This window comes from Anser brachyrhynchus (genome assembly GCF_964034855.1).
Source record: "Anser brachyrhynchus genome assembly, chromosome: 10".
NCBI lineage: Eukaryota > Metazoa > Chordata > Aves > Anseriformes > Anatidae > Anser > Anser brachyrhynchus.
This window is the reverse complement of record NC_137705.1, coordinates 25,110,846-25,176,969: the sequence shown is the minus strand read 5'-3', so window position 1 is coordinate 25,176,969 and position 66,124 is coordinate 25,110,846. Positions and strand designations below refer to the sequence as shown.

The 66,124-nt window shown below is 46.8% G+C and overlaps 1 long non-coding RNA gene and 1 pseudogene across 2 annotated transcripts; both read right to left on the bottom strand.

Moving 5' to 3' along the window:
• Window positions 1-31,909: 31,909 nt before the first annotated feature.
• LOC308200493 (zinc finger CCCH domain-containing protein 11A-like) lies at window positions 31,910-46,204 on the bottom strand (annotated as a pseudogene). The gene is made up of 8 exons: window positions 45,166-46,204; window positions 44,822-44,941; window positions 43,917-44,040; window positions 43,228-43,472; window positions 40,029-40,177; window positions 39,875-39,908; window positions 39,158-39,610; window positions 31,910-36,735 (listed from the first exon to the last, which is right to left on the bottom strand). The product of its transcript is annotated as a zinc finger CCCH domain-containing protein 11A-like (transcript).
• A 6,966-nt stretch (window positions 46,205-53,170) lies between these two features.
• On the bottom strand, window positions 53,171-65,758 carry LOC308200739. Its single transcript, XR_013955766.1, has 2 exons — window positions 62,764-65,758; window positions 53,171-62,025 (listed from the first exon to the last, which is right to left on the bottom strand). It is a non-coding gene; the product is annotated as an uncharacterized lncRNA (long non-coding RNA).
• Between the last annotated feature and the right edge of the window lie 366 nt (window positions 65,759-66,124).

Genomic DNA, 66,124 nt, shown 5'->3' with positions numbered 1-66,124 from the left:
CTAACCCTAACCCTAACCCTAACCCTAACCCTAACCCTAACCCTAACCCTAACCCTAACCCTAACCCTAACCCTAACCCTAACCCTAACCCTAACCCTAACCCTAACCCTAACCCTAACCCTAACCCTAACACCTAACCCTAACCCTAACCCTAACCCTAACCCTAACCCTAACCCTAACCCTAACCCTAACCCTAACCCTAACCCTAACCCTAACCACCCTAACCCTAACCCTAACCCTAACCCTAACCCTAACCCTAACCCTAACCCTAACCCTAACCCTAACCCTAACCCTAACCCTAACCCTAACCCTAACCCTAACCCTAACCCTAACCCTAACCCTAACCCTAACCCTAACCCTAACCCTAACCCTAACCCTAACCCTAACCCTAACCCTAACCCTAACCCTAACCCTAACCCTAACCCTAACCCTAACCCTAACCCTAACCCTAACCCTAACCCTAACCCTAACCCTAACCCTAACCCTAACCCTAACCCTAACCCTAACCCTAACCCTAACCCTAACCCTAACCCTAACCCTAACCCTAACCCTAACCCTAACCCTAACCCTAACCCTAACCCTAACCCTAACCCTAACCCTAACCCTAACCCTAACCCTAACCCTAACCCTAACCCTAACCCTAACCCTAACCCTAACCCTAACCCTAACCCTAACCCTAACCCTAACCCTAACCCTAACCCTAACCCTAACCCTAACCCTAACCCTAACCCTAACCCTAACCCTAACCCTAACCCTAACCCTAACCCTAACCCTAACCCTAACCCTAACCCTAACCCTAACCCTAACCCTAACCCTAACCCTAACCCTAACCCTAACCCTAACCCTAACCCTAACCCTAACCCTAACCCTAACCCTAACCCTAACCCTAACCCTAACCCTAACCCTAACCCTAACCCTAACCCTAACCCTAACCCTAACCCTAACCCTAACCCTAACCCTAACCCTAACCCTAACCCTAACCCTAACCCTAACCCTAACCCTAACCCTAACCCTAACCCTAACCCTAACCCTAACCCTAACCCTAACCCTAACCCTAACCCTAACCCTAACCCTAACCCTAACCCTAACCCTAACCCTAACCCTAACCCTAACCCTAACCCTAACCCTAACCCTAACCCTAACCCTAACCCTAACCCTAACCCTAACCCTAACCCTAACCCTAACCCTAACCCTAACCCTAACCCTAACCCTAACCCTAACCCTAACCCTAACCCTAACCCTAACCCTAACCCTAACCCTAACCCTAACCCTAACCCTAACCCTAACCCTAACCCTAACCCTAACCCTAACCCTAACCCTAACCCTAACCCTAACCCTAACCCTAACCCTAACCCTAACCCTAACCCTAACCCTAACCCTAACCCTAACCCTAACCCTAACCCTAACCCTAACCCTAACCCTAACCCTAACCCTAACCCTAACCCTAACCCTAACCCTAACCCTAACCCTAACCCTAACCCTAACCCTAACCCTAACCCTAACCCTAACCCTAACCCTAACCCTAACCCTAACCCTAACCCTAACCCTAACCCTAACCCTAACCCTAACCCTAACCCTAACCCTAACCCTAACCCTAACCCTAACCCTAACCCTAACCCTAACCCTAACCCTAACCCTAACCCTAACCCTAACCCTAACCCTAACCCTAACCCTAACCCTAACCCTAACCCTAACCCTAACCCTAACCCTAACCCTAACCCTAACCCTAACCCTAACCCTAACCCTAACCCTAACCCTAACCCTAACCCTAACCCTAACCCTAACCCTAACCCTAACCCTAACCCTAACCCTAACCCTAACCCTAACCCTAACCCTAACCCTAACCCTAACCCTAACCCTAACCCTAACCCTAACCCTAACCCTAACCCTAACCCTAACCCTAACCCTAACCCTAACCCTAACCCTAACCCTAACCCTAACCCTAACCCTAACCCTAACCCTAACCCTAACCCTAACCCTAACCCTAACCCTAACCCTAACCCTAACCCTAACCCTAACCCTAACCCTAACCCTAACCCTAACCCTAACCCTAACCCTAACCCTAACCCTAACCCTAACCCTAACCCTAACCCTAACCCTAACCCTAACCCTAACCCTAACCCTAACCCTAACCCTAACCCTAACCCTAACCCTAACCCTAACCCTAACCCTAACCCTAACCCTAACCCTAACCCTAACCCTAACCCTAACCCTAACCCTAACCCTAACCCTAACCCTAACCCTAACCCTAACCCTAACCCTAACCCTAACCCTAACCCTAACCCTAACCCTAACCCTAACCCTAACCCTAACCCTAACCCTAACCCTAACCCTAACCCTAACCCTAACCCTAACCCTAACCCTAACCCTAACCCTAACCCTAACCCTAACCCTAACCCTAACCCTAACCCTAACCCTAACCCTAACCCTAACCCTAACCCTAACCCTAACCCTAACCCTAACCCTAACCCTAACCCTAACCCTAACCCTAACCCTAACCCTAACCCTAACCCTAACCTAACCCTAACCCTAACCCTAACCCTAACCCTAACCCTAACCCTAACCCTAACCCTAACCCTAACCCTAACCCTAACCCTAACCCTAACCCTAACCCTAACCCTAACCCTAACCCTAACCCTAACCCTAACCCTAACCCTAACCCTAACCCTAACCCTAACCCTAACCCTAACCCTAACCCTAACCCTAACCCTAACCCTAACCCTAACCCTAACCCTAACCCTAACCCTAACCCTAACCCTAACCCTAACCCTAACCCTAACCCTAACCCTAACCCTAACCCTAACCCTAACCCTAACCCTAACCCTAACCCTAACCCTAACCCTAACCCTAACCCTAACCCTAACCCTAACCCTAACCCTAACCCTAACCCTAACCCTAACCCTAACCCTAACCCTAACCCTAACCTAACCCTAACCCTAACCCTAACCCTAACCCTAACCCTAACCCTAACCCTAACCCTAACCCTAACCCTAACCCTAACCCTAACCCTAACCCTAACCCTAACCCTAACCCTAACCCTAACCCTAACCCTAACCCTAACCCTAACCCTAACCCTAACCCTAACCCTAACCCTAACCCTAACCCTAACCCTAACCCTAACCCTAACCCTAACCCTAACCCTAACCCTAACCCTAACCCTAACCCTAACCCTAACCCTAACCCTAACCCTAACCCTAACCCTAACCCTAACCCTAACCCTAACCCTAACCCTAACCCTAACCCTAACCCTAACCCTAACCCTAACCCTAACCCTAACCCTAACCCTAACCCTAACCCTAACCCTAACCCTAACCCTAACCCTAACCCTAACCCTAACCCTAACCCTAACCCTAACCCTAACCCTAACCCTAACCCTAACCCTAACCCTAACCCTAACCCTAACCCTAACCCTAACCCTAACCCTAACCCTAACCCTAACCCTAACCCTAACCCTAACCCTAACCCTAACCCTAACCCTAACCCTAACCCTAACCCTAACCCTAACCCTAACCCTAACCCTAACCCTAACCCTAACCCTAACCCTAACCCTAACCCTAACCCTAACCCTAACCCTAACCCTAACCCTAACCCTAACCCTAACCCTAACCCTAACCCTAACCCTAACCCTAACCCTAACCCTAACCCTAACCCTAACCCTAACCCTAACCCTAACCCTAACCCTAACCCTAACCCTAACCCTAACCCTAACCCTAACCCTAACCCTAACCCTAACCCTAACCCTAACCCTAACCCTAACCCTAACCCTAACCCTAACCCTAACCCTAACCCTAACCCTAACCCTAACCCTAACCCTAACCCTAACCCTAACCCTAACCCTAACCCTAACCCTAACCCTAACCCTAACCCTAACCCTAACCCTAACCCTAACCCTAACCCTAACCCTAACCCTAACCCTAACCCTAACCCTAACCCTAACCCTAACCCTAACCCTAACCCTAACCCTAACCCTAACCCTAACCCTAACCCTAACCCTAACCCTAACCCTAACCCTAACCCTAACCCTAACCCTAACCCTAACCCTAACCCTAACCCTAACCCTAACCCTAACCCTAACCCTAACCCTAACCCTAACCCTAACCCTAACCCTAACCCTAACCCTAACCCTAACCCTAACCCTAACCCTAACCCTAACCCTAACCCTAACCCTAACCCTAACCCTAACCCTAACCCTAACCCTAACCCTAACCCTAACCCTAACCCTAACCCTAACCCTAACCCTAACCCTAACCCTAACCCTAACCCTAACCCTAACCCTAACCCTAACCCTAACCCTAACCCTAACCCTAACCCTAACCCTAACCCTAACCCTAACCCTAACCCTAACCCTAACCCTAACCCTAACCCTAACCCTAACCCTAACCCTAACCCTAACCCTAACCCTAACCCTAACCCTAACCCTAACCCTAACCCTAACCCTAACCCTAACCCTAACCCTAACCCTAACCCTAACCCTAACCCTAACCCTAACCCTAACCCTAACCCTAACCCTAACCCTAACCCTAACCCTAACCCTAACCCTAACCCTAACCCTAACCCTAACCCTAACCCTAACCCTAACCCTAACCCTAACCCTAACCCTAACCCTAACCCTAACCCTAACCCTAACCCTAACCCTAACCCTAACCCTAACCCTAACCCTAACCCTAACCCTAACCCTAACCCTAACCCTAACCCTAACCCTAACCCTAACCCTAACCCTAACCCTAACCCTAACCCTAACCCTAACCCTAACCCTAACCCTAACCCTAACCCTAACCCTAACCCTAACCCTAACCCTAACCCTAACCCTAACCCTAACCCTAACCCTAACCCTAACCCTAACCCTAACCCTAACCCTAACCCTAACCCTAACCCTAACCCTAACCCTAACCCTAACCCTAACCCTAACCCTAACCCTAACCCTAACCCTAACCCTAACCCTAACCCTAACCCTAACCCTAACCCTAACCCTAACCCTAACCCTAACCCTAACCCTAACCCTAACCCTAACCCTAACCCTAACCCTAACCCTAACCCTAACCCTAACCCTAACCCTAACCCTAACCCTAACCCTAACCCTAACCCTAACCCTAACCCTAACCCTAACCCTAACCCTAACCCTAACCCTAACCCTAACCCTAACCCTAACCCTAACCCTAACCCTAACCCTAACCCTAACCCTAACCCTAACCCTAACCCTAACCCTAACCCTAACCCTAACCCTAACCCTAACCCTAACCCTAACCCTAACCCTAACCCTAACCCTAACCCTAACCCTAACCCTAACCCTAACCCTAACCCTAACCCTAACCCTAACCCTAACCCTAACCCTAACCCTAACCCTAACCCTAACCCTAACCCTAACCCTAACCCTAACCCTAACCCTAACCCTAACCCTAACCCTAACCCTAACCCTAACCCTAACCCTAACCCTAACCCTAACCCTAACCCTAACCCTAACCCTAACCCTAACCCTAACCCTAACCCTAACCCTAACCCTAACCCTAACCCTAACCCTAACCCTAACCCTAACCCTAACCCTAACCCTAACCCTAACCCTAACCCTAACCCTAACCCTAACCCTAACCCTAACCCTAACCCTAACCCTAACCCTAACCCTAACCCTAACCCTAACCCTAACCCTAACCCTAACCCTAACCCTAACCCTAACCCTAACCCTAACCCTAACCCTAACCCTAACCCTAACCCTAACCCTAACCCTAACCCTAACCCTAACCCTAACCCTAACCCTAACCCTAACCCTAACCCTAACCCTAACCCTAACCCTAACCCTAACCCTAACCCTAACCCTAACCCTAACCCTAACCCTAACCCTAACCCTAACCCTAACCCTAACCCTAACCCTAACCCTAACCCTAACCCTAACCCTAACCCTAACCCTAACCCTAACCCTAACCCTAACCCTAACCCTAACCCTAACCCTAACCCTAACCCTAACCCTAACCCTAACCCTAACCCTAACCCTAACCCTAACCCTAACCCTAACCCTAACCCTAACCCTAACCCTAACCCTAACCCTAACCCTAACCCTAACCCTAACCCTAACCCTAACCCTAACCCTAACCCTAACCCTAACCCTAACCCTAACCCTAACCCTAACCCTAACCCTAACCCTAACCCTAACCCTAACCCTAACCCTAACCCTAACCCTAACCCTAACCCTAACCCTAACCCTAACCCTAACCCTAACCCTAACCCTAACCCTAACCCTAACCCTAACCCTAACCCTAACCCTAACCCTAACCCTAACCCTAACCCTAACCCTAACCCTAACCCTAACCCTAACCCTAACCCTAACCCTAACCCTAACCCTAACCCTAACCCTAACCCTAACCCTAACCCTAACCCTAACCCTAACCCTAACCCTAACCCTAACCCTAACCCTAACCCTAACCCTAACCCTAACCCTAACCCTAACCCTAACCCTAACCCTAACCCTAACCCTAACCCTAACCCTAACCCTAACCCTAACCCTAACCCTAACCCTAACCCTAACCCTAACCCTAACCCTAACCCTAACCCTAACCCTAACCCTAACCCTAACCCTAACCCTAACCCTAACCCTAACCCTAACCCTAACCCTAACCCTAACCCTAACCCTAACCCTAACCCTAACCCTAACCCTAACCCTAACCCTAACCCTAACCCTAACCCTAACCCTAACCCTAACCCTAACCCTAACCCTAACCCTAACCCTAACCCTAACCCTAACCCTAACCCTAACCCTAACCCTAACCCTAACCCTAACCCTAACCCTAACCCTAACCCTAACCCTAACCCTAACCCTAACCCTAACCCTAACCCTAACCCTAACCCTAACCCTAACCCTAACCCTAACCCTAACCCTAACCCTAACCCTAACCCTAACCCTAACCCTAACCCTAACCCTAACCCTAACCCTAACCCTAACCCTAACCCTAACCCTAACCCTAACCCTAACCCTAACCCTAACCCTAACCCTAACCCTAACCCTAACCCTAACCCTAACCCTAACCCTAACCCTAACCCTAACCCTAACCCTAACCCTAACCCTAACCCTAACCCTAACCCTAACCCTAACCCTAACCCTAACCCTAACCCTAACCCTAACCCTAACCCTAACCCTAACCCTAACCCTAACCCTAACCCTAACCCTAACCCTAACCCTAACCCTAACCCTAACCCTAACCCTAACCCTAACCCTAACCCTAACCCTAACCCTAACCCTAACCCTAACCCTAACCCTAACCCTAACCCTAACCCTAACCCTAACCCTAACCCTAACCCTAACCCTAACCCTAACCCTAACCCTAACCCTAACCCTAACCCTAACCCTAACCCTAACCCTAACCCTAACCCTAACCCTAACCCTAACCCTAACCCTAACCCTAACCCTAACCCTAACCCTAACCACCCTAACCCTAACCCTAACCCTAACCCTAACCCTAACCCTAACCCTAACCCTAACCCTAACCCTAACCCTAACCCTAACCCTAACCCTAACCCTAACCCTAACCCTAACCCTAACCCTAACCCTAACCCTAACCCTAACCCTAACCCTAACCCTAACCCTAACCCTAACCCTAACCCTAACCCTAACCCTAACCCTAACCCTAACCCTAACCCTAACCCTAACCCTAACCCTAACCCTAACCCTAACCCTAACCCTAACCCTAACCCTAACCCTAACCCTAACCCTAACCCTAACCCTAACCCTAACCCTAACCCTAACCCTAACCCTAACCCTAACCCTAACCCTAACCCTAACCCTAACCCTAACCCTAACCCTAACCCTAACCCTAACCCTAACCCTAACCCTAACCCTAACCCTAACCCTAACCCTAACCCTAACCCTAACCCTAACCCTAACCCTAACCCTAACCCTAACCCTAACCCTAACCCTAACCCTAACCCTAACCCTAACCCTAACCCTAACCCTAACCCTAACCCTAACCCTAACCCTAACCCTAACCCTAACCCTAACCCTAACCCTAACCCTAACCCTAACCCTAACCCTAACCCTAACCCTAACCCTAACCCTAACCCTAACCCTAACCCTAACCCTAACCCTAACCCTAACCCTAACCCTAACCCTAACCCTAACCCTAACCCTAACCCTAACCCTAACCCTAACCCTAACCCTAACCCTAACCCTAACCCTAACCCTAACCCTAACCCTAACCCTAACCCTAACCCTAACCCTAACCCTAACCCTAACCCTAACCCTAACCCTAACCCTAACCCTAACCCTAACCCTAACCCTAACCCTAACCCTAACCCTAACCCTAACCCTAACCCTAACCCTAACCCTAACCCTAACCCTAACCCTAACCCTAACCCTAACCCTAACCCTAACCCTAACCCTAACCCTAACCCTAACCCTAACCCTAACCCTAACCCTAACCCTAACCCTAACCCTAACCCTAACCCTAACCCTAACCCTAACCCTAACCCTAACCCTAACCCTAACCCTAACCCTAACCCTAACCCTAACCCTAACCCTAACCCTAACCCTAACCCTAACCCTAACCCTAACCCTAACCCTAACCCTAACCCTAACCCTAACCCTAACCCTAACCCTAACCCTAACCCTAACCCTAACCCTAACCCTAACCCTAACCCTAACCCTAACCCTAACCCTAACCCTAACCCTAACCCTAACCCTAACCCTAACCCTAACCCTAACCCTAACCCTAACCCTAACCCTAACCCTAACCCTAACCCTAACCCTAACCCTAACCCTAACCCTAACCCTAACCCTAACCCTAACCCTAACCCTAACCCTAACCCTAACCCTAACCCTAACCCTAACCCTAACCCTAACCCTAACCCTAACCCTAACCCTAACCCTAACCCTAACCCTAACCCTAATAGCGGATCTAACCCTAACCCTAACCCTAACCCTAACCCTAACCCTAACCCTAACCCTAACCCTAACCCTAACCCTAACCCTAACCCTAACCCTAACCCTAACCCAACCCCTAACCCTAACCCTAACCCTAACCCTAACCCTAACCCTAACCCTAACCCTAACCCTAACCCTAACCCTAACCCTAACCCTAACCCTAACCCTAACCCTAACCCTAACCCTAACCCTAACCCTAACCCTAACCCTAACCCTAACCCTAACCCTAACCCTAACCCTAACCCCTAACCCTAAACCCTAACCCTCCACCCTAACCCTAACCCTAACCCTAACCCTAACCCTAACCCTAACCCTAACCCTAACCCTAACCCTCCAACCCTAACCCTCTAACCCTAACCCTCTAACCCTAACCCCTAACCCTAACCCCTAACCCTAAACCCTAACCCTCCACCCTAACCCTAACCCTAACCCTAACCCTAACCCTAACCCTAACCCTCTGGCATGCTCTGGGAAACCGGTATGGCCTCCCGGAAGCCCACTGGAGGAAGACTACATCTCCCGGCATGCTCTGGGAAAGCAACATGGCCTCCCGGAAACCCAGTGCCCGAGAACTCCATCTCCCGGCATGCTCTGGGAAACCAACATGGCCTCCCTGAAGTCCAGTGCCATAAAACTACATCTCCCGGCATTCCCCGGACTGCCAACATGGCTGCCCGGTAAGCGGCTTCTCGAGAACTACACCTCCCGACATGCTCTGGAAAGGCAACATGGCCTCCCGGAAACCCAGTGCCCAAGAACTACATTTCCCAGCACAGCCAGAAAATTGAGCCTCGCAGCTTGCTGTAGGACGCCATTTTTTGCTCTGTTACATTCCCAGTTCCGTTTTGTGTTTATGGTGCTTTTCCCACTGTTTTGGGGGTTTACCCTCAATTTTGGGTTTTCACCTCTCCATTTCAGGGTTCTTCCCCACAATTATGGGGTTCCTTCCCCTAATTTGGTGCTTCGCCCCCCCAGTTTTGGGGTTACCCCTCCATTTTGGGGATTCCCCCCCAATTCCAAGCCCCCCACAATTTTGGGGTCCCCCACCATCTTTTTTTGGCCTGCCACCCTAATATTAAGGTTCTTTCCACCAATGTTGGGGTTCTCACCACATTTTTGAGGTTCCTTCCCTTAATTTGGGGCTTCACCCCCTGAGATCAGGGGCTTTAACCCCAATTTTCGGGGTCCCCACCAATTTTGGGGATTCCTCCCCAGTTCTGGGGGGGTCCACATTCAATTCTGGAATTTCACACTTCCATTTAGGTGTTCTTCCCCACAGTTATGGGGGTTCCTCCCCTAATTTGGGGGGACGCGACCAATTTTGGGGGTGCCCCCCAATTTTAGAGTCCCCCACCCGCCTTTTTTGGGTTTCCCCCTAATATTAAAAGTTCTTCTGCCCAACTTTGGGGGGCCCCACAATTTTGGAGGTTCCTTCCCCTAACTTGGGGCTTCAACCCTTCAAGTTTGGGGGGGCTCCTACCTTCTTATTTTGGCCTTCTGCCCTAATATTAGGCCTAACCCCTAAGAGCCCTGACCCCTAACCCTACAACGCCCATGGATCTAACCCTAACTCCTACCCCAAAAAAACCTAGAAACCCTAACCCTAAAAACTCTTACAGGCCTAACTCGATACAATTTACCACACTAAAGCCCTGAAGACCTACGCCTAAAACCCCTAACCCTAAAAATTAAGACCCTCTAAACCCTAACCCAAAAAAATAAGACTCTGAAGGCTCTAACCCTGGAGACCCTATCAACACTAAAACCCCCCAAAACTTTAAAACCTTAACACACTAACCCCCAAACCCTAACCCTTATAACTCCAACCCTAACAACCTTAAAATCCTAACCCTAAACCCTGGAAACCCTAACCCTGAAACCCAACCCTAGTGCCTTAGCCCTGAAACCTTAAAACCCTAACACCTTATTAGAAACACTCTGTAACCAATACCATAGGCTCAGGCAAGTATCTCAGTGAGGTAGCATTTTTATTCACGATTGCAATGGCAGGCGTCCCACAAGCCACCTACTAGTTCCATAACACAGTTTATATAATTTTTTTTTTCCTCTCGGTGACCAGGACCCTCCCCAGTTTCCCCATTGACTGGGTAATCCATGTTCACAATCTATCCAGTGCTTCACAGAAAATACACAGCTGCTGGCCTGTTACTAGTCCATTTTATTTTTTTCTTGACTGTTTTCTTCTTTGAGGTGGTAATGTTTCTTACACCGTGATTTCCACCCAATTGCTCTAAGGATTCTGGTTGTCTGCATTTTACAAGGTTGTCTGTTAAGCTTTCTTATCACTGCAAGCATATATCAATACCACCTTCCTTCCCTCTAAACGATGTAACTCTGTGCAAAAACATTTTTATTCCCACAACCTTGATCCCCTTACCCTAAAATCCTTATTCTCTTTAACCCTAACAACTCTAACCACAACCCTAACCCTTCATATCAACCCCCCGACGCTAATGACACTGACTAATGATCCAAACCCCAAACCCCAGGCAACCAACAAAGAAACAGACACAAAGCTGAAAACTACAAAAAAGGCAAAACCCTGGATACAGACCCCAAATCACAAACACGCTACCAAAATGCTACAGAAAAGCCCCAGACGCAGGCCCCAAGCACTACAGCTAGGCCCCAGAAGCTCTAGACACATCCCAAAGCCAAAATGCGATCCCCAAACACTACAGAAAAGCCCCCAAACACCAGACACAGGCTGCAGAAGTCTACAAGCAGGCCCCAGCCACACCCGGATGCAGACCCCAACTGTCCACAAGCAGCTCCCAACCCACCCCCCCCATGAACTGGACCCCCCCCCACCACCACCCAGATGCATGACCCAGGCCCCAGGCCTCAGCCCCAGCCCCCACACCCCAGACTCAGGCCCCAAAGGTGTACAACCAGCTCCCAACTGCCCCCCTCAAAGGGAGGCCCCAAAGCCTGCCAGAGGACCCTAGAGCATACAAGCAGCTCCCAACCCCCCCCGGCACAGGCCCCAACCCCCCCCAGACACAGGCCCCAAAGGTGTACAAGCAACTCCCCATCCTCCCCAGAGGCACGCCCCAAAGGTGTACAAACAGCCCCAACCCCCCAAGACCCAGACCCCTACAGCGTAGAAGCAGCTCCCAACCCCACCCCCCCAAGGCACATGCCCCAACCCCTCCCCCAAGGCAGGCCCTAACAGTGTACAAGCAGCTCCCAACCCCCCCGGACGCAGGCCCAAAGGTGTACAAGCAGGCCCCTACAGTATACAAGCAGCTCACAACCACCCCCCCAAAGGCAGGCCCCAACCCCTCCAGATGCAAGCCGGAAAGGTTAAAACCAGCTCCAACCCCCCCCCCCCGCCCCACCCCGCGCAGACGCAGGCCCCAAAGGTGTACAAGCAGTTCCCAACCCCTCCAAGGCAGGCCCCAAAAGTGTACAGGCAGGCCCCTAGAGTGTAGAAACGCTCCAACCCCCCCCCCCTTCCACCTCGAGGGAGGCCCCCCCCCCCCCCCCCGGAGGCCCCTACAGTATACATGAAGCTCCCAACCCCCTCTCAGAGGAATGCCTAAAAAAGTATACAAGCAGCTCCTAACAACCCCCCCCCCCCCCAAAGAGGCAGTCCCCAATGGTTTACAAGCAGGCCCTCAAATCCCTTAGGTATAGAAGCAGGCCCTTCAAATCCCTTAGCCCCTGCGCCAGCTTTATTGGCGAGCAGCGAGGCTGGGGGGGGAGGGGGGCAAGACAGCCTTAAATAAAATACAAATATAAAAAGTGTTATAAATGGCTGAGTCCCAAATAGGATTACAATCAAAGTTTACAATTTATTAAACGAATAGAGGCAAGCAAGCAGCGCTGGGTGCGCCGGGAGTCTCTGCTCCCCAGGACGCACACCTGTTACTTAAGGCGGCTGGTTTTGATGCTCCCAGGCTAATACATATTCATTACTACTTCGAGAAGAGGCAGGGTTATTAGAATTGGTTTCCGGAATCCGAAACCCCTCCCAGGGGCGCCTGCGTATCAGTCTCTGGTGGTCTCTCGGGGCTTGCTCGGGCTGAATGCTGGTTGTCTTCCTCCCAGGCTTTTGTCCTTCAATTGTCCTTCAGCTCCCCCTTCCTCCTCGTTTGGGAGCCTCTGCGCCGGATTTCAGAAACTCTAGCAACATCCCCTGCAGTAGTCAGCACTTTTCCCTAAAAACCCCTTTGTTCTCTTATCACCTAGACCCGGGCGTCGATGTTAACCCTTCAAATCCCTTAGTGACACGAATTGCTGGACCATTCCTTACAAAAGGAAGGATAAAATATGTAGAGGAGCAATGGCACACGCGAAAGCCCAGCACCGCGGGCAGAGGCAGCGAAGGTTGACGGCAGAACAGTGCTCGGTTTGAACACGGAGAGGGAAAGCGAGGGGAAGGTGGCCGAAGCCGGCCGCAGTCTCTGAGCTCTCCTCCTCCTGATTGTTTTCTCTCAAAGCCATTTCTGTGTGTGTGCGGGCACCCGGAGCCGGCAGAAGTCCCCGTGAAGTCCTTCGGCAGAACGGAGGGCTGCGTGGGCTCCAGTGAGAGAGGGAGTTAGGAGAATCTTATCAAGTAGAGATAGAGCGCTGACGGCATTAAACTAGGATGCTACTTAGTGTCTTTGCTAACTATGGTGCATTGTGCCAATTAACTAAAGCAAGAAGCCTTGGGCCCCTTACCAAGGCCAGTCTCCTAATAAGAGAGCGAGCCTATCTTAAGAAACTGGGAGAAACTGGTCCTGCAGGTGGACAAGAGCCAAGGAGCAACTGAGTCTGTGCAAAGACAAGAGGTCAACTAGCGGTGACGAGGAAGAGTCATCAATCTTCATGCCCACGACCTCCCGTGCTGCCCAGCGCTGAATAAACATACCTACTTTACAATCTCACTGATTGTGGAGTCCGTTTTCCGCAAGTCGCCAGCAGCAGTTTCTTCCGCAGAGGTTTTCCCAGAGCCGCTTCAAAGCTTCCCTCGCGGAGCTGGGGCGTCGCAGGGGGTCATCAAAGCACGCACGTACACACACACACACACGCACACACACACACACAGGCGTTGTTGTCCAAACAGAAAGTATTTACAACAAATTCGACAAGCGGTTTTTCTCTGCCAGCAGCAAATGCCTGAGGGCCCCTACAGCTTCACAAATCATAGCACAAAGAGCCTAAAGTTCCTCTAAAATTTAGGGAAATAATTCAAAATAGATCTGCTAGGGGAAAACGATCACTGGCGGCAGGGTACACAATACACCCGAGCCTCAGCTCTCCGCCGCAGAGTCAGTGCCCACGCCCAAGTGCGACGCTGATGGCACCCGAACATTTGCTGTAGCAGGCAGCAGAGCCAGCAGCTCAGGGGAGCAATTTTAAAAACCAGGAGGCACTTAAACCAACCCTTAATTGACCCAGTTACTGCAGGAGAGTCCCGACTACTCGCCCTGGAGTCCTACTGTCACCAGCAAAAAGCACCAACCAAAGCTTGGGGGAACTTTGGTACAGCACAAGAGAAGGGAGTGGGGGTAGCATAGCCGTATCGCAGAGCTGCTGCTTTTCACACCATTTTATCATCCCTGATAATTGAAAGTAAGGCCGGGTGGGCTGACCCCACCACCACCACTCCTGGCAGCATGTTTGGTCCACAACGCTAGAATAATTATTTTGCTCCCTCCCGCCCCTACAGCTTCATCATCTGAAAAGATTACAGTCAAAACAATGGCATACACAAATAAAAGTCAAGAGTTGACATAGTAACTCCGGGATTTGGGTATCAACTGTCCGAGAAATCAGAACACCCAGGCTTCACAATGTGCCCAACATCGAGCTGTGCCAAGGCGGGGGGGAAGGAAGAAGCTTTCCGTTTAAGCCTTCAGAGCGTCGCTCCATCACTACGTCAATTCACAGCCACCGCAGCGTGCCGATGGACATCTTTCTGTGCCAAAAGAAACAAGTGCTTTGTCCTCTTGATATCAAAGGTAGCCACCTATAGTTACGGAACCATGCACAAGACCTTAACTCTGACCAGCAGGGAAACTTAGGACAACTGAGTGCAGATCCTGCCAATTTCTACCAGTTCCAACTGTGCTTTAAGTCTCATTGCAAAGCCTCAGTTAGAAAAAGGATCACCTCGGGGTATCCAACAAGAAGAAGAGTTGTTTTTTTTTTTGTTTTTTGTTTTTTTTTAATATACCATAGGACTATGCAGTTCAATCATCAATCATCTTGGAAAGCTCAAGGAGGAGGTCATCCTCATCCTTCCCTGGGTCCAAGTCGAGCTCGGCTTCCAGTATGCCGTCTGAGAGTTCCCAAAGTAGCGTCTCTAAATCCTCGTCTACAGATACGGGTGCGTTGCCTGTGGAACTCAGCCGGCGTGTCCTTGCTTCTTCTAGCTGGGAAGAAGCTGAAGTCGAGCTTGAGAACTCCATTGGCTCCACGGATTCTGCCTGGCTTCCAAGATGTGCTTCAGGTCTTGGCAGAGCAAGGAAGAGAACAATCAGTATATGCCATTTCTTAACGGGAAATCCCTTTTCTGCAAACCGGCTCTTAAAACCGTAGCCAACCCCTCCTGCACTTCAATCTTACCCAGGGATTGTTATTCAATTAACCCAGGGCTACATTTAGAGCCCAATATATTAGCAGGTACATTTTTCAGTTTGGGGGTTTCTCTGTGAAGCCAGAGCACCTGGAGTCTAGCAAAGATGGTTCAATTGTTGTAGCAAGAGGCACTTTGCCACCTTGCTTAATTTTCCTGTAAAAATGTTAAGAAGTCTCCATCTGCAAATATCTGTTTGCTAAGTTAGTCATTTTTCCCACGGCACACTCAGCAGAGTTTGCTCCCCACTACAGGAAGCTGATCTGCAGCCATCACTTCCCTCTGCTCTCCCTGCACTCTTGTCACCTTGTATGTTTGTTCGGGTGGCATTCTTGAGGACCAAAAGGCAGAGGACACTACTCATCATTTATCACCTCACGAGGAAGTAGGAGAACTTCACCTCATCCTCATTTAGGTATTCAGACAGAGCAAGAAGTCACTGGAAAGCTGTACCGACTTGCAGCATTTAAAGAAAGTAAGTCTAATTAAGCATTCCTGCTAGCTGCTAGAAAGTCATTTCACGTGACTTATTCCTCTGATGGATTTGGGCTTTAATTATCTCAGAACCCTCCTTTTTTCCCCACGTGTGACAGAACTTATGTTTCACTGGGGATATACACCGATTGAGAAAAAGAACAAGTTGTGGTCATCACCTGTTTTGGGGATTTTCTTCAAGTCTGGTGGCTGGGACGTGCTCCAGCGTGGCTGGAACAGCCTAGAAAGCAGCAAAACAGTATTTAGGACTCATGGGTAAAAGATTCCTTACTAGCTTTTTCCTCCATGCTGCTTCTCCTCTGGCATTGCGGAGCCTTAGCCAAAATACAAAACCAAGGTGCTCCTGAAGAAAGTTAATATTCACTTGGAGGTTACTAATGATCTTGTGTCTTTTAAGAACACAGCATTAATGGACAAAATCCTCCACACCAGAGAAATCACAGAATCACAGAGGACTAAGTAAATAGTGCCATTAATCTAATAAATATGGAAGGGTACTACAAGAATTCTGTAGGCAGCTACTGGATTTAAAAGGAAACAGAAAGCCTGTAGAACTTTTGAGTTTTCCATCTTTTCTCCTAGAGGAGGGTGTAAATTTTACAAGGGATCCATTTCTGCATTAGCCCCTGTCCTTACCATAGCTGCTTTTTTGGCTGGAGGTCCCATTGTGTCAGCGTCAGAGGCAGTCCGTGGCTTCACAGCTGCTACAGCAGAGGGAAAACTGCCAGGTGCCTTACGTTTCAGTGCCTTCTTCTTGGGGGAAGCGACTTTCCCATCCCAAGGCTTCGCAAACATGTTAAAGTTGGCTAGAGTAAAAGGAAGAGAGAACTGATACAGTCTTGCTCTGCCTCATGAAAAATCCACGTTCTCTTCCTCATTTCCACGGCCCGTCTACACAGTTAACTGTATTTGGCCAGCAGAATTACACTGCCATTGCCTGGATTCTCAGCAATATCTTCCACATAGTAAACTCCGTCTACCAACAATCCATACAAAGGAACAAAGGAACTGAATAGCTACAGTAAATCATAATCCAGGACGAGGGAAACTCAGACACAGAGCGATCCCAAGTGCAAGCAATACTCTAAGACGTTGTATGAAGTCTAGTAAGATTCACAAATGTTGACAGCTTTTGTATTTAAAGTCTTGCTCCCTCTAGGAAAGGAAAAGCAGCAGGTATAGTAAGACAAGAGAGTGTATGCAACTGTTGTACCAGCTTCCTCTCCCCTGCAGTGATGTCCCACAAAATCTATTAAGTTGTTCTACAAAATCCAAATTTGTAGAGTCATATTCTAGTCTCCCATTCCTGACCTAACATCTGGCTGGCAGGAGAAGAAACGAAAGAAAGCTCGGTACTTGTTTTCTTTGTGTGTTTATTTCCTCGTGTCCCATGAGACAGAGAGAAACGCTACAATGTGCAGCGCATGCAGCCTTTAAGCCCTCCTTATCTCCCTCACACAATCTCATTTTACAAAGTTGATATAATCTTAACAACGAGGCCTTTGATCCTCTGTCATTTTTGACAGAAACTGGCCCCCCACATTAAGACGCTGATGCATGCTTTACAAACACATACACGTGTCAAGTTAAGCAACACATGCCAAAGAGGAAGGTGAACTTGAACTCAACGCAGGGAGGACTTCATACCATAAACAGATGGCAGAAAAAAACAGAATACCAAAATTAGACTAAAAAGCCCCTCAATGTGTTAATTTTCTAGTGGGAAATACAGAATACCATCACGTAATTAACGAAAACAGACATGGTTGCATGTTCTGGCCCTTCTTTGCCTTTGAACTTTGTAGCCTTAAACTCTTTTATCCTCTGCATTGAAGGAAAAAGCAAAGCAGATCCTGAGCAAACGGAACTTGCTCAATATGGGAAGCACCTCACCGGGGCAGGTATTAAAGCATCTTATTACCTGATAGCTTTGTGTTCCATAACGATTTCTGCCCGGCTGGGGCAGGTCCAGGTTGTGCTGGGGGAGCTGGCACATTTCCTCCACTCTGCTGCATCCGCAGAGCTTTCTCGCGCTTTATTTCTTCCAGGGTTTTAACACGCACTTCTCCTTCTGGCTTGGCTTTACCTGCCGGCTCCTTCGACTGCACTTTGCTGGGCCCGGAAAGAGTGAGCACGCTCTGCTTCTTGGGCTCACCCTCAATTTTTGCCCCTGCGCTGGGATCTTTGGTTTTACCATGCCATTCAGCCTGGGCTTTGGCTTGACATTCTCGTCTCTGAAGAGCTCTCTCACGACGGATTTCCTCCAGTGTTTTCACATGGATCTCTCCCTTTGGCTTAGCAGCCTTCCCTGTCATCATCAAGAAATGAGAAGCACCAACATTTAAAGAGAGTCCAACAATAGTTTAAGTCTCCAAAATTTGTCACAGTACTAAGGAAAACTAAGCCTGAGCGTTCCCAATAACGCATCTTAGGACAATAGCCTAACATTCTCCTCCTCCTCTGAGCCACTTGTTGTATTTTGAAGACCAGCCCTATCCAGAGAGAGTTGCTACACAGAAATGCTAGTTTACTTGATTACTTTTTCAGACTGCATTTCAAATTCCTGCTCCCGGCAGTGGCTCTATTCTAATTGTATATGATGGTTCACAGAAGCAGCTTAAAACCTTGACAAGGCACAAGCGGAAAATAAACACACACCTAGAGGCAGATTTCTGATAGTGGCTGTCAGAAGAGCTTCAGCACTCGAGCAAGAGGAACCAGTTCTTTGTTTTCATTTGAATTCCTTTTTAGGGCTGTATGAAAACGGTCTAAGTTCACGGAAAGGAAGAAGGAGAAAGTATATTTAATAGCCAGTTGTTACCTTTCGCAGTACTAGTCCGTTGAGAAGGTAATCCTAGCCTCTCCTTCACAGACTTGGGAACTTGAACTGCAAAACAGAAAAAGACCAAATTAGGGAGGCTGCATAAACGTCAACTTTGTGTTCACATTCGAAAACAAGGCAGGAAAGGTAACTTTGAATCCCGGTGATTAAGACCTCAGCCAACATGCAAAAAGAAACATCGCAGGAAAAGGACAAACAGAAAGCCTAAATACAAAACCCGTGAATCACATCCAGATGCCTGTTTAGTAGCTGTACCTCTCTTTGGTGCTTTGTCAGCATTTCCCGGAACCTCCACCTTCTTCCCCAGCCTTTCAGCAAGGCTGCGCTTCACCGGAAGGGTGCTTACATCAGCTTCAGACAGAGAAAACAAGGAATATTTTAAGAACATTTCTTTGCAGGAAGATTTGAGAACAGTCAACCACAAGCTTCTATTTTTCAAGCATATTTTCATAAAATTGCCTTTCAGCTGCTAAATGGTTTTTTTGCCATTTCTGCAGTCAACACAGATCTCCACTGCAATGCATTTTCCTCTCATACGTCAAAAATACTCTTCAATGCAGTCATATAGAGAAGGCGGCACCTAAATAACAGCTCATAAAAAGTTCTTACCCACGGAGGCTTTCCGTTTTCCTTGTTTCTCAGCAAGATCTAGTCGAACCACAGGTTCCTCCCCTAAAACAAAAGTAAAATTTTTCTATTTCATAGAAACCAGTAGCCAATAGAAATAGTATACTGTTAGCCCATGTCCAAAAAGAACCCAGCAAGGCACTGTTTTGACAGCTAAACCACACAAACTCATATTTCAACTATAATTAACTTAGAAAAAGTATCCACAGTCTCAGTGTTTGCCTCAAATTCCAGCTGAATGTAGTCGAGAATGAATCTGAGTCTGCTTGACAGCTATACTTTGTGCAGAACAGAGCTGCATAAGCAAGCAGAATATTATTAGGTACAAATGCTGAGAAATATTCCTTTCTAAGGTGAATGTCTATGAGTAGAAGTACTTCTTCACTTCTTTCCCTTTCAAAGGAATTTGCACAACTCTAAACAATATAATTTATACACAGACTCCTATCGCACTACTGTCCACACGTGCCACTGTCAGCCTCTTTAAAGCTTCAGAAATTGCTTCTTACATAGCACTGTCCTCTAGAGCTCTTTCTTCTCGTTACTCTCCTGTTTTTCAGTTATCCCCCTATTTGCATACTGACACATTTTTTTCTTTCTCCTGCTACTGCACTTAACCTGAGCACCAAAGCTTTCCAGTACAACCAGGGACTTTCAGCATAAAAGCATGTTTTGAACAGAAGGTGGCAGCACCAGGAGGCTAACAGGGGTGAATTGCCTTCCTTCTTGCTTAACCTTCCAGTTTAGGAGTAATGAAATCAAAACAAAAGCATGAATTATTACCTTCCTCTGTAGACAGTGTCACAGTTCTCACCACTGTCCGGACATTTTCCTTTTCCGGAGCAGGAAAAATCATAGAATCGACGGGAGGAAGAGAAGATCTTGAAGGACCTTCTGCTCAGAGCAAGCAAAACATAAGGAAGTTTACCAAACAGAAAAAACTATCACGAAGAACAAAAAACTTTAATTATTCATTACTGTCAAACATACAGTGACCAGAGCATGCAAATAAGAGAGGTGACTAGTTTGCCTCTGGTTGCCCTTGGAATTCCCATCTAGAATACCAGCTGGCTGAGAATCAGGTTGCTCGATGCCCCCAGCTAAACATGGAAGTCTATCCCTCAAGCAGCTCCCAGCCACCATCACCTGCCATTCTGAAGCCAATCAAATTTCACTTCTTTGGCAAAATAGTTGGATTCACCAAAGCATAGCCAGCTACCCGGTATTACTGGAAGAGTTTTTTTTTGAAAGAAAAATCATCACACAGGATGAAGGTGAACAGGGTAAGGAAGCAGGGAATATTAACTCACCACCGTGTCTCTTAGTTTTTTCCTTCATTTTCTGCAATTTGATTTCTTCAAGTGTTTTTATTCCAAAATTCAGACCGTCCTCTGAAAACAGAAAACAGTTAATGAGACTAAGGCTTAGAGGCACTCACTGAGGACCACAGATCCTCAGGCTTCTTAGTGCTCAGGAACTTTCAGAAGTATTTAGAATAAAGCCTGTCAACACTCCTCACAAGTGAAACAACCATAGAATCAATGGCATTTTGCCCCTCCTTTCACCCTTCAGGGTAAAAACTGTAGTTTTAATTTTAATCCATTTACGTGATATTAGATCCCTCTATCGTTAGGTATGGCTTTCAACAGTGGTTGCCAGGCTGCACGTGCAGCCATTTAAACTCCATGCTGTGACCCTGTTTTGTTCTCCAAAAGGAAAGAAAAGGAGTTCAACTTTCTGACCCAATGGGCACATGATGGTATCAGGGAGAAATGAGATCATGGAAATAACCGAGTCCATTCAGCACCCCTACATTCTGTTGTGTTTTTACGCCACATTGCTTTTGAGTTAATTGTCAAGTTCTCCTTCCGATTTATCCTACTACAGGTGCTGGAATACCTTGTTTAGCAGTAGTAGCACTGGCTTTCCGAGTGGAAATCATCCGTAATCCATTTTGGCCTTCCTCAGCTGGTTGCTGGACGGGAGATTTAGTTTCTTCTCCTTCCGCAGAAAGCTGGTCTGAAGGGGAAAAATCTATTCAGTTATGCATAGGCCAGATTGTTCGTGATTATGTAGCTCATGCAATGACACTTCAGTCCATGGTTCCTATAAAAAAGTTGTGGTTTTTTTTTTTTTTTTTTTTTTTTTTTTAATACAGCTACACTGACCTGATGAACTCGTAAGTAGACTACCCTAGGACAAAACATCTAGGACTCTAGATTCTCTCTGCAGCTTTAACTACTACACAACATATTACTCTTCAGACAAAAAAAAAGGAATTTCCTTCCTAGTTTCACATAGAGCTTTACACAACAGACCAGCTAAAGCCAAGAGTGGTTCTAAGCTTTCCTCCAACATTTCAGGTTCTGTCCACTGACTGCCAGACAAAGCCACCAGTGACCTGAGCGGACTGCCTGCCCTATCGCTAGTCAGACCTCAGGTCATCTGTGATTTATACATTCATTTACAGCACAAATTCCTTCCAAGAACCAAAGACTTACACAATCATTTACAGCACAAATTCCTTCCAAGAACCAAACCATGCTCACCATCATCATCTTCATCATCATCTGCAGCATTGATTACAACTGGAGGGTGTGTAGGGCTTGGGACATTTTCCGAGTTTTCCACTTTCATCACCCGCCTTAGCTATGGAGAGGGATTGGACTGGACAGAAAGTTTGTTTTGCTGCAGTGACATCTGAGCCACTTTCAAATCATCGTCCGCGGACTCAGGCGGACTTGGCAGTGTAGCTAGAGGAAGAGGAGGATCATCAGTAATATGGCAGTTTAAAACTTTGACCACAATGCACGAAGATGGTAGCTAAGGCAGATAACCTGCACAGGCAATGAATGCAGCATCTCCTTTTGCCCATCCCGCCACTGTTTACACCGTGAACAATGACTTGCCTTCAAACAACAACACATCTCCCTACCACCCAGCAGAAGACGAAACAACAGAAAGCAAACTGCAAGGCAAATATCACACAAAGCAGAGAGAAGCTGAGCATGAAAGCAGAAAACAAATACCAGCAGTACAGCAGCAGTACACTCGGTTTAGCTGACCACCTAGGACTGCAGACCTTTTCCTGCACTCACAAATGAACGGTTACCTGATGTCTCCTACACTATTGGCACCCACTAAGTAATATGCAAAATTAATTCTTCAATACTTAAAGAAAAAGGACCTAAACTCACTCTTGCTTGGTGGTAAGAAGACGCCATCGATGTAACGTCCCTTTGCGTGATGAAAAGCACAGTTGGCTTTCTGACAGCCTACTGGCTGCTTCTGCCAGTAGCAGGGAATCTCAGCGCGCTTTTTCTGAAGACAGAAAGAAAGACAAGCTCGTGATAACATGCACCTAAGGTTTGCAAAGAGATGCACAGTTCCAGGTCACGACAGCGATAGGGCTGTCACAATACAGTGCTGAAACATCATTCCAAAGGTCAGTTTATCACGGAAGTATAGTATTTCCGGGCATATTCACAAAGTTTGCAGAAGCTGTAACCACTATGCACGTTTAGCCTTGTCATCATTCAGTTTGAGAAGACAGGCACTCTCAGACATCAGTTTAGGGTGGGTTAAACTAATACACCTAGGATTATACTAGGATTATTCGGAGGGAAAAAGAACATCTTAAATTGCCTACGTTAACTCTATCCAGAACTACTTCTCGGAGACTTCGTTCTTCTGCACCTTTAACTTTCCCCACTGCTTCCTAGCCCAGGCAGCTAGAACAGCATTATCTGAAGGACTCCGGGACACAAGAGACCTGATAGATCATTCTCAACCTGCTCTCAGGAGGCTAGTACAGCCTGTTTATTACCCCCCTGCTCCAGCAGGTTTTAGCAGTCTAGTTAGCGGTTATTCTGCATCTGTTGAGAAAATACTGTCGGCGTCTAATAAAAGAAAATCTTGCTAAGACATACCTAAGGCATTGATTTTATTTCCCTCTCCTTCCTCCCACCCCCTCCCCTGCTAACAGAAACCAGTGTAATTCCAAAGCAAAGGACTCTGTCCTGCAAAAGCACAATCAGCACACCTACAGCACTGAAAAATGCTTTTGTTGATTTATTTTGAGAACACATCTTTAGGCACTCACATCGATTTCCATGTGTCTGAATCGGCAGACATTCCTGAAACAACGACCCTCCTGCCACAGCGTGCAGACTGTCTCGTTCCCCAGAGCAGCTTCACAGTGGCGGAAGGAACAGTTGTCTCCCTGTAACCAAAAGGAAACCAACAAGGAAAATATAGTACAGCCTCAAAAACGTCCATGCTACTGCTTCAGGTTGCTACGATTGAATTCAGAATCTATCTGGTTATCACGTTAACCAAAGACCAGTGTGCCTCCTCCTCCTACTCTACCCCTTCCTGAAAAAAATGAAAAAAAAAAAAAACAACAAAAAAACAAAGCAAAGCAAAGCAAAAGAAACCCAGCCATACCTTGGTACAGGTAGAATAGAAATAGAAGTAGCAATCGTCTCCTTGTTTAGACATGCCGACAAGTTCTGATAACAAGCTCGGGTTCTCTCCACAGGGACTTCCTCTGCTCTTGGAGAGAGCTGTCTTCACCCTTGCTTGGGCTGAAAGTCTTCCACTGGCTTGTGATCAGTGAAATCTTCTTTTTAAAAGTAACCCTAAAGAAAGTACCAACAAGTGAAAAATAATGAGTAACAAGCATTTTTCCAGCTTTCTTCTGTTCATCAAATTAGTCTCTTGAGGAGAGCAATGCCTTGAAATCAGCTGTTACGGGAACTAACACAATATTAAACTAAAGTTCTGTAAAGCTGCCAGGAGCTTTGTCAGCAAGTGTTCTCTTCCACGTCCTCAATAATATGCCTTGGAGCACATCCGGAAGCCTGAAAATGGAGTCACTTCTTCAAAAACCACCTGATCATACATGCAAGGCAATGATCAACTATGGCTACGAGTAACTTCTACAGAACGCAGTATGACGCATTAAATAGCACGTTCCAGTCACTGTGGGTCTTCGAGTTCACCTACCTGGACAACCTCAGCAAAGTTATCGATCTTCAAAGACTTCCAGTTAACTTCTCCTGGAGGCCGAACCAACACTGAATCCGTGAATTAATGATAAAGGGGTAGGAAGAATTTGCCTCCTCACTTTGCCAAGGGAGCCTCTCATCCACAATTCAAACATAGGATGTGCTTTTAAACAGCTTATAACTAATGGAGGAAGCAAGTCCATCTGAACACTCTCTCAGACTGGAGACAGCCAGGGTTAGTTAGCTCTTCAAAAAATAAAAACCAACAAAAAAAAACACAAAACAAAACAAAAACAAAAAAAACCCAGTGCATATAGAGATGAACTCGTGATTCAAAGTGGCTGCAAAAATGAGGCTCCATCTTCCACAGCCAGAAAATTTGACTTTTTTTTTTTTTTTAATTCAAAATTCAGTATGTTCCAATCTCTGGTCTTCAAGATTTCTTCACCTATTAAGAAAACACTAAAACCTTTCCCCGTCTTAATTACCTGTACAGCAAAAAACACACCAGTGCACAGAAATACACAAATGTGCATACGCATACACACATATGTGTTTAGACACACACACACGAGGAGTGAGTGATAGAAAGTTAGCGAGAGCGACAGTGGAAATCAGAAGTTTTGCCTTTTTGACACAGAGAGCGCGTAAAAACTCTCTCATTTTGAGGGAACTAGAAAAAAATGGAGGATCTACCAAATATTTTGATGAGTATGCCTTCGAGGCCAATGCTTTATACCATGAGTGATCTGGGGGCCAGCACACAAATATGCATACATATGTATCACACAGTATCACGGATTTCTAGGTTGGAAGAGACCTCAAGATCATCGAGTCCAACCTCCGACCTAACACTAAGTACTCCACTAAACCATATCGCTAAGCTCTACATCTAAACGTCTTTTAAAGACCTCCAGGGATGGTGACTCCACCACCTCCCTGGGCAGCCCGTTCCAATGCTTAATAACCCTTTCGGTAAAGAAGTACTTCCTAACATCCAACCTAAAACTCCCCTGTCGCAACTTTCGCCCATTCCCCCTCGTCCTGTCACCAGGCACGTAGGAGAACAGACCAACCCCCACCTCTTTACAGCCTCCTTTAAGGTAACTGTAGAGAGCGATAAGGTCGCCCCTGAGCCTCCTCTTCTCCAGGCTGAACAAGCCCAGCTCCCTCAGCCGCTCCTCGTAAGACTTGTTCTCCAGACCCCTCACCAGCTTGGTCGCCCTTCTCTGGACTCGCTCGAGCACGTCCATGTCCTTCCTGTAGCGAGGGGCCCAAAACTGAACACAGTACTCAAGGTGCGGCCTCACCAGAGCCGAGTACAGGGGCACAATCACTTCCCTAGACCTGCTGGCCACACTGCTTCTTATACAGGCCAGGATGCTGTTGGCCTTCTTGGCCACCTGGGCACACTGCTGGCTCATATTCAGCCGACTGTCAACCAACACTCCCAGGTCCTTCTCGGCCAGGCAGCTTTCCAGCCACTCATCTCCCAGCCTGTAGCTCTGCTTGGGGTTGTTGCGCCCCAGGTGCAGGACCCGGCACTTGGCCTTGTTGATCTTCATACAGTTGACCTCAGCCCATCGCTCCAGCCTATCCAGATCAAATATGTACATGCATACAGGATAAACATATCTATACATACAAGCGTGCACAGTATATGTCGTATGGTATCCATATCGAGAACAACTCGTAGCCCTGATCAGACACGTAGAGTTGCAATCAATTAACAGCAGGAAGACAGCAGATCAAGGATACAGCAAGCTTTGAGAGGCAGGGCAATGCTCACTTTGCCAGTGGCATGGCTGCATGATACCAAGAATTTTGAATTAGTTTGATTTTTTGGAAGCAATTTGTTTTCTTTCTGCGCTGTAGCAAATACCACAGGTTTGCCATCACGTGCTGTTCCCTAATCCATATATCCATCATCATCCATTGCTGCAAGATCATGAAAGGTTAGAAAAGATGACTTAGGTCCAATTTAACAGCCAATGATTTTTCAATGACCAGAGCTGCAACAGATTTTATTTAGCCACAAGCAGGTTTTTTTTTTCTGATGTGAAGTCAGATATTTTGATTTTTTTTTAAGACACTAAATGTCATAAAACCTGCAACCAGACCAGATAAAGTTCAAATTAGAGTGATTCTGAAGCCTTTCATTAAAATGCTGCACATTTCTGTGCAAATTATTTCTGACTCTTCTGGACAAAAGCGGATGAAATAGTTCTTACAAATTAATAATAAAAGGTTGGAACCTTTTACTCACACAAACACTAGTGAATTTTCCAGGAAGTATTATTTTGGCAGGGAATTTTCCCAAATCTAAAGTAAAGAGGGGAAAAGTTGGGTTCCCGTATTAGTTGTTGGTTTTGACTGCTTGACAAAGGGAATAAAAACAGTAGTTAAGTGCAAGGTTTCCTTCTCTTCTTTAGTATTGAGAGGAATCGTCACTTCTGACCTTTAGCACCTTCAGAAACACACTTAGTGCCATGCAGATTCCTCTGCATCTACTTCTAAAAATTACTGGTGCTCCTTAGCATGGAAGTTGGACTTGAAATCTTTCCCAGATTGAGCTCTTTTGAATGCCCAAGGAGCTCATCATTTTGCTTGTTGCCTTCCATTTTCCTGAACAGACCCAGAACACTGTTCAGGATATGAATGGATCTGGTCTAAGGAATGGGAAGAAAGCAAAAACCAAGGATACCTCACAGCCCTAAATGCCATAAAAAGCAGTCTCATTTTAAAAAAGATCTCCAAAGCTTTTTTTTTTTTTTTTAAACTGACATCTGCCAATATGGCGATCCAAGTGCTGAACAGAAACCAACTGAACTAGCCCCTGAAAGCCTGAATAAAAATGAGTAACTCTGGTGCACTCAGCAGGTCTGTAATAGAAGTTGGCAAGATTTTTAGATTTCTTTTTTCTCCAGGGTGCTAGTAAAGTTTTTGCGTTACGAGATTTTGAACTCTTTTTGTACAAAAGAATTACAGATGCACTACAGTCACGGTAGCTGGGGGTCTGGAAATACATGCCAACAAGTGTCATAAACTTTGCCTTTGCTGAAGGAAGATAACTAGTCCAAAGAAAACCTGCCTAGTTTGTTTTACAGGCTTGTCTTTCTCAGTATGGAACAAACTGACCTCCCTGGTCTAACTTTCCAGTTGGCTATTCTGCCTTTGTCCTGGAGAGAAGAGCAAGAAGGGAACAAAATATTTTTGCACTCCAAAAAATGCATTAGGGAAGGATTATCACACCTACCTAAGGGTAATTTCTTGTTTGTTTATAAAGCACAAAGTCTTTCTCTTGGACAGTCTCTGTTGCTGGCCTGTTTTGTGCCTTCCATTTATAATAAAGGTATTAAAGATGCTTACCCCGTTTTGGTGGTTTTTTTTTTTTTTTAGAACAGTGTAAGCGGACAGTCGGATGACAAGCAAGAAAGAACAGCATAAACTCCTTGTTGTGACCCTGCTTTTTAATCACCCAGCATCAGCCTTGCTGCAAAACAGTCTCCGCTGATTTACCTGCTTGTTAAAGCACCCCACAGGCTGCAAGTGTTGTGTGCTAGGTGTCAAATTATATTTAACGGTGCATAGGTAAACCATTCATCTTCCCATGGTCAAAGCACAGAACAGCCTCCTGCTAACACAGCTCATCCTTGCTGTAACTGCTTTTAAACCTATTTGTTGGTAAGAAAAGAGCTCAGTACACCACCTTCACAGGGCAAAAATTCACATGGAAGAGCAGAAAAACCCAGAAGTGCTTCCTGAACTTCACGTTACCAACAGCACCATCGGATTTAGATCCTTGCCTGGCATCCAGGATGCACGGCCTGCAAGCACTGCTGCGATGTGGAAGTGCCAAGGCAGGTTTTTGGCCTGCCCTAAAACACTTTTTTTTTTTTTTTTTCTTTTACAAACGATACAAAGAGTGTGCCAGCTATGCTGTAATGCCCGTGTGCCAGGTCAATAGAGGATATCCAAACAACAGAGGCGCTTCTCCTAATTTCTGGCGTGAAAACACTTTCACAGCATTCTTTTCACGAAGAAACCCCTCTCTATCTTCTCCAATGCTCCAGGACCTGCTGCAGCTGCAGCGGCTGCGCTGGTACCAGCCGCATCTTTGACAAATCTTTTCAACGGTTCTGCTTTACCTCGGCACAGTTGAGGTCACTCCTCTTCCTCTTCCAGCTGAGGAAGCAGCTTGCGGGCTCTGCCACACGGTCGGTGCAGAAGCGAAAGCTGGGAACACAGCAGTCAAACTCTCACTGCTAACGAAGCCACCAGGGCAGAGGGCTGACACAGACCCGCCAGAGGCGAACCGTACCCGCTCTCCCTCCCGGCTGCGAGGCTCGCCACAGCAGCCCCGACCCGAAGCGCTCACAATGCTTTGCTTGGTGATGTCACCGATGAGTCAGAGTCCCCAGATGAGCATCTGCCTTGCCACTCTTTAATGTTGGTGTTGTTTTTTGGTTGGTTGCTTGCTTGCTTTTGAAACTTATGTAGGTTATGGTAAACCTTCAGGTAAACCACAGATCAATGGGGAAGAAGTCCCACACGAGGGAAGGCCGTGCATTTCTTCCAGGCAATGGCGCATTCTTTAACATGCTGCATTCGACAAAGAAGCTCTCTCCATTTTGCGCAGTGGCAACAGGCACGACTGCAACACACGCACGTGTAGGCAGCACCTGCAGGTCCCAAACCGTTAACCAATTTTTAGATAGCACCAATTTTTTATGTAGTTGCTTTCCCTTCATCCATAACCCCTTTTTTCCTTTCTTTATATCGGGTGGCTCTCCTCCATTGTTCTGTCATTTTACTCCCCAGTGTCTGAGCAGGCACTGGGAATCGTTTCCAGAGGAAGGGTACTGCTGAAGCTACAACATTTACTCTCAGGGAAAAGAGAGTATGTGAAAGAATACATACTTCCTTTCTTTTTCCTGTTTTTTGTTTTTTTAAAATCTCTGAAATCAACGCTGCGGCCTGGCAGCAAATAACTATGGGAGTAATGATGATTCCTCATCCTCACCGTAACGTTGTAGTTAATGTCATAAAGAAGCAATTTCCCCAGGCAGTGGCCATTTGAGATGGGAAGGGGCAGTAAGAGGAAGTTTTCCTTAGACTAGCTCTTCCCCCAGAACACCTCGCCATCCAGCAACAAATTCAATTCACCTGCTCCGCCTGATCAGTCAAACGCGCGTCCGACTCCAGCACACGTCACAGCGGTGGTTCTGACGTGGTTTGAGAATCACCTATCCGCAGAATATCTCGGGTTTGTACACTCAAATAACGCAGTCTTTTCCAAATAAGGCCCAGAGCTCACACTCCGAGTGCAGCCTAACAGCACCAGAGGGCCGGTAGGCTAAACATTCCCATCCTGGCAACAGGACTGACCCGGGCAACAGTAAGCATCCCTTCTGCACTTTCGTCGTGAACATCAACATAAGGAAACAGAGACCTCCTCGATCCAAGTTTGAAGAAACAAACACAAAGGTCACCCAAGCGGGTTGTTTTCAGCAAACTAACGGAGAAATTAAGGTGACAACCGCGTGCATCCAGAGTTAGTCAGATCCCGAAGGCAGTTCCTTTGGGAAACGCAGGAGCAGCGCGCCAGATGACGGCTACCTTACAGCGCACCCCTCAGAGGCACTGCTACGAAAGGAAGGCAGAAGGTTGGAACTCAAAATAACTCGCAAGGCGCCCGTTAAGGGGGAAGCTTTAATTTCCTGAGCAGAACCTCCCCCCTGAAGGCAGCCCAGGGACTCTTTGCTTCCCTAGGGAGACGGCAGGGACGGGGCAGGGCGGTGGGACGGAGGGGCACAGGGCCAGATGGACGGCCAGACGGCCGGATGGATGGACAGACGGCCAGACGGACGGCCAGACGGCCCAAAAGGCCTGAGCAAGGGCTGAGGAGCGGGAGGGAAGGGCAGGGCGAGGGGAAGGGGAAGGGCGGCCCTGGGCCTGACAGGGCACCTTGGGCCTAACCCCGGGCAGCAGCTCCCCATCTCACAGGGCCCGCGGGGGGCTGCCTGTAACAGGAGATGCGGGCAGGTAAATTTTACAAGCACTGCATCACAAATACCCTGCAACACCTGAACTATTCACTGGGACAGCCTCCTTCCTCACCTCCTGAAAGCTCCAGCTGGCAAACCAAGGACAAAATGAAAGGCAGATGTGGAGGACCTCGTAAGATACTGCTTTGTTCCCTACGTGCCCACTGCTGGTGACACGTAATGCCTCCTGTTCCCAAACGACATCGGCACGTTACATCTTTACTACATGCTGAAAGGAACTCAGCAACTTGAACACAACTTAGAATTACCCATCCCGGCAGCAGGCTGTCCAGCTGAAGCTGCTTTAGCCAATCAAGTGTGTCATGCTGCCCCTCAAAGGTTTCTTCCTGGGAACGTCTGCTGTGACACTCCTGACGTATTACTTCTCGGAATGGCAGAACTGCGCTGGGTAGGCCCCACAGCAAGACTCGTATTTCTGTCCTTCCCTTTCAGGAAAGGATCTCCCACCTTGAATTTATTAATTTTCATGATGATGATACACAAATTGAAGTTTTGAAAAACTGAATGCTGATTAACAGATTTCTAGCACAGCCTGTGCATCAAAATTCATTTCTCTCCATTTAGGTAATCTTAGTTTCTGAGTTACAGTTACAGTCAAAATTTTTCTTCTTCGATTTTTTTCTTTTTCTTTTCTTTTTTTTTTTTTTTTTGTGATCAGAAAAACGAGGGGACTGGCTGTCCCAAGTCAGCCGGGGAACTTCTCTTTGGTCGATGCATCAAGCAACTCAGCTCTCTTGGGGAAACTTAAATAGAAAAGACAGATCTCCAAACGGATAAAAAAAATAAATCAAATGATAAAAACCCAACCGACACATCTGATACCCCAGCTTATTGAACAGCACAAGGGTTTAATCTACAGGCTCTGTCCAAAGCAGTAAGAAGTGACAGATTTAATCCAAACCAGTTGCCCGCTCTCACTCTCTGATCTGGAGACGTTATTGGACAAGCATGCATAGCAGTAACACTTGTAAACACTGGGTTACTGCACCACAGCCCCAAATCCCTCACGGGCCCACTAAGATACTTTTACTGACTGATCCACAATAAGCACTCCCAAAAAGATTCTCAACAAGCTAAACCCTGTTTAGAAAGAATCTGAGGAACCTGTCACTGCAGCAACAAAGGGCTGCAATTGTATGCAAAATCTCCAACACCCTCCTTAGCACCCTGCTAGCTCAAGGACTGTGTGGGGCTTCCGTGCCCTGAACGAGTCCACCCTGGCCACATAACGCAGATGTAATGGTCAAGAAAGCACATAGCGTTATCGAAACTTATCAGATCCACAGCAAAAAGAAAAGCCCACGCTTCTATATTTCTCCTCCTTCTCCATTCACAGAAGGAAGAGACTGAAAACAAGCAGATTTGTGGTTTACATTTACAGTTAATGTGAAAAATGGCTATTTGTGAAATACATCACGTATTGTTTCAAGCTACAAACAACTCGCTCCCACAAAGGAAAGACTTTTGACCTCAGCATGCAACCCCAGTTACAAATAACTTCCTATCTACCAGCGGGCCGCGTTCCCCTGGCACTCAGTCACTCCGCAGCACGGCAGCCACCTTTGTTCTAAGGATGGCAAATTCTACTTAGAAACGCTCTGTAGAAGAGTGATGTTGTCCCCTTTTAACACGATCCGGCCTGCAGCAAAGAGAAGGGAAAGAGGGGATTAGAGAGAGCCCAGAACCTGAGAATAATCTCGTGTTTTCAGAAAGTGTTTCCTGTGGTTGAGCAGGGTTTTGCCCATCATGCAGAGTGCAGGCCGCCTGGTATTACACGTTTCAAAGACCAGAACTGGTCTCAGGCAGGGACAGATTCTCCTTCATCCAGCAAAATCAGCAGCTCAAAAATCATCAGGGACAGAGATGTAGCCAGGAATTGCTCACTGAACTTCAACAGCAAGGCTCGTCACACAATTGGTACGTCTCAGTGCTGCTACCTAGAAGGCTCACCCGGGCAGGTTTCAGACCGCGCGTCACTCGGGTTGCACAGACACACGACACACCCAGCTGTTTCCTTGATTTTGTCTTGGAGTGAATCTCCTCTGCGTCGTCCAGCGCCAAATTCACGTACTCGTCAAAGCCCTAGAAATCGGCAACAGTGGCAATTAGTTCAGCAACAACACGAACCATCGTCAGCTGTGCTGACCCAGGCTGGACAACGAAGACTAATTGTTAGAGAAGCACGATTTCTTTTTTCCCTTGGGCTAGTTTTTCTTGACAAGAAAAAATAGGATTGTGAATGAGGGAAAACAAACTAACGATGTAACGTGGGGTCGTGCTGACACTCACGATGATGCAGCCTTCTATCCGCACGTTCACTTGCTCAGCCACACCTGGATCCTCGAGCTCTGCAGAACGAAGGAGGAGAGTAAATTGGAACACAAACACCGCGAGCAGTTTTGTTCTCTCTCGTGTGTTCAGAAATACCCGCTAACCATAGCCGCTAGAGCTCCCAAACACTCCAAGGAGCAACTCTCAGGGGCAGTTTCAATTAACAGTCTGACATTTTAGAGTCTTATATGACTGGGTGAATACTACACGTTTGCTGAAGGACACGTTTCCAGTCACAAGGGAACACTCCTGCACGCCCGGCTGCACGATCCCACTCCCGTTAACACGAGGGGGAAACGCCGGGCTGCGCAGCAGCTCCTTGTACCCACCAGCACGCCGCACAGCTCTCCATTCCCCACAAACCTGCCCCGAGCAACGGGTGGGAGCCGAAAACTCAGCGAGGGAGATCCCCGGACCCTCCCCGCTCCCCCCACCCCCCCCAAATCCCCATCCCCATCCCCTCCCCGTCCTCTCCCCGCGCTACTCACGCTCTGCAGGTAGCGGAAGATGAGGTTCTGGGGCACTGCGTGAAGGGCTCAGCACGGGGACAAGAGCTCCAGGCCCGGGACAAGGCCTCAAGACAAGGCCTCAAACCCTGCAACGAGGCCCCAGGGCCCTGGGACAAGGCCTCAAGGCCCGGGCCGAGACCCCTGAGGCCCGGGCCGCCCCCCACCCGCTCCCCCGTCGCTCCCAAGCCGCAGGAAGGCTACGATGGGCTGCACCATCACCGTCTGCACCTTCTGGTCCTGCCCGCGGTACGCCATGGCTGCCGCCGCCTCGCTGCTCCCGCCGCCGCCTCGCTGCTCCCGCCGCCCCTGCTGGGCCGCCTCCGGAAGCCCCTGAGGCCGGGCGGAAGCGCGCAAGGGACGCTGGGATGCTGGAGGAGCATGGGGGGCCGCTCTAGCAGGCCGGGAGGACCGCGTCTCTATGGTCGCAGGCAGGAGTCCCTGCGCCTCTATGGTCGCAGGCAGGAGTCCCTGCGCCAGCTTTATTGGTGAGCAGCGAGGCTGGGGGGGGGAGGGGGGCAAGACAGCCTTAAATAAAATACAAATATAAAAAGTGTTATAAATGGCTGTTATAAATCCAAATAGGATTACAATCAAAGTTTACAATTTATTAAACGAATAGAGGCAAGCAAGCAGCGCTGGGTGCGCCGGGAGTCTCTGCTCCCCCAGGACGCACACCTGTTACTTAAGGCGGCTGGTTTTGATGCTCCCAGGCTAATACATATTCATTACTACTTCGAGAAGAGGCAGGGTTATTAGAATTGGTTTCCGGAATCCGAAACCCCTCCCAGGGGCGCCTGCGTATCAGTCTCTGGTGGTCTCTCGGGGCTTGCTCGGGCTGAATGCTGGTTGTCTTCCTCCCAGGCTTTTGTCCTTCAATTGTCCTTCAGCTCCCCCTTCCTCCTCGTTTGGGAGCCTCTGCGCCGGATTTCAGAAACTCTAGCAACATCCCCTGCAGTAGTCAGCACTTTTCCCTAAAAACCCCTTTGTTCTCTTATCACCTAGACCCGGGCCTCGATGTTAACCCTTCAAATCCCTTAGTGACACGAATTGCTGGACCATTCCTTACAAAAGGAAGGATAAAATATGTAGAGGAGCAATGGCACACGCGAAAGCCCAGCGCCGCGGGCCGAGGCAGCGAAGGTTGACGGCAGAACAGTGCTCGGTTTGAACACGGAGAGGGAAAGCGAGGGGAAGGTGGCCGAAGCTGGCCGCAGTCTCTGAGCTCTCCTCCTCCTGATTGTTTTCTCTCAAAGCCATTTCTGTGTGTGTGCGGGCACCCGGAGCCGGCAGAAGTCCCCGTGAAGTCCTTCGGCAGAACGGAGGGCTGCGTGGGCTCCAGTGAGAGAGGGAGTTAGGAGAATCTTATCAAGTAGAGATAGAGCGCTGACGGCATTAAACTAGGATGCTACTTAGTGTCTTTGCTAACTATGGTGCATTGTGCCAATTAACTAAAGCAAGAAGCCTTGGGCCCCCTTACCAAGGTCAGTCTCCTAATAAGAGAGCGAGCCTATCTTAAGAAACTGGGAGAAACTGGTCCTGCAGGTGGACAAGAGCCAAGGAGCAACTGAGTCTGTGCAAAGACAAGAGGTCAACTAGCGGTGACGAGGAAGAGTCATCAATCTTCATGCCCACGACCTCCCGTGCTGCCCAGCGCTGAATAAACATACCTACTTTACAATCTCACTGATTGTGGAGTCCCTTTTCCGCAAGTCGCCAGCAGCAGTTTCTTCCGCAGAGGTTTTCCCAGAGCCGCTTCAAAGCTTCCCTCGCGGAGCTGGGGCGTCGCAGGGGGTCATCAAAGCACGCACGTACACACACACACACACACGCACACACACACACACAGGCGTTGTTGTCCAAACAGAAAGTATTTACAACAAATTCGACAAGCGGTTTTTCTCTGCCAGCAGCAAATGCCTGAGGGCCCCTACAGCTTCACAAATCATAGCACAAAGAGCCTAAAGTTCCTCTAAAATTTAGGGAAATAATTCAAAATAGATCTGCTAGGGGAAAACGATCACTGGCGGCAGGGTACACAATACACCCGAGCCTCAGCTCTCCGCCGCAGAGTCAGTGCCCACGCCCAAGTGCGACGCTGATGGCACCCGAACATTTGCTGTAGCAGGCAGCAGAGCCAGCAGCTCAGGGGAGCAATTTTAAAAACCAGGAGGCACTTAAACCAACCCTTAATTGACCCAGTTACTGCAGGAGAGTCCCGACTACTCGCCCTGGAGTCCTACTGTCACCAGCAAAAAGCACCAACCAAAGCTTGGGGGAACTTTGGTACAGCACAAGAGAAGGGAGTGGGGGTAGCGTAGCCGTATCGCAGAGCTGCTGCTTTTCACACCATTTTATCATCCCTGATAATTGAAAGTAAGGCCGGGTGGGCTGACCCCACCACCACCACTCCTGGCAGCATGTTTGGTCCACAACGCTAGAATAATTATTTTGCTCCCTCCCGCCCCTACAGCTTCATCATCTGAAAAGATTACAGTCAAAACAATGGCATACACAAATAAAAGTCAAGAGTTGACATAGTAACTCCGGGATTTGGGTATCAACTGTCCGAGAAATCAGAACACCCAGGCTTCACAATGTGCCCAACATCGAGCTGTGCCAAGGCGGGGGGGAAGGAAGAAGCTTTCCGTTTAAGCCTTCAGAGCGTCGCTCCATCACTACGTCAATTCACAGCCACCGCAGCGTGCCGATGGACATCTTTCTGTGCCAAAAGAAACAAGTGCTTTGTCCTCTTGATATCAAAGGTAGCCACCTATAGTTACGGAACCATGCACAAGACCTTAACTCTGACCAGCAGGGAAACTTAGGACAACTGAGTGCAGATCCTGCCAATTTCTACCAGTTCCAACTGTGCTTTAAGTCTCATTGCAAAGCCTCAGTTAGAAAAAGGATCACCTCGGGGTATCCAACAAGAAGAAGAGTTGTTTTTTTTTTTGTTTTTTGTTTTTTTTTTAATATACCATAGGACTATGCAGTTCAATCATCAATCATCTTGGAAAGCTCAAGGAGGAGGTCATCCTCATCCTTCCCTGGGTCCAAGTCGAGCTCGGCTTCCAGTATGCCGTCTGAGAGTTCCCAAAGTAGCGTCTCTAAATCCTCGTCTACAGATACGGGCGCGTTGCCTGTGGAACTCAGCCGGCGTGTCCTTGCTTCTTCTAGCTGGGAAGAAGCTGAAGTCGAGCTTGAGAACTCCATTGGCTCCACGGATTCTGCCTGGCTTCCAAGATGTGCTTCAGGTCTTGGCAGAGCAAGGAAGAGAACAATCAGTATATGCCATTTCTTAACGGGAAATCCCTTTTCTGCAAACCGGCTCTTAAAACCGTAGCCAACCCCTCCTGCACTTCAATCTTACCCAGGGATTGTTATTCAATTAACCCAGGGCTACATTTAGAGCCCAATATATTAGCAGGTACATTTTTCAGTTTGGGGGTTTCTCTGTGAAGCCAGAGCACCTGGAGTCTAGCAAAGATGGTTCAATTGTTGTAGCAAGAGGCACTTTGCCACCTTGCTTAATTTTCCTGTAAAAATGTTAAGAAGTCTCCATCTGCAAATATCTGTTTGCTAAGTTAGTCATTTTTCCCACGGCACACTCAGCAGAGTTTGCTCCCCACTACAGGAAGCTGATCTGCAGCCATCACTTCCCTCTGCTCTCCCTGCACTCTTGTCACCTTGTATGTTTGTTCGGGTGGCATTCTTGAGGACCAAAAGGCAGAGGACACTACTCATCATTTATCACCTCACGAGGAAGTAGGAGAACTTCACCTCATCCTCATTTAGGTATTCAGACAGAGCAAGAAGTCACTGGAAAGCTGTACCGACTTGCAGCATTTAAAGAAAGTAAGTCTAATTAAGCATTCCTGCTAGCTGCTAGAAAGTCATTTCACGTGACTTATTCCTCTGATGGATTTGGGCTTTAATTATCTCAGAACCCTCCTTTTTTCCCCACGTGTGACAGAACTTATGTTTCACTGGGGATATACACCGATTGAGAAAAAGAACAAGTTGTGGTCATCACCTGTTTTGGGGATTTTCTTCAAGTCTGGTGGCTGGGACGTGCTCCAGCGTGGCTGGAACAGCCTAGAAAGCAGCAAAACAGTATTTAGGACTCATGGGTAAAAGATTCCTTACTAGCTTTTTCCTCCATGCTGCTTCTCCTCTGGCATTGCGGAGCCTTAGCCAAAATACAAAACCAAGGTGCTCCTGAAGAAAGTTAATATTCACTTGGAGGTTACTAATGATCTTGTGTCTTTTAAGAACACAGCATTAATGGACAAAATCCTCCACACCAGAGAAATCACAGAATCACAGAGGACTAAGTAAATAGTGCCATTAATCTAATAAATATGGAAGGGTACTACAAGAATTCTGTAGGCAGCTACTGGATTTAAAAGGAAACAGAAAGCCTGTAGAACTTTTGAGTTTTCCATCTTTTCTCCTAGAGGAGGGTGTAAATTTTACAAGGGATCCATTTCTGCATTAGCCCCTGTCCTTACCATAGCTGCTTTTTTGGCTGGAGGTCCCATTGTGTCAGCGTCAGAGGCAGTCCGTGGCTTCACAGCTGCTACAGCAGAGGGAAAACTGCCAGGTGCCTTACGTTTCAGTGCCTTCTTCTTGGGGGAAGCGACTTTCCCATCCCAAGGCTTCGCAAACATGTTAAAGTTGGCTAGAGTAAAAGGAAGAGAGAACTGATACAGTCTTGCTCTGCCTCATGAAAAATCCACGTTCTCTTCCTCATTTCCACGGCCCGTCTACACAGTTAACTGTATTTGGCCAGCAGAATTACACTGCCATTGCCTGGATTCTCAGCAATATCTTCCACATAGTAAACTCCGTCTACCAACAATCCATACAAAGGAACAAAGGAACTGAATAGCTACAGTAAATCATAATCCAGGACGAGGGAAACTCAGACACAGAGCGATCCCAAGTGCAAGCAATACTCTAAGACGTTGTATGAAGTCTAGTAAGATTCACAAATGTTGACAGCTTTTGTATTTAAAGTCTTGCTCCCTCTAGGAAAGGAAAAGCAGCAGGTATAGTAAGACAAGAGAGTGTATGCAACTGTTGTACCAGCTTCCTCTCCCCTGCAGTGATGTCCCACAAAATCTATTAAGTTGTTCTACAAAATCCAAATTTGTAGAGTCATATTCTAGTCTCCCATTCCTGACCTAACATCTGGCTGGCAGGAGAAGAAACGAAAGAAAGCTCGGTACTTGTTTTCTTTGTGTGTTTATTTCCTCGTGTCCCATGAGACAGAGAGAAACGCTACAATGTGCAGCGCATGCAGCCTTTAAGCCCTCCTTATCTCCCTCACACAATCTCATTTTACAAAGTTGATATAATCTTAACAACGAGGCCTTTGATCCTCTGTCATTTTTGACAGAAACTGGCCCCCCACATTAAGACGCTGATGCATGCTTTACAAACACATACACGTGTCAAGTTAAGCAACACATGCCAAAGAGGAAGGTGAACTTGAACTCAACGCAGGGAGGACTTCATACCATAAACAGATGGCAGAAAAAAACAGAATACCAAAATTAGACTAAAAAGCCCCTCAATGTGTTAATTTTCTAGTGGGAAATACAGAATACCATCACGTAATTAACGAAAACAGACATGGTTGCATGTTCTGGCCCTTCTTTGCCTTTGAACTTTGTAGCCTTAAACTCTTTTATCCTCTGCATTGAAGGAAAAAGCAAAGCAGATCCTGAGCAAACGGAACTTGCTCAATATGGGAAGCACCTCACCGGGGCAGGTATTAAAGCATCTTATTACCTGATAGCTTTGTGTTCCATAACGATTTCTGCCCGGCTGGGGCAGGTCCAGGTTGTGCTGGGGGAGCTGGCACATTTCCTCCACTCTGCTGCATCCGCAGAGCTTTCTCGCGCTTTATTTCTTCCAGGGTTTTAACACGCACTTCTCCTTCTGGCTTGGCTTTACCTGCCGGCTCCTTCGACTGCACTTTGCTGGGCCCGGAAAGAGTGAGCACGCTCTGCTTCTTGGGCTCACCCTCAATTTTTGCCCCTGCGCTGGGATCTTTGGTTTTACCATGCCATTCAGCCTGGGCTTTGGCTTGACATTCTCGTCTCTGAAGAGCTCTCTCACGACGGATTTCCTCCAGTGTTTTCACATGGATCTCTCCCTTTGGCTTAGCAGCCTTCCCTGTCATCATCAAGAAATGAGAAGCACCAACATTTAAAGAGAGTCCAACAATAGTTTAAGTCTCCAAAATTTGTCACAGTACTAAGGAAAACTAAGCCTGAGCGTTCCCAATAACGCATCTTAGGACAATAGCCTAACATTCTCCTCCTCCTCTGAGCCACTTGTTGTATTTTGAAGACCAGCCCTATCCAGAGAGAGTTGCTACACAGAAATGCTAGTTTACTTGATTACTTTTTCAGACTGCATTTCAAATTCCTGCTCCCGGCAGTGGCTCTATTCTAATTGTATATGATGGTTCACAGAAGCAGCTTAAAACCTTGACAAGGCACAAGCGGAAAATAAACACACACCTAGAGGCAGATTTCTGATAGTGGCTGTCAGAAGAGCTTCAGCACTCGAGCAAGAGGAACCAGTTCTTTGTTTTCATTTGAATTCCTTTTTAGGGCTGTATGAAAACGGTCTAAGTTCACGGAAAGGAAGAAGGAGAAAGTATATTTAATAGCCAGTTGTTACCTTTCGCAGTACTAGTCCGTTGAGAAGGTAATCCTAGCCTCTCCTTCACAGACTTGGGAACTTGAACTGCAAAACAGAAAAAGACCAAATTAGGGAGGCTGCATAAACGTCAACTTTGTGTTCACATTCGAAAACAAGGCAGGAAAGGTAACTTTGAATCCCGGTGATTAAGACCTCAGCCAACATGCAAAAAGAAACATCGCAGGAAAAGGACAAACAGAAAGCCTAAATACAAAACCCGTGAATCACATCCAGATGCCTGTTTAGTAGCTGTACCTCTCTTTGGTGCTTTGTCAGCATTTCCCGGAACCTCCACCTTCTTCCCCAGCCTTTCAGCAAGGCTGCGCTTCACCGGAAGGGTGCTTACATCAGCTTCAGACAGAGAAAACAAGGAATATTTTAAGAACATTTCTTTGCAGGAAGATTTGAGAACAGTCAACCACAAGCTTCTATTTTTCAAGCATATTTTCATAAAATTGCCTTTCAGCTGCTAAATGGTTTTTTTGCCATTTCTGCAGTCAACACAGATCTCCACTGCAATGCATTTTCCTCTCATACGTCAAAAATACTCTTCAATGCAGTCATATAGAGAAGGCGGCACCTAAATAACAGCTCATAAAAAGTTCTTACCCACGGAGGCTTTCCGTTTTCCTTGTTTCTCAGCAAGATCTAGTCGAACCACAGGTTCCTCCCCTAAAACAAAAGTAAAATTTTTCTATTTCATAGAAACCAGTAGCCAATAGAAATAGTATACTGTTAGCCCATGTCCAAAAAGAACCCAGCAAGGCACTGTTTTGACAGCTAAACCACACAAACTCATATTTCAACTATAATTAACTTAGAAAAAGTATCCACAGTCTCAGTGTTTGCCTCAAATTCCAGCTGAATGTAGTCGAGAATGAATCTGAGTCTGCTTGACAGCTATACTTTGTGCAGAACAGAGCTGCATAAGCAAGCAGAATATTATTAGGTACAAATGCTGAGAAATATTCCTTTCTAAGGTGAATGTCTATGAGTAGAAGTACTTCTTCACTTCTTTCCCTTTCAAAGGAATTTGCACAACTCTAAACAATATAATTTATACACAGACTCCTATCGCACTACTGTCCACACGTGCCACTGTCAGCCTCTTTAAAGCTTCAGAAATTGCTTCTTACATAGCACTGTCCTCTAGAGCTCTTTCTTCTCGTTACTCTCCTGTTTTTCAGTTATCCCCCTATTTGCATACTGACACATTTTTTTCTTTCTCCTGCTACTGCACTTAACCTGAGCACCAAAGCTTTCCAGTACAACCAGGGACTTTCAGCATAAAAGCATGTTTTGAACAGAAGGTGGCAGCACCAGGAGGCTAACAGGGGTGAATTGCCTTCCTTCTTGCTTAACCTTCCAGTTTAGGAGTAATGAAATCAAAACAAAAGCATGAATTATTACCTTCCTCTGTAGACAGTGTCACAGTTCTCACCACTGTCCGGACATTTTCCTTTTCCGGAGCAGGAAAAATCATAGAATCGACGGGAGGAAGAGAAGATCTTGAAGGACCTTCTGCTCAGAGCAAGCAAAACATAAGGAAGTTTACCAAACAGAAAAAACTATCACGAAGAACAAAAAACTTTAATTATTCATTACTGTCAAACATACAGTGACCAGAGCATGCAAATAAGAGAGGTGACTAGTTTGCCTCTGGTTGCCCTTGGAATTCCCATCTAGAATACCAGCTGGCTGAGAATCAGGTTGCTCGATGCCCCCAGCTAAACATGGAAGTCTATCCCTCAAGCAGCTCCCAGCCACCATCACCTGCCATTCTGAAGCCAATCAAATTTCACTTCTTTGGCAAAATAGTTGGATTCACCAAAGCATAGCCAGCTACCCGGTATTACTGGAAGAGTTTTTTTTTGAAAGAAAAATCATCACACAGGATGAAGGTGAACAGGGTAAGGAAGCAGGGAATATTAACTCACCACCGTGTCTCTTAGTTTTTTCCTTCATTTTCTGCAATTTGATTTCTTCAAGTGTTTTTATTCCAAAATTCAGACCGTCCTCTGAAAACAGAAAACAGTTAATGAGACTAAGGCTTAGAGGCACTCACTGAGGACCACAGATCCTCAGGCTTCTTAGTGCTCAGGAACTTTCAGAAGTATTTAGAATAAAGCCTGTCAACACTCCTCACAAGTGAAACAACCATAGAATCAATGGCATTTTGCCCCTCCTTTCACCCTTCAGGGTAAAAACTGTAGTTTTAATTTTAATCCATTTACGTGATATTAGATCCCTCTATCGTTAGGTATGGCTTTCAACAGTGGTTGCCAGGCTGCACGTGCAGCCATTTAAACTCCATGCTGTGACCCTGTTTTGTTCTCCAAAAGGAAAGAAAAGGAGTTCAACTTTCTGACCCAATGGGCACATGATGGTATCAGGGAGAAATGAGATCATGGAAATAACCGAGTCCATTCAGCACCCCTACATTCTGTTGTGTTTTTACGCCACATTGCTTTTGAGTTAATTGTCAAGTTCTCCTTCCGATTTATCCTACTACAGGTGCTGGAATACCTTGTTTAGCAGTAGTAGCACTGGCTTTCCGAGTGGAAATCATCCGTAATCCATTTTGGCCTTCCTCAGCTGGTTGCTGGACGGGAGATTTAGTTTCTTCTCCTTCCGCAGAAAGCTGGTCTGAAGGGGAAAAATCTATTCAGTTATGCATAGGCCAGATTGTTCGTGATTATGTAGCTCATGCAATGACACTTCAGTCCATGGTTCCTATAAAAAAGTTGTGGTTTTTTTTTTTTTTTTTTTTTTTTTTTTAATACAGCTACACTGACCTGATGAACTCGTAAGTAGACTACCCTAGGACAAAACATCTAGGACTCTAGATTCTCTCTGCAGCTTTAACTACTACACAACATATTACTCTTCAGACAAAAAAAAAGGAATTTCCTTCCTAGTTTCACATAGAGCTTTACACAACAGACCAGCTAAAGCCAAGAGTGGTTCTAAGCTTTCCTCCAACATTTCAGGTTCTGTCCACTGACTGCCAGACAAAGCCACCAGTGACCTGAGCGGACTGCCTGCCCTATCGCTAGTCAGACCTCAGGTCATCTGTGATTTATACATTCATTTACAGCACAAATTCCTTCCAAGAACCAAAGACTTACACAATCATTTACAGCACAAATTCCTTCCAAGAACCAAACCATGCTCACCATCATCATCTTCATCATCATCTGCAGCATTGATTACAACTGGAGGGTGTGTAGGGCTTGGGACATTTTCCGAGTTTTCCACTTTCATCACCCGCCTTAGCTATGGAGAGGGATTGGACTGGACAGAAAGTTTGTTTTGCTGCAGTGACATCTGAGCCACTTTCAAATCATCGTCCGCGGACTCAGGCGGACTTGGCAGTGTAGCTAGAGGAAGAGGAGGATCATCAGTAATATGGCAGTTTAAAACTTTGACCACAATGCACGAAGATGGTAGCTAAGGCAGATAACCTGCACAGGCAATGAATGCAGCATCTCCTTTTGCCCATCCCGCCACTGTTTACACCGTGAACAATGACTTGCCTTCAAACAACAACACATCTCCCTACCACCCAGCAGAAGACGAAACAACAGAAAGCAAACTGCAAGGCAAATATCACACAAAGCAGAGAGAAGCTGAGCATGAAAGCAGAAAACAAATACCAGCAGTACAGCAGCAGTACACTCGGTTTAGCTGACCACCTAGGACTGCAGACCTTTTCCTGCACTCACAAATGAACGGTTACCTGATGTCTCCTACACTATTGGCACCCACTAAGTAATATGCAAAATTAATTCTTCAATACTTAAAGAAAAAGGACCTAAACTCACTCTTGCTTGGTGGTAAGAAGACGCCATCGATGTAACGTCCCTTTGCGTGATGAAAAGCACAGTTGGCTTTCTGACAGCCTACTGGCTGCTTCTGCCAGTAGCAGGGAATCTCAGCGCGCTTTTTCTGAAGACAGAAAGAAAGACAAGCTCGTGATAACATGCACCTAAGGTTTGCAAAGAGATGCACAGTTCCAGGTCACGACAGCGATAGGGCTGTCACAATACAGTGCTGAAACATCATTCCAAAGGTCAGTTTATCACGGAAGTATAGTATTTCCGGGCATATTCACAAAGTTTGCAGAAGCTGTAACCACTATGCACGTTTAGCCTTGTCATCATTCAGTTTGAGAAGACAGGCACTCTCAGACATCAGTTTAGGGTGGGTTAAACTAATACACCTAGGATTATACTAGGATTATTCGGAGGGAAAAAGAACATCTTAAATTGCCTACGTTAACTCTATCCAGAACTACTTCTCGGAGACTTCGTTCTTCTGCACCTTTAACTTTCCCCACTGCTTCCTAGCCCAGGCAGCTAGAACAGCATTATCTGAAGGACTCCGGGACACAAGAGACCTGATAGATCATTCTCAACCTGCTCTCAGGAGGCTAGTACAGCCTGTTTATTACCCCCCTGCTCCAGCAGGTTTTAGCAGTCTAGTTAGCGGTTATTCTGCATCTGTTGAGAAAATACTGTCGGCGTCTAATAAAAGAAAATCTTGCTAAGACATACCTAAGGCATTGATTTTATTTCCCTCTCCTTCCTCCCACCCCCTCCCCTGCTAACAGAAACCAGTGTAATTCCAAAGCAAAGGACTCTGTCCTGCAAAAGCACAATCAGCACACCTACAGCACTGAAAAATGCTTTTGTTGATTTATTTTGAGAACACATCTTTAGGCACTCACATCGATTTCCATGTGTCTGAATCGGCAGACATTCCTGAAACAACGACCCTCCTGCCACAGCGTGCAGACTGTCTCGTTCCCCAGAGCAGCTTCACAGTGGCGGAAGGAACAGTTGTCTCCCTGTAACCAAAAGGAAACCAACAAGGAAAATATAGTACAGCCTCAAAAACGTCCATGCTACTGCTTCAGGTTGCTACGATTGAATTCAGAATCTATCTGGTTATCACGTTAACCAAAGACCAGTGTGCCTCCTCCTCCTACTCTACCCCTTCCTGAAAAAAATGAAAAAAAAAAAAAACAACAAAAAAACAAAGCAAAGCAAAGCAAAAGAAACCCAGCCATACCTTGGTACAGGTAGAATAGAAATAGAAGTAGCAATCGTCTCCTTGTTTAGACATGCCGACAAGTTCTGATAACAAGCTCGGGTTCTCTCCACAGGGACTTCCTCTGCTCTTGGAGAGAGCTGTCTTCACCCTTGCTTGGGCTGAAAGTCTTCCACTGGCTTGTGATCAGTGAAATCTTCTTTTTAAAAGTAACCCTAAAGAAAGTACCAACAAGTGAAAAATAATGAGTAACAAGCATTTTTCCAGCTTTCTTCTGTTCATCAAATTAGTCTCTTGAGGAGAGCAATGCCTTGAAATCAGCTGTTACGGGAACTAACACAATATTAAACTAAAGTTCTGTAAAGCTGCCAGGAGCTTTGTCAGCAAGTGTTCTCTTCCACGTCCTCAATAATATGCCTTGGAGCACATCCGGAAGCCTGAAAATGGAGTCACTTCTTCAAAAACCACCTGATCATACATGCAAGGCAATGATCAACTATGGCTACGAGTAACTTCTACAGAACGCAGTATGACGCATTAAATAGCACGTTCCAGTCACTGTGGGTCTTCGAGTTCACCTACCTGGACAACCTCAGCAAAGTTATCGATCTTCAAAGACTTCCAGTTAACTTCTCCTGGAGGCCGAACCAACACTGAATCCGTGAATTAATGATAAAGGGGTAGGAAGAATTTGCCTCCTCACTTTGCCAAGGGAGCCTCTCATCCACAATTCAAACATAGGATGTGCTTTTAAACAGCTTATAACTAATGGAGGAAGCAAGTCCATCTGAACACTCTCTCAGACTGGAGACAGCCAGGGTTAGTTAGCTCTTCAAAAAATAAAAACCAACAAAAAAAAACACAAAACAAAACAAAAACAAAAAAAACCCAGTGCATATAGAGATGAACTCGTGATTCAAAGTGGCTGCAAAAATGAGGCTCCATCTTCCACAGCCAGAAAATTTGACTTTTTTTTTTTTTTTAATTCAAAATTCAGTATGTTCCAATCTCTGGTCTTCAAGATTTCTTCACCTATTAAGAAAACACTAAAACCTTTCCCCGTCTTAATTACCTGTACAGCAAAAAACACACCAGTGCACAGAAATACACAAATGTGCATACGCATACACACATATGTGTTTAGACACACACACACGAGGAGTGAGTGATAGAAAGTTAGCGAGAGCGACAGTGGAAATCAGAAGTTTTGCCTTTTTGACACAGAGAGCGCGTAAAAACTCTCTCATTTTGAGGGAACTAGAAAAAAATGGAGGATCTACCAAATATTTTGATGAGTATGCCTTCGAGGCCAATGCTTTATACCATGAGTGATCTGGGGGCCAGCACACAAATATGCATACATATGTATCACACAGTATCACGGATTTCTAGGTTGGAAGAGACCTCAAGATCATCGAGTCCAACCTCCGACCTAACACTAAGTACTCCACTAAACCATATCGCTAAGCTCTACATCTAAACGTCTTTTAAAGACCTCCAGGGATGGTGACTCCACCACCTCCCTGGGCAGCCCGTTCCAATGCTTAATAACCCTTTCGGTAAAGAAGTACTTCCTAACATCCAACCTAAAACTCCCCTGTCGCAACTTTCGCCCATTCCCCCTCGTCCTGTCACCAGGCACGTAGGAGAACAGACCAACCCCCACCTCTTTACAGCCTCCTTTAAGGTAACTGTAGAGAGCGATAAGGTCGCCCCTGAGCCTCCTCTTCTCCAGGCTGAACAAGCCCAGCTCCCTCAGCCGCTCCTCGTAAGACTTGTTCTCCAGACCCCTCACCAGCTTGGTCGCCCTTCTCTGGACTCGCTCGAGCACGTCCATGTCCTTCCTGTAGCGAGGGGCCCAAAACTGAACACAGTACTCAAGGTGCGGCCTCACCAGAGCCGAGTACAGGGGCACAATCACTTCCCTAGACCTGCTGGCCACACTGCTTCTTATACAGGCCAGGATGCTGTTGGCCTTCTTGGCCACCTGGGCACACTGCTGGCTCATATTCAGCCGACTGTCAACCAACACTCCCAGGTCCTTCTCGGCCAGGCAGCTTTCCAGCCACTCATCTCCCAGCCTGTAGCTCTGCTTGGGGTTGTTGCGCCCCAGGTGCAGGACCCGGCACTTGGCCTTGTTGATCTTCATACAGTTGACCTCAGCCCATCGCTCCAGCCTATCCAGATCAAATATGTACATGCATACAGGATAAACATATCTATACATACAAGCGTGCACAGTATATGTCGTATGGTATCCATATCGAGAACAACTCGTAGCCCTGATCAGACACGTAGAGTTGCAATCAATTAACAGCAGGAAGACAGCAGATCAAGGATACAGCAAGCTTTGAGAGGCAGGGCAATGCTCACTTTGCCAGTGGCATGGCTGCATGATACCAAGAATTTTGAATTAGTTTGATTTTTTGGAAGCAATTTGTTTTCTTTCTGCGCTGTAGCAAATACCACAGGTTTGCCATCACGTGCTGTTCCCTAATCCATATATCCATCATCATCCATTGCTGCAAGATCATGAAAGGTTAGAAAAGATGACTTAGGTCCAATTTAACAGCCAATGATTTTTCAATGACCAGAGCTGCAACAGATTTTATTTAGCCACAAGCAGGTTTTTTTTTTCTGATGTGAAGTCAGATATTTTGATTTTTTTTTAAGACACTAAATGTCATAAAACCTGCAACCAGACCAGATAAAGTTCAAATTAGAGTGATTCTGAAGCCTTTCATTAAAATGCTGCACATTTCTGTGCAAATTATTTCTGACTCTTCTGGACAAAAGCGGATGAAATAGTTCTTACAAATTAATAATAAAAGGTTGGAACCTTTTACTCACACAAACACTAGTGAATTTTCCAGGAAGTATTATTTTGGCAGGGAATTTTCCCAAATCTAAAGTAAAGAGGGGAAAAGTTGGGTTCCCGTATTAGTTGTTGGTTTTGACTGCTTGACAAAGGGAATAAAAACAGTAGTTAAGTGCAAGGTTTCCTTCTCTTCTTTAGTATTGAGAGGAATCGTCACTTCTGACCTTTAGCACCTTCAGAAACACACTTAGTGCCATGCAGATTCCTCTGCATCTACTTCTAAAAATTACTGGTGCTCCTTAGCATGGAAGTTGGACTTGAAATCTTTCCCAGATTGAGCTCTTTTGAATGCCCAAGGAGCTCATCATTTTGCTTGTTGCCTTCCATTTTCCTGAACAGACCCAGAACACTGTTCAGGATATGAATGGATCTGGTCTAAGGAATGGGAAGAAAGCAAAAACCAAGGATACCTCACAGCCCTAAATGCCATAAAAAGCAGTCTCATTTTAAAAAAGATCTCCAAAGCTTTTTTTTTTTTTTTTAAACTGACATCTGCCAATATGGCGATCCAAGTGCTGAACAGAAACCAACTGAACTAGCCCCTGAAAGCCTGAATAAAAATGAGTAACTCTGGTGCACTCAGCAGGTCTGTAATAGAAGTTGGCAAGATTTTTAGATTTCTTTTTTCTCCAGGGTGCTAGTAAAGTTTTTGCGTTACGAGATTTTGAACTCTTTTTGTACAAAAGAATTACAGATGCACTACAGTCACGGTAGCTGGGGGTCTGGAAATACATGCCAACAAGTGTCATAAACTTTGCCTTTGCTGAAGGAAGATAACTAGTCCAAAGAAAACCTGCCTAGTTTGTTTTACAGGCTTGTCTTTCTCAGTATGGAACAAACTGACCTCCCTGGTCTAACTTTCCAGTTGGCTATTCTGCCTTTGTCCTGGAGAGAAGAGCAAGAAGGGAACAAAATATTTTTGCACTCCAAAAAATGCATTAGGGAAGGATTATCACACCTACCTAAGGGTAATTTCTTGTTTGTTTATAAAGCACAAAGTCTTTCTCTTGGACAGTCTCTGTTGCTGGCCTGTTTTGTGCCTTCCCTTTATAATAAAGGTATTAAAGATGCTTACCCCGTTTTGGTGGTTTTTTTTTTTTTTTAGAACAGTGTAAGCGGACAGTCGGATGACAAGCAAGAAAGAACAGCATAAACTCCTTGTTGTGACCCTGCTTTTTAATCACCCAGCATCAGCCTTGCTGCAAAACAGTCTCCGCTGATTTACCTGCTTGTTAAAGCACCCCACAGGCTGCAAGTGTTGTGTGCTAGGTGTCAAATTATATTTAACGGTGCATAGGTAAACCATTCATCTTCCCATGGTCAAAGCACAGAACAGCCTCCTGCTAACACAGCTCATCCTTGCTGTAACTGCTTTTAAACCTATTTGTTGGTAAGAAAAGAGCTCAGTACACCACCTTCACAGGGCAAAAATTCACATGGAAGAGCAGAAAAACCCAGAAGTGCTTCCTGAACTTCACGTTACCAACAGCACCATCGGATTTAGATCCTTGCCTGGCATCCAGGATGCACGGCCTGCAAGCACTGCTGCGATGTGGAAGTGCCAAGGCAGGTTTTTGGCCTGCCCTAAAACACTTTTTTTTTTTTTTTTTCTTTTACAAACGATACAAAGAGTGTGCCAGCTATGCTGTAATGCCCGTGTGCCAGGTCAATAGAGGATATCCAAACAACAGAGGCGCTTCTCCTAATTTCTGGCGTGAAAACACTTTCACAGCATTCTTTTCACGAAGAAACCCCTCTCTATCTTCTCCAATGCTCCAGGACCTGCTGCAGCTGCAGCGGCTGCGCTGGTACCAGCCGCATCTTTGACAAATCTTTTCAACGGTTCTGCTTTACCTCGGCACAGTTGAGGTCACTCCTCTTCCTCTTCCAGCTGAGGAAGCAGCTTGCGGGCTCTGCCACACGGTCGGTGCAGAAGCGAAAGCTGGGAACACAGCAGTCAAACTCTCACTGCTAACGAAGCCACCAGGGCAGAGGGCTGACACAGACCCGCCAGAGGCGAACCGTACCCGCTCTCCCTCCCGGCTGCGAGGCTCGCCACAGCAGCCCCGACCCGAAGCGCTCACAATGCTTTGCTTGGTGATGTCACCGATGAGTCAGAGTCCCCAGATGAGCATCTGCCTTGCCACTCTTTAATGTTGGTGTTGTTTTTTGGTTGGTTGCTTGCTTGCTTTTGAAACTTATGTAGGTTATGGTAAACCTTCAGGTAAACCACAGATCAATGGGGAAGAAGTCCCACACGAGGGAAGGCCGTGCATTTCTTCCAGGCAATGGCGCATTCTTTAACATGCTGCATTCGACAAAGAAGCTCTCTCCATTTTGCGCAGTGGCAACAGGCACGACTGCAACACACGCACGTGTAGGCAGCACCTGCAGGTCCCAAACCGTTAACCAATTTTTAGATAGCACCAATTTTTTATGTAGTTGCTTTCCCTTCATCCATAACCCCTTTTTTCCTTTCTTTATATCGGGTGGCTCTCCTCCATTGTTCTGTCATTTTACTCCCCAGTGTCTGAGCAGGCACTGGGAATCGTTTCCAGAGGAAGGGTACTGCTGAAGCTACAACATTTACTCTCAGGGAAAAGAGAGTATGTGAAAGAATACATACTTCCTTTCTTTTTCCTGTTTTTTGTTTTTTTAAAATCTCTGAAATCAACGCTGCGGCCTGGCAGCAAATAACTATGGGAGTAATGATGATTCCTCATCCTCACCGTAACGTTGTAGTTAATGTCATAAAGAAGCAATTTCCCCAGGCAGTGGCCATTTGAGATGGGAAGGGGCAGTAAGAGGAAGTTTTCCTTAGACTAGCTCTTCCCCCAGAACACCTCGCCATCCAGCAACAAATTCAATTCACCTGCTCCGCCTGATCAGTCAAACGCGCGTCCGACTCCAGCACACGTCACAGCGGTGGTTCTGACGTGGTTTGAGAATCACCTATCCGCAGAATATCTCGGGTTTGTACACTCAAATAACGCAGTCTTTTCCAAATAAGGCCCAGAGCTCACACTCCGAGTGCAGCCTAACAGCACCAGAGGGCCGGTAGGCTAAACATTCCCATCCTGGCAACAGGACTGACCCGGGCAACAGTAAGCATCCCTTCTGCACTTTCGTCGTGAACATCAACATAAGGAAACAGAGACCTCCTCGATCCAAGTTTGAAGAAACAAACACAAAGGTCACCCAAGCGGGTTGTTTTCAGCAAACTAACGGAGAAATTAAGGTGACAACCGCGTGCATCCAGAGTTAGTCAGATCCCGAAGGCAGTTCCTTTGGGAAACGCAGGAGCAGCGCGCCAGATGACGGCTACCTTACAGCGCACCCCTCAGAGGCACTGCTACGAAAGGAAGGCAGAAGGTTGGAACTCAAAATAACTCGCAAGGCGCCCGTTAAGGGGGAAGCTTTAATTTCCTGAGCAGAACCTCCCCCCTGAAGGCAGCCCAGGGACTCTTTGCTTCCCTAGGGAGACGGCAGGGACGGGGCAGGGCGGTGGGACGGAGGGGCACAGGGCCAGATGGACGGCCAGACGGCCGGATGGATGGACAGACGGCCAGACGGACGGCCAGACGGCCCAAAAGGCCTGAGCAAGGGCTGAGGAGCGGGAGGGAAGGGCAGGGCGAGGGGAAGGGGAAGGGCGGCCCTGGGCCTGACAGGGCACCTTGGGCCTAACCCCGGGCAGCAGCTCCCCATCTCACAGGGCCCGCGGGGGGCTGCCTGTAACAGGAGATGCGGGCAGGTAAATTTTACAAGCACTGCATCACAAATACCCTGCAACACCTGAACTATTCACTGGGACAGCCTCCTTCCTCACCTCCTGAAAGCTCCAGCTGGCAAACCAAGGACAAAATGAAAGGCAGATGTGGAGGACCTCGTAAGATACTGCTTTGTTCCCTACGTGCCCACTGCTGGTGACACGTAATGCCTCCTGTTCCCAAACGACATCGGCACGTTACATCTTTACTACATGCTGAAAGGAACTCAGCAACTTGAACACAACTTAGAATTACCCATCCCGGCAGCAGGCTGTCCAGCTGAAGCTGCTTTAGCCAATCAAGTGTGTCATGCTGCCCCTCAAAGGTTTCTTCCTGGGAACGTCTGCTGTGACACTCCTGACGTATTACTTCTCGGAATGGCAGAACTGCGCTGGGTAGGCCCCACAGCAAGACTCGTATTTCTGTCCTTCCCTTTCAGGAAAGGATCTCCCACCTTGAATTTATTAATTTTCATGATGATGATACACAAATTGAAGTTTTGAAAAACTGAATGCTGATTAACAGATTTCTAGCACAGCCTGTGCATCAAAATTCATTTCTCTCCATTTAGGTAATCTTAGTTTCTGAGTTACAGTTACAGTCAAAATTTTTCTTCTTCGATTTTTTTCTTTTTCTTTTCTTTTTTTTTTTTTTTTTGTGATCAGAAAAACGAGGGGACTGGCTGTCCCAAGTCAGCCGGGGAACTTCTCTTTGGTCGATGCATCAAGCAACTCAGCTCTCTTGGGGAAACTTAAATAGAAAAGACAGATCTCCAAACGGATAAAAAAAATAAATCAAATGATAAAAACCCAACCGACACATCTGATACCCCAGCTTATTGAACAGCACAAGGGTTTAATCTACAGGCTCTGTCCAAAGCAGTAAGAAGTGACAGATTTAATCCAAACCAGTTGCCCGCTCTCACTCTCTGATCTGGAGACGTTATTGGACAAGCATGCATAGCAGTAACACTTGTAAACACTGGGTTACTGCACCACAGCCCCAAATCCCTCACGGGCCCACTAAGATACTTTTACTGACTGATCCACAATAAGCACTCCCAAAAAGATTCTCAACAAGCTAAACCCTGTTTAGAAAGAATCTGAGGAACCTGTCACTGCAGCAACAAAGGGCTGCAATTGTATGCAAAATCTCCAACACCCTCCTTAGCACCCTGCTAGCTCAAGGACTGTGTGGGGCTTCCGTGCCCTGAACGAGTCCACCCTGGCCACATAACGCAGATGTAATGGTCAAGAAAGCACATAGCGTTATCGAAACTTATCAGATCCACAGCAAAAAGAAAAGCCCACGCTTCTATATTTCTCCTCCTTCTCCATTCACAGAAGGAAGAGACTGAAAACAAGCAGATTTGTGGTTTACATTTACAGTTAATGTGAAAAATGGCTATTTGTGAAATACATCACGTATTGTTTCAAGCTACAAACAACTCGCTCCCACAAAGGAAAGACTTTTGACCTCAGCATGCAACCCCAGTTACAAATAACTTCCTATCTACCAGCGGGCCGCGTTCCCCTGGCACTCAGTCACTCCGCAGCACGGCAGCCACCTTTGTTCTAAGGATGGCAAATTCTACTTAGAAACGCTCTGTAGAAGAGTGATGTTGTCCCCTTTTAACACGATCCGGCCTGCAGCAAAGAGAAGGGAAAGAGGGGATTAGAGAGAGCCCAGAACCTGAGAATAATCTCGTGTTTTCAGAAAGTGTTTCCTGTGGTTGAGCAGGGTTTTGCCCATCATGCAGAGTGCAGGCCGCCTGGTATTACACGTTTCAAAGACCAGAACTGGTCTCAGGCAGGGACAGATTCTCCTTCATCCAGCAAAATCAGCAGCTCAAAAATCATCAGGGACAGAGATGTAGCCAGGAATTGCTCACTGAACTTCAACAGCAAGGCTCGTCACACAATTGGTACGTCTCAGTGCTGCTACCTAGAAGGCTCACCCGGGCAGGTTTCAGACCGCGCGTCACTCGGGTTGCACAGACACACGACACACCCAGCTGTTTCCTTGATTTTGTCTTGGAGTGAATCTCCTCTGCGTCGTCCAGCGCCAAATTCACGTACTCGTCAAAGCCCTAGAAATCGGCAACAGTGGCAATTAGTTCAGCAACAACACGAACCATCGTCAGCTGTGCTGACCCAGGCTGGACAACGAAGACTAATTGTTAGAGAAGCACGATTTCTTTTTTCCCTTGGGCTAGTTTTTCTTGACAAGAAAAAATAGGATTGTGAATGAGGGAAAACAAACTAACGATGTAACGTGGGGTCGTGCTGACACTCACGATGATGCAGCCTTCTATCCGCACGTTCACTTGCTCAGCCACACCTGGATCCTCGAGCTCTGCAGAACGAAGGAGGAGAGTAAATTGGAACACAAACACCGCGAGCAGTTTTGTTCTCTCTCGTGTGTTCAGAAATACCCGCTAACCATAGCCGCTAGAGCTCCCAAACACTCCAAGGAGCAACTCTCAGGGGCAGTTTCAATTAACAGTCTGACATTTTAGAGTCTTATATGACTGGGTGAATACTACACGTTTGCTGAAGGACACGTTTCCAGTCACAAGGGAACACTCCTGCACGCCCGGCTGCACGATCCCACTCCCGTTAACACGAGGGGGAAACGCCGGGCTGCGCAGCAGCTCCTTGTACCCACCAGCACGCCGCACAGCTCTCCATTCCCCACAAACCTGCCCCGAGCAACGGGTGGGAGCCGAAAACTCAGCGAGGGAGATCCCCGGACCCTCCCCGCTCCCCCCACCCCCCCCAAATCCCCATCCCCATCCCCTCCCCGTCCTCTCCCCGCGCTACTCACGCTCTGCAGGTAGCGGAAGATGAGGTTCTGGGGCACTGCGTGAAGGGCTCAGCACGGGGACAAGAGCTCCAGGCCCGGGACAAGGCCTCAAGACAAGGCCTCAAACCCTGCAACGAGGCCCCAGGGCCCTGGGACAAGGCCTCAAGGCCCGGGCCGAGACCCCTGAGGCCCGGGCCGCCCCCCACCCGCTCCCCCGTCGCTCCCAAGCCGCAGGAAGGCTACGATGGGCTGCACCATCACCGTCTGCACCTTCTGGTCCTGCCCGCGGTACGCCATGGCTGCCGCCGCCTCGCTGCTCCCGCCGCCGCCTCGCTGCTCCCGCCGCCCCTGCTGGGCCGCCTCCGGAAGCCCCTGAGGCCGGGCGGAAGCGCGCAAGGGACGCTGGGATGCTGGAGGAGCATGGGGGGCCGCTCTAGCAGGCCGGGAGGACCGCGTCTCTATGGTCGCAGGCAGGAGTCCCTGCGCCTCTATGGTCGCAGGCAGGAGTCCCTGCGCCAGCTTTATTGGTGAGCAGCGAGGCTGGGGGGGGGAGGGGGGCAAGACAGCCTTAAATAAAATACAAATATAAAAAGTGTTATAAATGGCTGTTATAAATCCAAATAGGATTACAATCAAAGTTTACAATTTATTAAACGAATAGAGGCAAGCAAGCAGCGCTGGGTGCGCCGGGAGTCTCTGCTCCCCCAGGACGCACACCTGTTACTTAAGGCGGCTGGTTTTGATGCTCCCAGGCTAATACATATTCATTACTACTTCGAGAAGAGGCAGGGTTATTAGAATTGGTTTCCGGAATCCGAAACCCCTCCCAGGGGCGCCTGCGTATCAGTCTCTGGTGGTCTCTCGGGGCTTGCTCGGGCTGAATGCTGGTTGTCTTCCTCCCAGGCTTTTGTCCTTCAATTGTCCTTCAGCTCCCCCTTCCTCCTCGTTTGGGAGCCTCTGCGCCGGATTTCAGAAACTCTAGCAACATCCCCTGCAGTAGTCAGCACTTTTCCCTAAAAACCCCTTTGTTCTCTTATCACCTAGACCCGGGCCTCGATGTTAACCCTTCAAATCCCTTAGTGACACGAATTGCTGGACCATTCCTTACAAAAGGAAGGATAAAATATGTAGAGGAGCAATGGCACACGCGAAAGCCCAGCGCCGCGGGCCGAGGCAGCGAAGGTTGACGGCAGAACAGTGCTCGGTTTGAACACGGAGAGGGAAAGCGAGGGGAAGGTGGCCGAAGCTGGCCGCAGTCTCTGAGCTCTCCTCCTCCTGATTGTTTTCTCTCAAAGCCATTTCTGTGTGTGTGCGGGCACCCGGAGCCGGCAGAAGTCCCCGTGAAGTCCTTCGGCAGAACGGAGGGCTGCGTGGGCTCCAGTGAGAGAGGGAGTTAGGAGAATCTTATCAAGTAGAGATAGAGCGCTGACGGCATTAAACTAGGATGCTACTTAGTGTCTTTGCTAACTATGGTGCATTGTGCCAATTAACTAAAGCAAGAAGCCTTGGGCCCCCTTACCAAGGTCAGTCTCCTAATAAGAGAGCGAGCCTATCTTAAGAAACTGGGAGAAACTGGTCCTGCAGGTGGACAAGAGCCAAGGAGCAACTGAGTCTGTGCAAAGACAAGAGGTCAACTAGCGGTGACGAGGAAGAGTCATCAATCTTCATGCCCACGACCTCCCGTGCTGCCCAGCGCTGAATAAACATACCTACTTTACAATCTCACTGATTGTGGAGTCCCTTTTCCGCAAGTCGCCAGCAGCAGTTTCTTCCGCAGAGGTTTTCCCAGAGCCGCTTCAAAGCTTCCCTCGCGGAGCTGGGGCGTCGCAGGGGGTCATCAAAGCACGCACGTACACACACACACACACACGCACACACACACACACAGGCGTTGTTGTCCAAACAGAAAGTATTTACAACAAATTCGACAAGCGGTTTTTCTCTGCCAGCAGCAAATGCCTGAGGGCCCCTACAGCTTCACAAATCATAGCACAAAGAGCCTAAAGTTCCTCTAAAATTTAGGGAAATAATTCAAAATAGATCTGCTAGGGGAAAACGATCACTGGCGGCAGGGTACACAATACACCCGAGCCTCAGCTCTCCGCCGCAGAGTCAGTGCCCACGCCCAAGTGCGACGCTGATGGCACCCGAACATTTGCTGTAGCAGGCAGCAGAGCCAGCAGCTCAGGGGAGCAATTTTAAAAACCAGGAGGCACTTAAACCAACCCTTAATTGACCCAGTTACTGCAGGAGAGTCCCGACTACTCGCCCTGGAGTCCTACTGTCACCAGCAAAAAGCACCAACCAAAGCTTGGGGGAACTTTGGTACAGCACAAGAGAAGGGAGTGGGGGTAGCGTAGCCGTATCGCAGAGCTGCTGCTTTTCACACCATTTTATCATCCCTGATAATTGAAAGTAAGGCCGGGTGGGCTGACCCCACCACCACCACTCCTGGCAGCATGTTTGGTCCACAACGCTAGAATAATTATTTTGCTCCCTCCCGCCCCTACAGCTTCATCATCTGAAAAGATTACAGTCAAAACAATGGCATACACAAATAAAAGTCAAGAGTTGACATAGTAACTCCGGGATTTGGGTATCAACTGTCCGAGAAATCAGAACACCCAGGCTTCACAATGTGCCCAACATCGAGCTGTGCCAAGGCGGGGGGGAAGGAAGAAGCTTTCCGTTTAAGCCTTCAGAGCGTCGCTCCATCACTACGTCAATTCACAGCCACCGCAGCGTGCCGATGGACATCTTTCTGTGCCAAAAGAAACAAGTGCTTTGTCCTCTTGATATCAAAGGTAGCCACCTATAGTTACGGAACCATGCACAAGACCTTAACTCTGACCAGCAGGGAAACTTAGGACAACTGAGTGCAGATCCTGCCAATTTCTACCAGTTCCAACTGTGCTTTAAGTCTCATTGCAAAGCCTCAGTTAGAAAAAGGATCACCTCGGGGTATCCAACAAGAAGAAGAGTTGTTTTTTTTTTTGTTTTTTGTTTTTTTTTTAATATACCATAGGACTATGCAGTTCAATCATCAATCATCTTGGAAAGCTCAAGGAGGAGGTCATCCTCATCCTTCCCTGGGTCCAAGTCGAGCTCGGCTTCCAGTATGCCGTCTGAGAGTTCCCAAAGTAGCGTCTCTAAATCCTCGTCTACAGATACGGGCGCGTTGCCTGTGGAACTCAGCCGGCGTGTCCTTGCTTCTTCTAGCTGGGAAGAAGCTGAAGTCGAGCTTGAGAACTCCATTGGCTCCACGGATTCTGCCTGGCTTCCAAGATGTGCTTCAGGTCTTGGCAGAGCAAGGAAGAGAACAATCAGTATATGCCATTTCTTAACGGGAAATCCCTTTTCTGCAAACCGGCTCTTAAAACCGTAGCCAACCCCTCCTGCACTTCAATCTTACCCAGGGATTGTTATTCAATTAACCCAGGGCTACATTTAGAGCCCAATATATTAGCAGGTACATTTTTCAGTTTGGGGGTTTCTCTGTGAAGCCAGAGCACCTGGAGTCTAGCAAAGATGGTTCAATTGTTGTAGCAAGAGGCACTTTGCCACCTTGCTTAATTTTCCTGTAAAAATGTTAAGAAGTCTCCATCTGCAAATATCTGTTTGCTAAGTTAGTCATTTTTCCCACGGCACACTCAGCAGAGTTTGCTCCCCACTACAGGAAGCTGATCTGCAGCCATCACTTCCCTCTGCTCTCCCTGCACTCTTGTCACCTTGTATGTTTGTTCGGGTGGCATTCTTGAGGACCAAAAGGCAGAGGACACTACTCATCATTTATCACCTCACGAGGAAGTAGGAGAACTTCACCTCATCCTCATTTAGGTATTCAGACAGAGCAAGAAGTCACTGGAAAGCTGTACCGACTTGCAGCATTTAAAGAAAGTAAGTCTAATTAAGCATTCCTGCTAGCTGCTAGAAAGTCATTTCACGTGACTTATTCCTCTGATGGATTTGGGCTTTAATTATCTCAGAACCCTCCTTTTTTCCCCACGTGTGACAGAACTTATGTTTCACTGGGGATATACACCGATTGAGAAAAAGAACAAGTTGTGGTCATCACCTGTTTTGGGGATTTTCTTCAAGTCTGGTGGCTGGGACGTGCTCCAGCGTGGCTGGAACAGCCTAGAAAGCAGCAAAACAGTATTTAGGACTCATGGGTAAAAGATTCCTTACTAGCTTTTTCCTCCATGCTGCTTCTCCTCTGGCATTGCGGAGCCTTAGCCAAAATACAAAACCAAGGTGCTCCTGAAGAAAGTTAATATTCACTTGGAGGTTACTAATGATCTTGTGTCTTTTAAGAACACAGCATTAATGGACAAAATCCTCCACACCAGAGAAATCACAGAATCACAGAGGACTAAGTAAATAGTGCCATTAATCTAATAAATATGGAAGGGTACTACAAGAATTCTGTAGGCAGCTACTGGATTTAAAAGGAAACAGAAAGCCTGTAGAACTTTTGAGTTTTCCATCTTTTCTCCTAGAGGAGGGTGTAAATTTTACAAGGGATCCATTTCTGCATTAGCCCCTGTCCTTACCATAGCTGCTTTTTTGGCTGGAGGTCCCATTGTGTCAGCGTCAGAGGCAGTCCGTGGCTTCACAGCTGCTACAGCAGAGGGAAAACTGCCAGGTGCCTTACGTTTCAGTGCCTTCTTCTTGGGGGAAGCGACTTTCCCATCCCAAGGCTTCGCAAACATGTTAAAGTTGGCTAGAGTAAAAGGAAGAGAGAACTGATACAGTCTTGCTCTGCCTCATGAAAAATCCACGTTCTCTTCCTCATTTCCACGGCCCGTCTACACAGTTAACTGTATTTGGCCAGCAGAATTACACTGCCATTGCCTGGATTCTCAGCAATATCTTCCACATAGTAAACTCCGTCTACCAACAATCCATACAAAGGAACAAAGGAACTGAATAGCTACAGTAAATCATAATCCAGGACGAGGGAAACTCAGACACAGAGCGATCCCAAGTGCAAGCAATACTCTAAGACGTTGTATGAAGTCTAGTAAGATTCACAAATGTTGACAGCTTTTGTATTTAAAGTCTTGCTCCCTCTAGGAAAGGAAAAGCAGCAGGTATAGTAAGACAAGAGAGTGTATGCAACTGTTGTACCAGCTTCCTCTCCCCTGCAGTGATGTCCCACAAAATCTATTAAGTTGTTCTACAAAATCCAAATTTGTAGAGTCATATTCTAGTCTCCCATTCCTGACCTAACATCTGGCTGGCAGGAGAAGAAACGAAAGAAAGCTCGGTACTTGTTTTCTTTGTGTGTTTATTTCCTCGTGTCCCATGAGACAGAGAGAAACGCTACAATGTGCAGCGCATGCAGCCTTTAAGCCCTCCTTATCTCCCTCACACAATCTCATTTTACAAAGTTGATATAATCTTAACAACGAGGCCTTTGATCCTCTGTCATTTTTGACAGAAACTGGCCCCCCACATTAAGACGCTGATGCATGCTTTACAAACACATACACGTGTCAAGTTAAGCAACACATGCCAAAGAGGAAGGTGAACTTGAACTCAACGCAGGGAGGACTTCATACCATAAACAGATGGCAGAAAAAAACAGAATACCAAAATTAGACTAAAAAGCCCCTCAATGTGTTAATTTTCTAGTGGGAAATACAGAATACCATCACGTAATTAACGAAAACAGACATGGTTGCATGTTCTGGCCCTTCTTTGCCTTTGAACTTTGTAGCCTTAAACTCTTTTATCCTCTGCATTGAAGGAAAAAGCAAAGCAGATCCTGAGCAAACGGAACTTGCTCAATATGGGAAGCACCTCACCGGGGCAGGTATTAAAGCATCTTATTACCTGATAGCTTTGTGTTCCATAACGATTTCTGCCCGGCTGGGGCAGGTCCAGGTTGTGCTGGGGGAGCTGGCACATTTTCTCCACTCTGCTGCATCCGCAGAGCTTTCTCGCGCTTTATTTCTTCCAGGGTTTTAACACGCACTTCTCCTTCTGGCTTGGCTTTACCTGCCGGCTCCTTCGACTGCACTTTGCTGGGCCCGGAAAGAGTGAGCACGCTCTGCTTCTTGGGCTCACCCTCAATTTTTGCCCCTGCGCTGGGATCTTTGGTTTTACCATGCCATTCAGCCTGGGCTTTGGCTTGACATTCTCGTCTCTGAAGAGCTCTCTCACGACGGATTTCCTCCAGTGTTTTCACATGGATCTCTCCCTTTGGCTTAGCAGCCTTCCCTGTCATCATCAAGAAATGAGAAGCACCAACATTTAAAGAGAGTCCAACAATAGTTTAAGTCTCCAAAATTTGTCACAGTACTAAGGAAAACTAAGCCTGAGCGTTCCCAATAACGCATCTTAGGACAATAGCCTAACATTCTCCTCCTCCTCTGAGCCACTTGTTGTATTTTGAAGACCAGCCCTATCCAGAGAGAGTTGCTACACAGAAATGCTAGTTTACTTGATTACTTTTTCAGACTGCATTTCAAATTCCTGCTCCCGGCAGTGGCTCTATTCTAATTGTATATGATGGTTCACAGAAGCAGCTTAAAACCTTGACAAGGCACAAGCGGAAAATAAACACACACCTAGAGGCAGATTTCTGATAGTGGCTGTCAGAAGAGCTTCAGCACTCGAGCAAGAGGAACCAGTTCTTTGTTTTCATTTGAATTCCTTTTTAGGGCTGTATGAAAACGGTCTAAGTTCACGGAAAGGAAGAAGGAGAAAGTATATTTAATAGCCAGTTGTTACCTTTCGCAGTACTAGTCCGTTGAGAAGGTAATCCTAGCCTCTCCTTCACAGACTTGGGAACTTGAACTGCAAAACAGAAAAAGACCAAATTAGGGAGGCTGCATAAACGTCAACTTTGTGTTCACATTCGAAAACAAGGCAGGAAAGGTAACTTTGAATCCCGGTGATTAAGACCTCAGCCAACATGCAAAAAGAAACATCGCAGGAAAAGGACAAACAGAAAGCCTAAATACAAAACCCGTGAATCACATCCAGATGCCTGTTTAGTAGCTGTACCTCTCTTTGGTGCTTTGTCAGCATTTCCCGGAACCTCCACCTTCTTCCCCAGCCTTTCAGCAAGGCTGCGCTTCACCGGAAGGGTGCTTACATCAGCTTCAGACAGAGAAAACAAGGAATATTTTAAGAACATTTCTTTGCAGGAAGATTTGAGAACAGTCAACCACAAGCTTCTATTTTTCAAGCATATTTTCATAAAATTGCCTTTCAGCTGCTAAATGGTTTTTTTGCCATTTCTGCAGTCAACACAGATCTCCACTGCAATGCATTTTCCTCTCATACGTCAAAAATACTCTTCAATGCAGTCATATAGAGAAGGCGGCACCTAAATAACAGCTCATAAAAAGTTCTTACCCACGGAGGCTTTCCGTTTTCCTTGTTTCTCAGCAAGATCTAGTCGAACCACAGGTTCCTCCCCTAAAACAAAAGTAAAATTTTTCTATTTCATAGAAACCAGTAGCCAATAGAAATAGTATACTGTTAGCCCATGTCCAAAAAGAACCCAGCAAGGCACTGTTTTGACAGCTAAACCACACAAACTCATATTTCAACTATAATTAACTTAGAAAAAGTATCCACAGTCTCAGTGTTTGCCTCAAATTCCAGCTGAATGTAGTCGAGAATGAATCTGAGTCTGCTTGACAGCTATACTTTGTGCAGAACAGAGCTGCATAAGCAAGCAGAATATTATTAGGTACAAATGCTGAGAAATATTCCTTTCTAAGGTGAATGTCTATGAGTAGAAGTACTTCTTCACTTCTTTCCCTTTCAAAGGAATTTGCACAACTCTAAACAATATAATTTATACACAGACTCCTATCGCACTACTGTCCACACGTGCCACTGTCAGCCTCTTTAAAGCTTCAGAAATTGCTTCTTACATAGCACTGTCCTCTAGAGCTCTTTCTTCTCGTTACTCTCCTGTTTTTCAGTTATCCCCCTATTTGCATACTGACACATTTTTTTCTTTCTCCTGCTACTGCACTTAACCTGAGCACCAAAGCTTTCCAGTACAACCAGGGACTTTCAGCATAAAAGCATGTTTTGAACAGAAGGTGGCAGCACCAGGAGGCTAACAGGGGTGAATTGCCTTCCTTCTTGCTTAACCTTCCAGTTTAGGAGTAATGAAATCAAAACAAAAGCATGAATTATTACCTTCCTCTGTAGACAGTGTCACAGTTCTCACCACTGTCCGGACATTTTCCTTTTCCGGAGCAGGAAAAATCATAGAATCGACGGGAGGAAGAGAAGATCTTGAAGGACCTTCTGCTCAGAGCAAGCAAAACATAAGGAAGTTTACCAAACAGAAAAAACTATCACGAAGAACAAAAAACTTTAATTATTCATTACTGTCAAACATACAGTGACCAGAGCATGCAAATAAGAGAGGTGACTAGTTTGCCTCTGGTTGCCCTTGGAATTCCCATCTAGAATACCAGCTGGCTGAGAATCAGGTTGCTCGATGCCCCCAGCTAAACATGGAAGTCTATCCCTCAAGCAGCTCCCAGCCACCATCACCTGCCATTCTGAAGCCAATCAAATTTCACTTCTTTGGCAAAATAGTTGGATTCACCAAAGCATAGCCAGCTACCCGGTATTACTGGAAGAGTTTTTTTTTGAAAGAAAAATCATCACACAGGATGAAGGTGAACAGGGTAAGGAAGCAGGGAATATTAACTCACCACCGTGTCTCTTAGTTTTTTCCTTCATTTTCTGCAATTTGATTTCTTCAAGTGTTTTTATTCCAAAATTCAGACCGTCCTCTGAAAACAGAAAACAGTTAATGAGACTAAGGCTTAGAGGCACTCACTGAGGACCACAGATCCTCAGGCTTCTTAGTGCTCAGGAACTTTCAGAAGTATTTAGAATAAAGCCTGTCAACACTCCTCACAAGTGAAACAACCATAGAATCAATGGCATTTTGCCCCTCCTTTCACCCTTCAGGGTAAAAACTGTAGTTTTAATTTTAATCCATTTACGTGATATTAGATCCCTCTATCGTTAGGTATGGCTTTCAACAGTGGTTGCCAGGCTGCACGTGCAGCCATTTAAACTCCATGCTGTGACCCTGTTTTGTTCTCCAAAAGGAAAGAAAAGGAGTTCAACTTTCTGACCCAATGGGCACATGATGGTATCAGGGAGAAATGAGATCATGGAAATAACCGAGTCCATTCAGCACCCCTACATTCTGTTGTGTTTTTACGCCACATTGCTTTTGAGTTAATTGTCAAGTTCTCCTTCCGATTTATCCTACTACAGGTGCTGGAATACCTTGTTTAGCAGTAGTAGCACTGGCTTTCCGAGTGGAAATCATCCGTAATCCATTTTGGCCTTCCTCAGCTGGTTGCTGGACGGGAGTTTTAGTTTCTTCTCCTTCCGCAGAAAGCTGGTCTGAAGGGGAAAAATCTATTCAGTTATGCATAGGCCAGATTGTTCGTGATTATGTAGCTCATGCAATGACACTTCAGTCCATGGTTCCTATAAAAAAGTTGTGGTTTTTTTTTTTTTTTTTTTTTTTTTTTAATACAGCTACACTGACCTGATGAACTCGTAAGTAGACTACCCTAGGACAAAACATCTAGGACTCTAGATTCTCTCTGCAGCTTTAACTACTACACAACATATTACTCTTCAGACAAAAAAAAAGGAATTTCCTTCCTAGTTTCACATAGAGCTTTACACAACAGACCAGCTAAAGCCAAGAGTGGTTCTAAGCTTTCCTCCAACATTTCAGGTTCTGTCCACTGACTGCCAGACAAAGCCACCAGTGACCTGAGCGGACTGCCTGCCCTATCGCTAGTCAGACCTCAGGTCATCTGTGATTTATACATTCATTTACAGCACAAATTCCTTCCAAGAACCAAAGACTTACACAATCATTTACAGCACAAATTCCTTCCAAGAACCAAACCATGCTCACCATCATCATCTTCATCATCATCTGCAGCATTGATTACAACTGGAGGGTGTGTAGGGCTTGGGACATTTTCCGAGTTTTCCACTTTCATCACCCGCCTTAGCTATGGAGAGGGATTGGACTGGACAGAAAGTTTGTTTTGCTGCAGTGACATCTGAGCCACTTTCAAATCATCGTCCGCGGACTCAGGCGGACTTGGCAGTGTAGCTAGAGGAAGAGGAGGATCATCAGTAATATGGCAGTTTAAAACTTTGACCACAATGCACGAAGATGGTAGCTAAGGCAGATAACCTGCACAGGCAATGAATGCAGCATCTCCTTTTGCCCATCCCGCCACTGTTTACACCGTGAACAATGACTTGCCTTCAAACAACAACACATCTCCCTACCACCCAGCAGAAGACGAAACAACAGAAAGCAAACTGCAAGGCAAATATCACACAAAGCAGAGAGAAGCTGAGCATGAAAGCAGAAAACAAATACCAGCAGTACAGCAGCAGTACACTCGGTTTAGCTGACCACCTAGGACTGCAGACCTTTTCCTGCACTCACAAATGAACGGTTACCTGATGTCTCCTACACTATTGGCACCCACTAAGTAATATGCAAAATTAATTCTTCAATACTTAAAGAAAAAGGACCTAAACTCACTCTTGCTTGGTGGTAAGAAGACGCCATCGATGTAACGTCCCTTTGCGTGATGAAAAGCACAGTTGGCTTTCTGACAGCCTACTGGCTGCTTCTGCCAGTAGCAGGGAATCTCAGCGCGCTTTTTCTGAAGACAGAAAGAAAGACAAGCTCGTGATAACATGCACCTAAGGTTTGCAAAGAGATGCACAGTTCCAGGTCACGACAGCGATAGGGCTGTCACAATACAGTGCTGAAACATCATTCCAAAGGTCAGTTTATCACGGAAGTATAGTATTTCCGGGCATATTCACAAAGTTTGCAGAAGCTGTAACCACTATGCACGTTTAGCCTTGTCATCATTCAGTTTGAGAAGACAGGCACTCTCAGACATCAGTTTAGGGTGGGTTAAACTAATACACCTAGGATTATACTAGGATTATTCGGAGGGAAAAAGAACATCTTAAATTGCCTACGTTAACTCTATCCAGAACTACTTCTCGGAGACTTCGTTCTTCTGCACCTTTAACTTTCCCCACTGCTTCCTAGCCCAGGCAGCTAGAACAGCATTATCTGAAGGACTCCGGGACACAAGAGACCTGATAGATCATTCTCAACCTGCTCTCAGGAGGCTAGTACAGCCTGTTTATTACCCCCCCTGCTCCAGCAGGTTTTAGCAGTCTAGTTAGCGGTTATTCTGCATCTGTTGAGAAAATACTGTCGGCGTCTAATAAAAGAAAATCTTGCTAAGACATACCTAAGGCATTGATTTTATTTCCCTCTCCTTCCTCCCACCCCCTCCCCTGCTAACAGAAACCAGTGTAATTCCAAAGCAAAGGACTCTGTCCTGCAAAAGCACAATCAGCACACCTACAGCACTGAAAAATGCTTTTGTTGATTTATTTTGAGAACACATCTTTAGGCACTCACATCGATTTCCATGTGTCTGAATCGGCAGACATTCCTGAAACA